This window comes from Zingiber officinale, chromosome 10A (assembly GCF_018446385.1).
Source record: "Zingiber officinale cultivar Zhangliang chromosome 10A, Zo_v1.1, whole genome shotgun sequence".
NCBI lineage: Eukaryota > Viridiplantae > Streptophyta > Magnoliopsida > Zingiberales > Zingiberaceae > Zingiber > Zingiber officinale.
Genome location: NC_056004.1, coordinates 34,245,798 through 34,315,591, shown reverse-complemented (window position 1 = coordinate 34,315,591; position 69,794 = coordinate 34,245,798). Strand labels below are relative to the sequence as shown.

General features: G+C 41.3%; 1 protein-coding gene and 1 pseudogene across 5 annotated transcripts; one reads left to right on the top strand and one right to left on the bottom strand.

Annotated features, from left to right (window-relative positions):
* Positions 1-10,911: 10,911 nt before the first annotated feature.
* Positions 10,912-52,180, top strand: LOC122026178 (branched-chain-amino-acid aminotransferase-like protein 1). Of its 5 annotated transcripts, none has more exons than XM_042584824.1 (21): positions 10,914-11,144; positions 11,268-11,366; positions 11,680-11,751; positions 12,025-12,117; positions 13,104-13,241; positions 17,624-17,682; positions 17,875-17,977; positions 20,793-20,981; positions 21,071-21,171; positions 21,266-21,320; positions 21,452-21,538; positions 21,644-21,695; positions 21,885-21,970; positions 24,686-24,739; positions 24,818-24,901; positions 24,979-25,050; positions 26,537-26,617; positions 33,120-33,155; positions 51,362-51,564; positions 51,693-51,769; positions 51,869-52,180. In XM_042584824.1, the coding sequence occupies exons 1-19, from the start codon at positions 11,061-11,063 to the stop codon at positions 51,500-51,502; spliced, it is 1,686 nt and encodes a 561-aa protein (XP_042440758.1). In that variant the 5' UTR covers positions 10,914-11,060; the 3' UTR covers positions 51,503-51,564; positions 51,693-51,769; positions 51,869-52,180. The 5 variants fall into 5 exon arrangements, with proteins under 5 accessions (XP_042440760.1, XP_042440758.1, XP_042440757.1 ...); XM_042584823.1 differs by having other exon boundaries at positions 51,362-51,598; XM_042584825.1 differs by having other exon boundaries at positions 10,916-11,144; positions 51,374-51,564.
* Positions 48,506-50,175, bottom strand: LOC122026179 (annotated as a pseudogene).
* Positions 52,181-69,794: the final 17,614 nt, after the last annotated feature.

The window sequence follows — 69,794 nt, the reverse complement described above, 5'->3', positions numbered from 1 at the left end:
ATTCCCCATTGGTCGAAGGGACAGGACACAGTGACTGCTTTCATTTCTTCTGTCGGTCGGTGTGAGAAATTATGATACTTCTGACAAGAGAGGCATGTCGAGACAGTCCGAGCGGCGTCTGTTTGCAGGGTTGGCCAGAAGTATCCGGCCAGCAGTATCTTTTTAGCCAGCGATCGCCCGCCCGGATGTCCTCCGCATGATCCTTGGTGCACTTCTTGGAGGATGTATGCCGCATCTTTCGATCTCACGTATTTCAACAACGGGCGGGAGAAAGCCTTCTTGTAGAGTTGATCTCCAATAAGTGTGAACCGACCGGCCCTTCTCCTGAGAAGTTGGGCTTCATGGTGCTCAGATGGCCTAGCTCCCGAGCGGAGAAACTCCATGATGGATGTCCTCTAATCACTTGGGAATGTGAGAGCTTCCATCCGGTCGACGTGCGCCACCAAAGATACTTGTTCAATTGGCGACTGGGTGACGAACGACGTTATTGCACTTGCAAGCTTGGCTAACTCATCGGCCGCTTGATTTTCCGCTCGGGGTATATTTTGGATGATGACCTCTCTGAAATTGGCTTTGAGCTTCTCAAAGGCTTCAGCATAGAGTTTGAGCCGAGCGTTGTTAATATCAAAAGTACCAGAGAGCTGCTGAGCGGCCAACTGAGAGTCTGAATGTATAGTCACCCGTCCGGCTCCTACATACCGAGCTGCCTGCAAACCAGCTATGAGGGTTTCATACTCAGCTTCATTGTTTATAGCTCTATAATCCAGCAGGACGGATAAGTGCATCTTCTCTTCTTGTGGAGACAACAATAATACACCAATACCGCTCCCGAGCCGAGTGGACGATCCGTCTACAAATATCTTCCACATGGCTTCGGGCTCTGGCCTTTGTATTTCGGTGATAAAATCCGCCAAGGACTGCGCTTTTATCGCCGAACATGGCTGGTATTGAATGTCGAATTCGCTCAACTCCGTTGTCCATTTGATGAGTCGTCCGGACGCTTCTGGATTTAGTAATACTCGTCCGAGCGGGCTATTAGTTTTGACAATTATGGTATGCGCCAGGAAGTATGGGCGAAGGCGCCGAGCGGCGAGGACCAGAGCGAAGGCCAACTTCTCGAGCCCGGTGTAGCGAGATTCAACATCTTTTAAAATGTGGCTCAGGAAATATACAGGCTGCCCTCCACTCGCCCTCACTAGTGCCGAGCCGACTGCTTGCTCGGTTGAAGACAAGTAGATACAAAGCGGCTCACCCGCAGTTGGCTTGGCTAGTACCGGGAGAGAATTCAAATATGTCTTCAAATCTTTGAACGCCCGATCGCATTCTTCGTCCCAATGAAACTTGGTGGCTTTGCGCAAGATTTTGAAGAAAGGTAGGCTCCGGTCGGCGGTTTTGGAGATGAACCTGGATAGAGCAGTTATCTGACCGGTCAATCGCTGCACTTTCCTCAGATTTCTTGGAGGCGGCATATCTTGTAGAGCTTTCACCTTGCTGGGATTTGCTTCGATACCCCGCTCGGTCACTATGTAACCCAAGAAACGCCCTCCTTTTGCTCCGAACAGGCACTTCTGAGGGTTTAGTTTGACTCCATATTTTTGTAGCGTTTGGAAAGTTTCCTCCATGTCTTCAAAGAGATCGGCCGCTCGGACAGACTTGATGAGAATGTCGTCCACGTATACTTCTAGGTTTTGCCTGATCTGCTCTTTGAACACTTTGTTCATCAGGCGCTGATATGTGGCTCCCGCATTTTTCAATCCGAACGACATCACATTATAGCAATATGTTTCGTCGGCGGTGACGAAACTAACCTTTTCTTGGTCTTTACGGGCGAGCGGCACTTGATGATAGCCCTGGTAAGCGTCGAGCATACATATCAGCTCGCAGCCAGCTGTGGAGTCCACCAATTGATCGATCCGGGGCAAAGGATAAAAATCTTTCGGGCAAGCTTTGTTGAGATCCCGAAAATCTATGCACACTCTCCACTTGTTGCCCCGCTTGGAGACTAACACCACGTTCGCCAGTCAGCTCGGGAACTGAACCTCGCGTATATGGCCGGCCTCCAGAAGCTTCTCAACCTCCTCCCGGATGATGACATTCTGCTCGGCGCTGAAATCCTTTTTTCTCTGCTTCACCGGCCGAGCGTCCGGTCGGACATGTAGCTCGTGTTGCGCTATGCTCGGCGAAATTCCGGGCAGCTCGTGCGTTGACCAGACGAAGACATCACAGTTTCTCTGGAGGCATTTGATCACTTCTTGTTTCTGGCTTTCCTCCAGATCGGCCACAACGAACGTTGTGGCTTCTGATCGGGTCGGTGAATCTGCACTTCCTCTTTTTCTTCATAAACTAAAGAGGGAGGCTTTTCAGTTATAGCGTTCACCTCGATCCGTGGCGACTTCCGAGCGGAATTGGATTCTGCTCGGACCATCTCGATGTAGCATCGCCGAGCTGTTAGTTGATCTCCTCGTACTTCTCTCACTTTGTCCTCGACGGGGAACTTGATCTTCTGGTGGAAGGTGGAGACGGCCGCTCGGAACTCGCTGAGCGCCGGTCGTCCCAAAATAACGTTGTATGATGAGGGAGAGTCAACCACTACAAAGTTTGCTGTCCGCATCCTCCTGAGCGGCTCTTCTCCCAGTGAGATAGCCAGTCGGATCTGTCCGACCGGCAGGACTTCATTGCCCGTAAACCCGTATAGAGGGGTTGTCATAGGCAGCAGCTCGGCTCGATCAATTTGTAGTTGATCGAATGCCTTTTTGAATATGATATTGACCGAGCTTCCTGTGTCAATAAAAATACGGTGAATAGTATAATTGGCTATTACCGCTTTGATGAGAAGAGCATCGTCGTGGGGGACTTCGACCCCTTCCAAGTCCTTGGGCCCGAAACTAATTTCGGGTCCGCTCGCCCGTTCTTGGCTGCAGCCGACCGCATAGACCTGGAGCTTCCGGACGCTCGCCTTCCTTGCTCGGTTGGAATCTCCTCCGGTCGGACCACCAGCTATGATGTTGATCTTGCCTCGAGAAGTATTACTTCTATTTTCCTCTTCCCGAGCGGACAGTCGGGACTGTTCTCTAGACATTCGGCGATTCTCCCGCCTTGGAGAGCGATGCCGATCGGGAGTCTGTTGTTGTCGCCTATCAGCTTGAGTCCGCTCGGCCTCATGAGCTCTCTGTCGCCTATCGGATGAGGGCGATCCTCGACCACCACTCCGGGGAACGGGATGAGCAATCAAGCGAAGACTTCGACAATCCCTTGTGTTGTGCGTATCAGTCCGGTGGAAAGAGCAGAACATTAGGGTCCATTTCTTCTTTGGCTTGGGCCGAGCGGTAGCTACCTCTTGCACATGGGACCTAGCATGAGGGGAGCGGATTGCTTCGGCCCTTGGTCCTCTGGGTGGTTGAGCAGCGTGCAGATTCCGCTCGGCAGGAGTAGCCCGCTCGGTTGGAGTTTCTTTTTTCCGGGCTGCTTGGGCTTCCTCTACGTTGATGTATTCGTTGGCCCGGTGTAGCATGTGGTCATTGTTGGAGGATCGGTGGCCGGCTTGAAGGGGGTTGGATAGACGACACCCCCAAATACTCGCTTTCACCCTACACTTGTTAGTGCGCAACGGAAATACAAACTAATACAAACAAGTAGAAAGCTAAACACTATAAGAAAGAGCAAGCAAACCGCTAACACATTCGTTTAACGTGGTTCGGAGATTAGGGCTCCTACTCCACGGCTTGTCCTTGAGGTGGACGATCCCTATCCGTCGGTGGATTAGCCCCCGGCAAACTCCGGCTATCTCAAGTCGCTCCTTGTGGGTGGAGAAACCTCACCACAAACTCACCAAGACCTCTTGGATTACACAAGCACTTGAGAACTCTTGTGACTACTAATTAGGCTTTAACCAAGTCTAATTTCGTCGCCTTGGCCGGCCATACCAACCTCCTTCTTATAGAGCTTGGAACAAATCAGAACCTGATTTGCCCGTTACCAGTCGACTGGTCCTTGCACCAGTCGACTGATGCCAGCCCAACAACTCTCCAACGGCTATCTACCAGTCAACTGATCCCAGCCATTTCGGGCACAGAACCTCTCTGTGCTCACCCCCAGTCGACTGGTTCCAGTACCAGTCGACTGGTACAACCCTAAACTTAGGGTTTCCCATCCCGAGTACATTTCTCTCGGACCCTCACGACTCACTTGACTCTTCTTTGCAGCCTTGACCTCTTGCCTTCAAGCCTACTTCCTTTGGCTCTCGTCCCTCGGATGCATCCAAGCCCGCGGCTCGTCCCAATGCCATCCTTCGCGTATGCCTCGAAGTCGCTTCCCTCGGCCCTTGTCCTTGCTGCCTTGTCCACGGTCCCTCAGATGCATTCAAGCCCGCGGCTTGTCCTCAATGCCATCCTTCATCGGACCCGAAGCCGTCAACCTGAGTCACATGTGTCACCCGCAGTCCTGCACAACTCAAGTACACATATCAAATAACGAGGGTAAACCTAACTTAAACACTTTGCCCAAACACCAAAACACATGGTCCCACGAACCATTGGGATTGCTCCAACAATCTCCCCCTTTTTGGTGTTTGGCAATACGTTTAAGTTAGGGAAAACATATAGCAAACAAACATGCTAAAACAATGGACTTACGATGCCAAGGCTACACACTTGGACTTACACCGCCGAATGGACTTACGTTGCCAAGGCTACACACTTGGCAATCGCCGAATGGACTTACGATGCCAAGGCTACACACTTGGACTTACACCGCCGAATGAACTTACGTTGCCAAGGCTACACACTTGGCAACCGCCAAAACAAAATGCAAACATGCATTGGAACTTATCACAAGGCTCCCCTTACACCTAAGCTCCCCGTTGAGCTAGGATTTTATCACAAGGTTTTTTTTAAGAACCTATCACAAGGCTCCCCCTACGCAAAGGCACCAAAGGTTTTCCCAACTAAACCTTACTTCTCCCCCTTTGCCTAACATCCAAAAAGTTCTCCAACAATATCTCAATTGTTGAAAACTTATCATCCAAACTGACCCTAAACTCATGTATTAATCCCCCTTGGATCCCATACATCTAAGCGAGTTGACATGGTCACAAACCAATGCTGAAAATAATTTCAGACTGGTATCAGTCGACTGCCCTAAGTGTCAGTCGACTGCCCCCTTCGACACAACCTTACAGAACCATTCTGTGGTCGAAAAACACTGTTACCAGTCTGCAAAAATCAGTCTTTTTAGGCCAACTTCAGAAATGCACCAGAAATTCCCTAGACCTCCAAAAATTCCCAAATTTTGTGGAGAGGTCTATTGTACCCTTGTCTACTTGGGAAAAATACATTACAAAATGTATCTATTACCAATCCCAAGATTGACACAAAATCCAAAACTAGCTAAATGGTTCAATTGAACCTTGACCTAAAGTCCTAGTTTTGGCTTCCTCTTGATGTATTTGCCCATACCAACCCATAATGCATCCCTAGCATTGGTTTATATGACATCTATACATCCATAACCAATTATCATGCAATATGACCCTCAATGTCATATTTCTTGCATGAAACACAATCCATGTGTGCCAAATCCCCAGGTTTGAGACTCAAGTCCGTCTCTAAACCATTTGACACACTCCATGGCTCCTCTAGACTCCCAAGTAAAAGTCACCTGAGATCCATTGGCCATGGGTCCCAAATTGACTCTTGGAGCTCCCCCTAGAGCTCTTTACCTTAGTCACCTCCCTAGGTGACTCATCTATTGTGACCAAACCACAATGATGTCCCTTAGAAGATCTCCTTATCTTCTTGACCTTGAACACATCATCCTTGCCATAATCATATGCAACCCTAGCATACTTCTTATCATTGGCTTTAGATGACTCTCCCTTGCCCTTATCATGTGTCACCCTAGCACATGGTCTCCTTTTGACCTTGGAGGGACTAGATCGGTATCCCAAGCCCGATCTATCATTGTTGGGTTTTTGGCTACCCAACACCATACTTAATCCCTTAGATCCAATAGTGAATCTCTTAAGGAATTTCTCTAAACCATCAAGCTTTGCCTTCAAAGCTTGATTCTCCCTTTCTAGGTTCCTAACCCTAGAGTCAACATGTCCACCTTGGACATTCCTAGACCTACCCTTTCTAGGCATATGTCTTCCCTTCTTGGGATTAATGCCTTGGGTCTCCTTAGGTCTACCATTTCTAAATTTATCATGCATAGATTTCCTAGGGTTATGATCTACATTTACCCTATTCCGATCATGATATCTGAAACCAAAATTTTGCATGGGCATATAATGATTAACATTATTTTTCCTAGCATGCATGGAGGAGTTTAAATTTGAATTAACCTTCAAGTTAGGGTATACCTCCCTTACCCTTGAAGCTCCCCCTTGACTTGAGCTCCTCTTCTTCTTCTCCCACTTCTTTAGATGCTCCAACTTCTTGAACTCTCCCTTCCTCGAGCATCTTGTGTGGTAGTGTCCAAGTTCTCCACACGTGAAGCATCTAATGTGCTTCTTCTCCTTCTTCTTCCTACAACTCAAATTAGATTCTAAAGAGATTGAATTGAGTTTAGGAGATACCTTCTTCTTACCCATTGGACACCTACTCTTGTAATGCCCCTTCTCATTGCACCCGAAGCATATTATATGGTCTTTTGACTTCACTTCGATGGAGGTGCTCACTAGGTTGGCCACTTCCAAGACCTCTTCTTCTTCTTCACTTACCTTGGAATTTTCTTCAATTCTTGAGGATGTAGATGATGCCTCATCTTCCTTCTCCTCCTCGGATGTTGAGCATGACTCAACTTCCGGTTGCTCCTTCTCCTCTTCTTGAGCTACTAAGCCCATCTCCTTGGGCTCCACATCCGATTGGTCCTTCTTCTCCTCTTGGACCACTTCATCACTTTCTTCGGATTTTTCTTCTTCTTCTTGTGTAGGCAAAAATTCCTCCCATGGAAATTTCTTCACTTTGCTCCACAATTCATGGGCGTTCTCATATTTACCTACACCACTTATCACATTAGGAGGCAATAAATCAATTAAAATTGCTATTACCTTTGAGTTTGCCTCCGATCGTGAGGTTTGCTCCTCCGTCCAATGTCGTGTTCGGAGCTTCTTCCCTTTCTTGTCTTTAGGGACTTCAAACGGGTACTTGATCACCATCATGGTGTCCCAATCCGTGTTGAAGAAGACTTCCATCTTCATCATCCAAAATGTGATGCCCCAAGGCTTCCTCCTTCAAACTTTGGAGGGACAATCAACCCGTCCATCTTCTTATGAGTTGCTCTTCTCGGCGGTTAGTCCGATGAAGTGCGTCCTCGCTCTGATACCACTTGTTGGAGGATCGGTGGCCGGCTTGAAGGGGGTTGGATAGACGACACCCCCAAATACTCGCTTTCACCCTACACTTGTTAGTGCGCAACGGAAATACAAACTAATACAAACAAGTAGAAAGCTAAACACTATAAGAAAGAGCAAGCAAACCACTAACACGTTCGTTTAACGTGGTTCGGAGATTAGGGCTCCTACTCCACGGCTTGTCCTTGAGGTGGACGATCCCTATCCGTCGGTGGATTAGCCCCGGGCAAACTCCGGCTATCTCAAGTCGCTCCTTGTGGGTGGAGAAACCTCACCACAAACTCACCAAGACCTCTTGGATTACACAAGCACTTGAGAACTCTTGTGACTACTAATTAGGCTTTAACCAAGTTTAATTTCGTCGCCTTGGCCGGCCATACCAAGCTCCTTCTTATAGAGCTTGGAACAAATCAGAACCTGATTTGCCCGTTACCAGTCGACTGATGCCAGCCCAACGACTCTCCAACGGCTATCTACCAGTCGACTGATCCCAGCCATTTCGGGCACAGAACCTCTCTGTGCTCACCCCCAGTCGACTGGTTCCAGTACCAGTCGACTGGTACAACCCTAAACTTAGGGTTTCCCATCCCGAGTACATTTCTCTCACACTCGGACCCTCACGACTCACTTGACTCTTCTTTGCAGCCTTGACCTCTTGCCTTCAAGCCTACTTCCTTTGGCTCTCGTCCCTCGGATGCATCCAAGCCCGCGGCTCGTCCCAATGCCATCCTTCGCGTATGCCTCGAAGTCGCTTCCCTCGGCCCTTGTTCTTGCTGCCTTGTCCACGGTCCCTCAGATGCATTCAAGCCCGCGGCTTGTCCTCAATGCCATCCTTCATCGGACCCGAAGCCGTCAACCTGAGTCACATGTGTCACCTGTAGTCCTGCACAACTCAAGTACACATATCAAATAACGAGGGTAAACCTAACTTAAACACTTTGCCCAAACACCAAAACACATGGTCCCACGAACCATTGGGATTGCTCCAACAGTCATAGTCTCGAGGCGGCTTCCGAATGAGTGATCGGAAGAAATCCTCATCCACTAGGCCTTATGTGAAGGCATTCATCATGGTCTCCGAGGTGGCCGTTGGAATATCCATGGCCACCCTGTTGAACCGCTGGATGTAGGCTCAGAGCGATTCGCGGGCTTCCTGTTTGATGGCAAACAGGCTGACACTAGTCTTCTGATAGCGCCGACTGCTTGCGAAGTGATGGAGGAAAGCTGTTCGGAAGTCTTTGAAGCTTGAGATAGATCCGTCCGGTAATCTTCGAAACCACCGTTGAGCCGATCCAGAGAGGGTGGTGAGGAAAACCCGACACTTCACCCCATCTGTGTATTGATGAAGAGTAGCCGTGTTATCGAACTTACTCAAATGATCATCCGGGTCGGTGTTTCCACTGTGTTCACCGATCCCCGGAGGCACATAGTGCTTTGGCGGAGGGTCCTTCAAGATGGCCTCTGAGAACTGACGATTGACCCGCTCGGGCGAGGCGTCCGCTCGGGGGGCTTTGCCTTTTCTATTGTCTCGCATTGGTACTTCATCTGACGAAGAGCCTCTATCGCGATTAGCTGCTGCGGCTTCAGGAGGAGTGCGGAAGAGAGCTCGATGGAATGGAACTGTGGCTGGGGGTGCTTCCGCTCGGCGACCAGATGCTGACGTTGCTTGCTGCTCAGGTCGCTCGGCTGGTGCCTTCTGTTTTTGTTCCACTAGCTTTGCGGCCCTCAACTCGATCAGAGCGTCGAGTTCCTCCGTGGAAAGCGTCACCGTGTGCTGTCGTCCAACCTCGTCCATTGCTTCCGTTCGGATGCAGGAGCGTTCCCACAGACGGCGCCAAATTGATCCTGTCCGAAAGCTGAATCAACGGACGCTGGGCACGTGGCGCTCTCCAAGCTGCTGACGTAGATCTGCGGACTATCCGCTCGGACCTCCGGCGAACCTGCAAAGAAGTCGGGCCAGGAAGGGGTTCCCGGCGGCGACCCTCCGACGCTCAAGTCAGGCAAAGCTCAACAAGAAAGTGGCTCCAGGAATCGTAGAATGCTTACTTCCGTCGAAGGATGAGAGCCTTTATATAGGGGTGTGGAGAAGCGGGTGCCCACATACCGAGGTGTACACGTGTCTTCAGCCCATACCTGAGTAAAAGTCTGTCAGTGAGCTTACCTGATCCCATACTGCTACAGTCCAAGCACGTCTTCGATGGGACATCGGAACCCCTGGTCGTAAGATTTGGAGTATGGCCGAATTATAGAGCATGCCTGCTGTCAGAAGATGTCCCTTGTCCTTTTCTCCTTACTCCCTGCCGGGCGTCCGACCGGCCAGCATCCGACTTACGTCCGACCGGTCATATATAGTGGTCTACTTGGGAGATTCTTGATAACGTGTTCTGTGGAAACTGTTAGCAGTATGCTACCTTACGTCTTTGGCCAAACGTGACATCCGCTCGGTCCTGCGATCCTGTTTAATGAGCGTCGGAACCCCGACTCCTGCCGAGGCGCCTTTTGTCATCAGTCAGACATCGATCGACCGGTCAGCCGGTCGGTCTACCCTTATCCGGTCGGCCTATCGGTCCACCCTTTTCTTGGACTTCTGGTCGGGCCATCCTTCTCCGGTCGATCACCTGACCTTTTGATTTCCACGTGACATTGACTCCCTAGAATGGAGGTCCCCTGTTTTTACCACCGGATCAATATGTTTTTTTTAACTTCATCAAAATTAATTGGTAAATGAATCAGATTCATAATAAAAGTAACATAGTAGATAAAAAATTTGCATTTCTAACTGTTTCTTAGAATTATAAGTTTTTCATAGTAAAGTATATGATAATAATAATAATTAAGTTTTTAATTCATAAAGTACGATCAAATTATATGAATCCTTTTCATTAAATTTAATATTTTATTATATTATTATCTATATTTAAATAATTTTATATCATTATTATTAATAAAGTTTTTTCTTCTTCCTCAATTAATATTTGTAATGTATTATTTTATTATTATAAAATATATATAATGTAATAAAAATTTTGAAAGTTAAGAAGATAGAATTTTCATGACAAAAAATCTTTTAGTTGTTGGGGTATTGAGGTTAAAAGGAGTATCTTTTTTATTTTTTTTATTGAAATCGTTCAAAATTATTTATTTATTTATTATCAAAATAGTGTGTTGTATTCCGTGTCAATATATTTTATTGTTGAAAATATTTTTTATTTTTAGTGCTGTTGTAGTAATTAGGGATCACAACATGGACATTTAACTCTAAAGATGCTTAGGGTTTAAGGTTTACTTATAAGTTATAATAAAAAATATATAATGTAATAAAGAAAATTAAAAGATTGATTTCATCATCTTAGATATTATTTATTTAAAAAAATTTCTTTCTCGATGCTAATTGGAATCATCAAATAGATATTTATTCTTTTATTAATTATCAAAATAGCATTCTTTTAATATATATATATTTTTAATGTTGCTGGATCGCAATATGGATATTTATTACGAAAAACGCGGTTTAGGGTTTATCCAATAAGAATTTATGCCTGCGAAAAGCAAAAAAAAAAGAAAAAAAAAAAAAAGGGCATAATTCATGCGCACGTGAATGCTGCGATTATCGGAAGTTGACAACAAAGAGGGCTGAAGTGTTGGAGAGGGAAGAGGCGGATCGAGAGTCGACGGGGAAACCTCTGAAGCTCTGAATCAATTCACGACCATGGCGACCGAGGAGGTGCAGGTGATCCACTCGTGGTCGGCTCCCAGGTCCCTCAGCACCAGTCTCATGTACTCTTTCGCTCAGGTTTTCTCTTCGCTCTCTGCGTCCGCCTTGTGTTTGATCTTGTGCGATTCAGTGTTCTTTTCGACGGTGAAATCCTGATGGCCATTTGATCGTCATTCATCCTTTTTGCTGGTTTGGATTCAGAGGGACGATATGGATGTGGTCGACGAACCTCTATATGCAAACTTCTTGAGGATCACTGGCGTGGAGAGGCCCTACCGTGATGAACTCCTTGCCAAAATGGTAATGACCCGTTACGAGTTTTTGAGTCTGTTTTTCTTAGCGTAGTCAAATTGAGTGCCTAATCGATAGGGTGATGGAACATTGGCTTGTTTTATATCACCGGAGACCGGAGTTCGTTTCAAACTGCTGGTTTATCTTTCTAAAGATAAAATAGTAGATTAAACGGGAAATGTCATAGGTGCCCCATCTTGCCCAGCAACATTTCACTTTCTCAATATTGATGGCTTTCAAGCTGTTTTTAGGGTAGACTTATTAATATCTCTGTGTGTATATTTATCTTGTTAACCAGTTTGGTTGTGATTGCAAAATGTAGGATTCTGATGGAAATAAGGTGGTAAAGGAGGTGATATTCGGACCTGGTGAGAAGAAATATCGATACTGCAAGGTACTAACTTTATATCATTGTTACTCAAACCTTGCATTGAACGGTTTTACTCTGAATTTGTTGACTTCTAGTATGCTTCTGGACTTCACTGAAATGCATTTAGTTTTTCCTTATTTCTTCCTGTTGTCAACTATCACAATTCTTAATTTGTTGGCTTCTAGTATGCATCTGGACTTCACTGAAGTGCAATTCGTTTTGCCTGATTTTAACCTGTTGTCAACTATCATGATTCTTATTTCTGAATCTAATACTATGCTTGTGTCTTCTTTGTAGCATATAGCAAAACAACGTCTTCCTAATTTGACAAATGATTTGATGAAGAAAGGAAAACATTTTATATTGATTCGCAATCCCCTTAATATCTTGGTAAGCACACATTATGAACCACAACTTTTTTCCTCTTGTTATTTCCTAACTAGCTAGGCTTTTGCTCTTTGCGTCTGTTTAATTATTGGATTTTCTAGATTTATCCAAATAATTCACAGTTATTAGACAATTTTAAAATAGCCCAGGTGTTCAAATATTTCTACCTTTCATTCACCTGGAGGTGGCCGGCCCGACTCTACGGAATTTTCCTACCGACCACCAGGTAAATCTGGAAAGTGCAAATGGGCCACAGGGAACAACCTAGCACCACGAGTGGTTCGAGCGCTGTAGACGTTTATTTGCGCTGCGTGGGAATCAAATCTTTGTTGCTTTGGAAACCCATCCATCCGCTTACCATCGCACCAAGCCCCACTTACATTTATTGGACAATTGTTACATGTTAGAGTGGTTTTAATGTTTTATGATTGTGTAATTTCTAATATGATGCTGTATTTCAGACTTCTTAGGTTTGTTCAAAGAATATAGGCAATAATGGAATAGTGGTCAAATAAAGTACAACTCAAAATTTAGGACCTTCAAATGCTTGCCACAGTCTTTAGATATTTGCTTCATAACCAAGTGAAGAATAGGCTGATGGGAATATGCAAATCCATGGACAAAATCCTCAGGAGCATAAACCAATATTCTTCTGCAACTTAGAGGTCCATGGTTTGAGTAATTGAGCCATGGTGAAATTGATAATACAATAAGTCCATTACAAGCTACTTCAAGAATAAAGGAGGCATTCAAAGCTGTAGCATTTTATTTTTCATGAAATTATTTCTCATTTTGGAAGCTTATCCAAAAATTTGTATAATTTGTTTTCTGGATTCAAGATTTTTTCACACAATACAAGCTACTTATTTCTGCAACAGCTAAGTTGACTCCAGTACCAGAAGTATCTGGTGTACATATATTCAGTAATCCTACATTACAAGCTACTTATTTGTTCCTTCCTGATCCTTCATGATGATTTATGCCATCAGCAATCGTTCAACAAGGTTATATCGCCTTCATTTCTTGAGCTGGGTTTGGGTGATCTTGTATCCATATACAGTGAGCTTTGCAAGTTTGGTAAACATCCACCTGTAATAGATGCTGATGACTTAAAAAAAGATCCAGAGGTTAGTTCACTTCTTGTTATTATCTTTGTAGTTTGAACACAAATTTCATACTTTAGTTGTCTGGTTTTATAGGTGGTGCTAGTTGAAACTAGGGTTATTTTATGCTTGTTAAAATTGTATGATACTGCCTGAACTGTATTGATATTGGCAATGGCTGATTTGATCTGATGAAGATCTGATGAAATTGTTGGATAAGTTAAAAAAAATAGATGTCTCATAATTTAGCTAGAAACTAGTAAGATTTATCTAGAAAATGAGAGAATAACTTTAAATATGCTGAATCTCAGATTAAGCTGATTTTGTGAAACTCATCTGTTCTAGTCCTTCTTGTTTATCCAAGCTTAGATTCTAATGAACTTGCATGAGAGGGAGAGAGAGTCTTTGACACTTGCTTGATACACTCGTTAAATTGTTCTTTTTATAGAAGAAATGAGTAGTATTATACCACTACAACTTATGGTATCCAACACCCCTATCCCTTTAGTTAATCTAGTTAATCAATATAGATATGTTTCAATATATCAAACTACCATCTTGGTTGCCTATTGTGTAGGTATTGCAGGAAGTGATTATGTGTAGCATTTTCCAGGAGACGATAATTCTTATTGAAATTTGCTTGTAAACAATGGACTATTGCTAACTGTTGATGATGGGAAGTTGTGTAAGTATTAAGGATGTTGTTAACAATATCTAAAAAAATAGTATACGGTTGACCCATTGCATAGCGTAAAAATAGTACGTTAAAAGTTATTATATGTAATTATACACACTAAAATATATAATATGTACTGATCTATATTAATTAACAATGATAGATATATCATATAGTTGCCAAGTATTTAAATTAATACTTATGAGTAACCACTCCAAGAATTTACCTTGTAAGAATCCTTATGAATTGAGAAGAGATCAGAGAAAGTAATAATCATACAGGTTAAATTATTTTATTTGACTTAACCCAAACTTGGCTTGAATATATCATAGTTTCACTTCTTTGGGTGTTTGCTTAAGCAGTTTGAAATTGGGCCATATAAACCCCTAAGATTGCTTTGAAAACAATGGTTATCGATGAAAATTGGTCATTTATAGTCATTATATGATCTTGATACTTGGATTTGTTGTCTACTCCTTTGTTTCCATGCTCCACTTTGGACATTGAGTTGAACAATGCTCCCATTGAACAATCATGTTGGACAGCTAGATCCATGCTCATGTAGGATACTTATATCCAAATCCAATTAAATTTATATGTGGTGGATAATGGGAAAGTGAGCATAATCTGAAAGTTGTTCTACCACTAACATAATGCTACTTCCTATATTAATATGCCTTCGATGGTATCCATTGAAATGTCTGGCCACATTAGATCTTTAATTTGTAAAGGTTAAAGAAAAGCATGTCCTTGCATGTTTCTTTGTTTAACTTTTTGTCATTGGATGTGCTAGGTTTTTCTAAAAGGCACTTAACTTTTAGTTGCCAAGAAAACATAAATTCCTTTCTGTAAACTTTTAGTTGCCAAGAAAATGTAAATTCCTTTCTGTAAAAGTACAGTGCCTCACATGAAGCAGTAACCATTGAGTATATTTTGTAATCAGCAGTATCCACCGTTCAGATTTTAATTCAATTCCATCCCAATTGTTGTGTCTAATATAGATGCATCTTGAACTAATTTCTGAATGGTCCCTGGAGTGGATGGGTCCTCTAGTCACTCCTTTCTAATGATATCCAATCAATAGAAATATGCTTACAGATGGGTGTCAAATTTTCTTTCTCTGGAAAATAAAAAATGCTTTAGCCATTGGCCCACATCTCTGACTTCCTTTTGCAGATGATCACAACCAAGGTTTAAAATCTCGACCCATGCCGAAGTTTCGGTCCCAGACCGGAACGATACGGTTTCGGTATCGTATCGTGCCGTGCCGATACGGTTTCGGTATTTTTTTTATTTATATATAGTAATTATTAGATAAATATATTTATTGTATATAATTTAAAAATAAATTGTATATTGATTTTATATAAGTTCTTTATTAATAAACAACTTAATATTGTTAAAAAAATAATTAAATATAGTTTTCTTTAAAGAAAATTGATCTATCAATAATTCGAATTAAAATTGATACATAATTTTTATAGTTCTCCAATGTCCAAATTAAATAATCATAATTATATAAATTAATATAAAATACTATTTTATATATAATAATTATATAAATTAACTATTTATTTATATATTTAATAATCTAAATAATAGCTATTTAGAATAGTAAAAAAATTACAATATCAATTAAACATTAAAATAGTAAAAAAAATATAAAATAATTAAAAAATATCAGAATATAAATTTGATTTATTATATTTTTTTATAAAATTTTTAGATTTTTTTAAAAAAATTTAGTATTTATAAATAAAATTAAAACACATTAAAAACAATTTCAGAATATTATTTAATAAAATTTATTAAAATTTTAAATATATTTTTTTTATATTTTATTGGAATGATTTAATTAGGATTTATGAAAGCCTCTTTAAAATACCACACTTGGGAATGAGAATGAGAATTGTTTGATTTATTAAAAGAATATTAGTTTTGTACAGTAACTCTCCCCGACGCGAAGCCCGCGCACCTGTGACCCCCGCGCCCCCGCGACGGCGCCAGAGGCGTCCGACGATGCCTTCGGTGGCACCAGAAACGTCCGGCGACGCCTTCGGCGACACTGGAAACGTCCGGCAAAGCTGGAAGCGTCCCGCTCTCCGCCATCGCGTCGCGACGCCTTGCAGACGCCATCTCCCGCAATGTTGACACCCATCCGACGCCTCCGATGACGCCGGAGGCGGCGACACCTCCGGCGGCACCAGAAGCATCCGGCGACGCCTCCCTGCTGCTCGAGACGCGCGCGCGTGACGTGCCGATTTTGGTTTGGCGGCGGAACGGTAAAAACCGTTCGTGCCGGGCGGCACGGAACTGTATTTCAATCGCTGATCACAACAAGCAATTTGAACATCCACTTGTGTTGTTCGATAGAAGTTCCCCTCTAGTCACAGCCAGCAATTTGAACGTCCACTTTTGTTGCTCTAGAGAAGTGTTCCTCTGTTCTACAATACAAGGTTTTAAAAAGTACATAGAGGTGTCATGCAGTCAACTGACTGCATAATGTATATGCAATCTGTGGAGGTATATGAGCCTACATTAAAAGTATTAAAAATGATTTATATTGATAAAAACAAATTAACAAGTCAACATGCATCATAGCTGCAGATTGTTGTGCAGCCACGAGGTGTCTGATTGTGTGCTGGGTACTCGCACGCAGTCTTGCTTGAGACATAATTTGCTGCCCGTCTTATTGCCCCTTGTGCCTCATTTCATATATGGCAGAGTTTCAGTTTAGATTGCTCTTGAATCCATAAGGTATATTTATTGATGCTACTGATTCATATTTCCACGTAGAAAATATATGTTAATGATAGAATGTAAAACACATGCAGCACAATAATCATTATTACACAACAATATAATTAAGTAATATCCATATAATTTATATCTAGTCTTTATGATTTACAAAAACAAGGGATTGAGTTACAAGTCACAAGCTACCAAATAGGTAGCTTTGGGTTTTAAGTCAATTTTGTTCATTCTAAATTGGTCCAAATGAACCAGATATGGCCTTTGTTTTTTTTCAAGTTCACAAAATAGACTGCATTTGTCGTATGCACTCATATCATGCCTCTGAGGATTTCCTTTGAAATTCGTTTTGGTGGCTACATATGGGCTTTTTAAAACCATGTTACCATACACATCAAGCTTTTATGATCATTTATAATATGGACTTGGTGCCTAATCAAGTAAGCCATTCAGTTTTGTACAAAGTGAACTATAACTAGCATTTCTTTATTATACAAGAAAGCTTTTGATGAAATGGAGAAAGGGCTTCATGATAGAATGCAACCTAGCTACCATACTAACCGAAACCCTACCAGCTCCAACTCTTGAACCATCACATTCATGTATAAAACATACATTTAGAAGAAAAAAACCAGCTAAAGTAAGAGATGTATAGGAGGGTAACTACTTCCCAATCTATGATCTCCTTCCAGTAAGAGAGGTTTGAATCTACGCAATCTGAATAATAATGAAATTATGTGGCTACAGTACTCTCCTCAGCTTAGTTATTTTGTTCAGATGTAGCAGGCTAACTGATATGTATTGTAATACTTTGTTTAGGGAGATTAATACACTTTTCTGTGATTTAATCTAGGTTCACATTGTTTGGTTAGAAAATATGACTAAGGACACTATATTTTAGTTTTATTATCAATCCAACATTTAGTTTAACTTTTTTTTAGTTTTGAAAAGTAATCAATTAATCTCTTCTAACCTTCAGGTTGTCCTCCGTGGGCTTTGTCAAGATCTGGACATCCCATTTCAGACATCCATGCTAAAGTATGCCTATATATGATAGAAAAATCAACTTCTAAATTTGATTCTTTACTTAACTGATGAATATTGTTTTTTTATTATCGAGCCTTACAAATTATATCTTCTACTCAAAACTATGCAATTTTCTTAGTTACCTTGATGATTCTTTACAAAGCTTAAACTTTTTTTTTTACTTTATCTGGGATTATTGTATAGGTGGGAAGCTGGACCTAAATCCATCGATGGAATCTGGGCTCCTTGGTGGTATGAGAATGTGCACAAGTCCACAGGTTTTGAGAAACCAAATTTGCATATGATTGTAAGTTCCATGTTGAATGTCTATTAGGAAACCATGCTAAAGAATAAAGATAGTTTTGATTTTATCTTATTTTATGAGTAATAACTTTGTCAACAATTCTTTTTTGATATCATTCTGGAATTCTTTTTGGTGATAAATAGTTTCCAAGGAAAGACATAGACTATAAACCATCTTTCATATGAAAAGTTCCATACGCGAACAATTAGTAAAGTAATTCGCTGATTTGCTCAAGTTAATTGAAATATTTGATGAGCCTTTAAAGTGTTGAAATAGTTTAAACAAATTCCTACATGATTTGTCATTTCGCCTAATGGCAATAAGAAAATCATCAGCTAACATAAGATGAGAAAGTTTCTTGACTTCGACTGTAAAAGAAGTAACTTTTATTTTATCCACAAAAGAAGAATCAGAAAGCTATTTGAGTAAGAATAAACATATATGGTGGTAGAGGGGTCACCTTGTCTTATATTCCTTGATCTGGAAAATTAGTGAGAAATATTTCCATTGATTTCGCAAGCCAATATGGGGAGGAAATACAAACATGAACCCAACCAATGAACTTCTTTAGGAAATTCATGAACTGTAAGGATGAGACCTTCTCAAGAGATTTTACAAAGGCTTAATATCAAATTTAGTTAAGATCAAAGGTCAATTTCCTTGGAATGTTTCACATTATCAAAGCTCAGTATACTCACAATCATGTCATAGTCATGAATGATGCATCCTGCAATAAAAGCTGACTGCTCTTTGGAAATTAAAAAAATCAAGAACATATTTGATACAAGAAGCCAATGTCTTGTAAAAAAAAAAAAGGACAGCCCGGTGCACGAAACTCCCGTTATGCGGGGTCCCGGGAAGGATCCATTATACGCAGCCTTACTATGCTTTTTGCAAGAGGCTGTTTCCAGGATTCGAACCCGTGACCTTTTGGTCACAAAGCAACAACTTTACCGTTGCGCCAAGGCTCCCCAAGAAGCCAATGTCTTGTAAAGGAGTTAATATCAAGATTTAAATTCTTTAATTGCTTCAGTGTTTTGGTTCCTTGTCAGAAAAATAACATTTCAATACAATATCATTCCATTTAGGTAGGTGTCAATTCCTCCGAGGAGAAATGAGTAGAACACCGGGAAGTAGAGTAGGAAGAAGTTTACTTGAAGGATTCGGGTTATAAAAGGAGCTCATGACTGAAAAGTGGGTCACATAAGACGCTTGGTATTGGGGTGGGGGTTGCAAAACTAGGTTTGCAACAACGCTGGAAGATGCTCACAAAAAGGAGCTTGCAACTTAGGCAAAGCTCACGACGAAGGTGGAAGACACTTGCGATGAGGCAGAGTGCTCTCTGACAACAAAGGTTGAAGGCTTGGGCAAAGCTCACGATGAAGGAAAACAGCTTTGGTGAAGCTCACAACCAAGGCAAAAAGGCTTGGGTAGAGCTAGCGTGAAGATGAAAGGCCCATGACAAAGGCAGAACTGTAGAAGAACTCGTATAAAAAATGAAATTCACTAACAAGATCAGAATGCAATTCACTATTAACTGAAGGAATTTAATTTATTCCATATTCAAAAAACTGAATTCACTAACAAGAACAGAATGCAATTCAGTATTAACTGAAGGGATTTGTAACTCTCAAAATTCATGAGGATATTGTTGAGTATCAGAATTCTAAAGAGAGGCATATCAAACTGTAAAATGAGAAATAATCTGTTGTTGATCTTGTGAAATTTCACTGTTCTCAGTTGATGATATACTTTATCGCAGCAATCCTCCTGTGCTAGTTAAGTTGATGAAAATAGGAAGTGTCCTTGTCACTGTCTGCTATCCATTTAGATCTAGACTTCACCCAGCATTTAAGATTAATTTGTCAGTTAATCACAATAATTTTTATTGAGGAATTTTGAGGTTAGTTAGGTCTTTAAAGGACAGCCTAGATCTAAAATCTTGAGCTTCAAGTAACTCAATATTACTCGAATTTTCCTTGATTTTAGTCCAAGGTTTCCAGTATTTTCTCTGATCCAAGTAGTTAAATTAGGATTTAAAGAAATTCACTTGTTACTGAGAGTAAGCATAGGGTTTCTGTTGTTAGGAGTCTCAAGCTATGTGTTTACCATTAATTCTGACTTTTCAATAATGTTTAAAGGTAAAGAACCTTTTTCTTTTTGTTTATTATTGAGATAACACTAATTGATGGATGAGTATGGACATAAGTCACCTTTGACAAAAGTGTTAAACAACATAGATCATGCCATTGTTGCAAGGACTCTATCTAATCTAGTGGAGATTCTTGAGGATTGCACAAAGCGAGTACTGACTACCGAGTAAGGTAAATCAGCTAGATTTAGTTTATCTATCGAACTCTTAAAGAGGTCAATCAGAGAGGTGGATGAGGAAGGAAGTTGCTCTAATACCAAGTTAAAAGGGAGTAATTGTCTCATCTTTTATTAAATAAATCCTATATATATATATAGGAGGCAAGGTGTAATGGACCATTAGGCCAAAGTATTTTAATTGGTTTAACAGCTACAAAGAAATAGTATATATTTTTTCTCATTATGACATAGTTTTTTTTAGTGTTTGTCTGTTTAAGCACCATGTGCATTTACCTCAGCTCTTGTTCATGGTCTGCTACACACTTTTGTTGCTAATTAGAGTTATTCATGGCTATTCTATTCTGCATCTTTTTGTTAACAATATCTTGGCTCAAGCTAACACTACTAAATTGATTGCACCATTTCCTATTTTCCAGAAGACATTTTGTATTTTCTCTGACATCCAAGAGGCACATTTTGTGTGTTCCTGATATAAAAACATTTGCAGCCCTTTCCACTTGAATTATATGACTTGCTGGAACAAAGCCTGCCTTTCTACAACATGCTCAGATGCCATTGTAGGAGATTGGTATCACCTCTTCATTCTTCACTACCATTTCCACCTCTTCCTGTCCCAGCCAATGAGAAAATACTCGTTTGGGTTGGTGATGAACTCTTACCTCGTGAAAATGCCAAGGTACTGAAATGTTTATTTTTGTCATTTCTCCTGATACATTTAGACTATGTGTTTCTTTGTTTTGGTGTACTAACCATGTGTTGTTAAAGGTGTCTGTGTTTGATTCAGTTGTGCAAGGTGGTGATGCAGTGTGGGAAGGTCTCCGTGTATACAATGGAAAAGTCTTTAAGCTTGATGAACATTTAGATAGGTAGTGTTCTTTATCCATCCTACTCTTCAATGTAATGCAGCCATATGTTGCTCAATATATTTTTAATTTTCCTCATTTGCTTCTATTCTTCCAGAATGTTTGATTCAGCAAAAGCTTTGGCCTTTATTGATGTTCCAACACGAGAAGAGGTTAGAATTATGATTGCTATTCTGTTCAAACCTTGCCAAAGCAATCTTTCAAAATACTAAAACTAATTCTAGGCTTGTCTTAAATGAAATAATTATTACTTAATAAACTTCTTTGTTATTCACTCTTTTAGATAAAAGGAGCTGTTTTCAAGACTCTGGTAACAAATGGGATGTTTGATAATGCTCATATTAGACTCACTCTAACGCGTGGCAAGAAGGTAATCAGTGTAGTAGGTTGTCGATCAACTATTGACTTAGGATCAAATGTGTGGAGCTGAAATTATAGCTTGTATATATCTACAAAAGTCATTTGTTTCTCTCAGGTTACTTCTGGTATGAGTCCAGCTTTCAATCTTTATGGTTGCACTTTGATTGGTAATAGCTCATATCACACAACAACAATTTTTTGTGTAGTTTATAGTCATACTTATTCTTTGTTTTTTTTCCCAACTTCATTTTTGACTCTAAAATAATCATTAACTAGTTAATGTATTCCTAAGACAATGGCCATGCAGTGAACATTCTTGATCCTAGTTTGTCAGAATTTTCTTCTGGTCAATGCAGTGCTTGCTGAATGGAAACCGCCAGTTTATGACAATACAGGAGGCATAAGATTGGTTACAGCAACTACTCGTCGTAACTCACCAAATGTAAGAGAATTCTACTAAAATTTTGTTCTTTGTTGAATTTACTGAGTTTCCTATACCCTGAATGATTTGAAGTATCTAACCTTTTGATTCAACTAATAAGAAGAACAAATCTTAGTTTGTCTAGTAATACAGTGCAAACCAAGGTTTAAAATTTCGACCCGTGCTGAGGTTTCGGTCCAGACCGGAACAATACGATTTCGGTATCGTATCTTGCCGTGTCGATACAGTTTCGGTATTTTTTTTATTTATATATAGTAATTATTAGATAAATATATTTATTGTGTATAATTTAAAAATAAGTTATATATTGATTTTATATAAGTTCTCCATTATTAAACAACTTAATATTGTTATAAAAAATAATTAAATATAGTTTTCTTTAAAAATAATAATTGATGTATAAATAACTCGAATTAAAATTGATATATCATAATATGTTACCTTACTAAAAGGAGTGACGTGAATCAAATGGAAATAATGATTTTTGTAATATTTTACTTAGCTAATCTTTATAGTTTTTCACTGTCCGGATTAAATAATCATAATTATATAAATTAATACAAAATACTATTTTATATATAATAATCATATAAATTATCTATTTGTTTATTTAATTAATTAATAATTTAAACAATATATATTTAAAATAGTAAAAAAAATTAGAATATCAATTAAACATTAAAATAGTAAAAAATATAAAATAATTAATATATATATATATATATATATATATATATATTTATATATAAGAATATAAATTTGATTTATTAGAATTTTTATAAAATTTTTTAAATATTTTAAAGAATTTTAAATAGAAAAAACAATTTCAGAATATTATTTAATAAAATTTATTAATTTTTTAAAAATTTTAAATATATTTTATTGGGATAATTTAATTAGGGTTTATGAAAGCCTCTTTAAAATATCACAATTAATTGGGAGTAGGAATTGTTTGATTTATTTAAATGGTAATATTAATTTTGCACAGTCAGTCCCACGTCCGTTGCCCTCGACGCCTGCGACTCGCCCACGACGCCTCCGACTCCCCGCGGAAGCCTTCGACGGTGCCAGAGGCGTCCGGAGACCAGCGGCGCTGGAAGCGTCCCATGACGCTTTCGGCACCGCTAGAAACGTCGCATCGCGACGTTTCGTGACACTTTAGGCGCCCCTCAACGCTTCCGGTGGCATCGGAAGCATCTGGCGACACTGCCCATGTTGTCGTGTGACAATAAGCGCGCGGACGTGACTAAACCTTCGCTATTTCGGTGCCGATTTCGGTGTGCGGGCGGAATAGTAAGTTTTGCCCGTTCCGCCTGGCACAGAACGAAATTTTGAATGTTGGTGCAGACTTCTAACTTCAAAACTTTCAAATCCATTAATATGAAGGAACAAAGCCAAGTTGGTGTGATACTATAATGGAGCATCCTTTCTGGCTCAACAGATGCAAAAGTGATTGTCACAAGGTTCCATGCCATGTTAATTGCTTGCGGGCCCACATGTGTGTGATGTCTCCAAAAACTATTTGAGCAACCAGGGCCTCTCCATCTCCAGCACCTTAATATTGATGTTGGTCACACTGAATTAATGGGACAATCCTTCAATTATTGCACCATCATAGAATCCCACTACTCAATCCTCCCATGCCTACTCCATACCAAAGAACCCCACATCCCATCACTCTACCTTGGTTCTCGAATCTACACTAATTCTATTTTCCAAGGGAAATTTTTTGGTGAAAGCTACTTAGCAGAAGAATCTCCCTTAAAAGTTCATATTTAAGGTTTACACCTTAACATTCAAGAAACAATCACCAAGATTTTATCACTAGGAACATATCATAAGGAATAATTTTTGTTAAATTGAATAATGTATCACCAATTGAATAAAAACCAGGTTAGCCAATGAACATAATGGCCATAAACCTATTAAGCAACCAATGTCTGTCTCATTGGTTATAATTTTGTTTGCCTTGCCTAATATCTAGCAAGATGAACCATTCCTCCTTCCCATTGGTATGGAAACATTCTTGAAACCACTATACTAGGTTAAAGCAGACTCCAATGCTAGCTGATGAAATTTGTACTTCAGTTACTAACGAAGGTTGGTGAATTGCCATGATCAACTACAATGAAATTTCCTTAACAATCTTACAAACACTAGACTTGGTATAAATTTTATTTCCCTTGTTTCTCTCAATCCTCTTCCTCGTATCCTCTTTTCATCTTCTTTCAATTTTCCTCGTCTTCTATCCTTAGCACTTATCCTTGTGATCATTGCGAATTAGCACCATCTTAAATCGTCAAATGGTTTGCTAGTTGGCACCGGAACCTTGTCATTCCACCACACCATTGATATTGGCACTAGAACTGGTATTTTAACCTTGTATCATTCTATATCTTTGTTCATTGAAATCTTGTGGTTTTATAAGGAAATAGAAATAAATGCCTTAATTTCCAATTGAAAGTAGGTTACTAATTTTGCTAAAAAAATTAAGTGTGCTTTATGATTGTTTGCTTCATGTCATTTGGCAAATAAACTTCAATGAAACATACAACTTAAAAGTTAGCACTTATTTCATGGAAACATCCTGGTGATCATTGCGAATTAGCACCATCTTTTTTTGCATTGTATATAGTTTTTATTATGCAAGTTCAAATATGTTCTTTCTTCGTATTTTGTGTATGCTTAGAGTCACTTTTTGCACCTTTCTTTCAGAGCATAGACTCCAAGATTCATCACAATAATCTGATCAACAACATTTTGGCCAAGGTCTTCTTTTTCCTTCAAAATTGAATCATACTTCTTCTGTCTCCTGTTCTTGGTCTAGCTGACTATTTTTTTTCCCAGATAGAAGGGAACCTTGCCAATGCAGAGGACGCTATCATGCTAGACAAAGATGGTTTTGTCTCTGAAACTAATGCTACAAACATCGTGAGACATTGCTGTAGTTATACTGAGGTGTTATTAGAAAATATCCAGTTAATCAAAATGCATTCGTTCTTTTTCAGTTTATGGTAAAGAAGGGGCATGTTTTGACTCCTCATGCTGACTATTGCCTTCCAGGCATAACTCGAGCAACGGTAAGTTTTATATTTCTATTTTCAAATATTTTTCTGCTATTTTTATATTCCCAATTATCATAGTGTTAATATTTATCACACAAAAAGGTGTATCTTACTTTGGTATTTACCAAAGGGCGCATCTGTTTTTCCAATATACCCCTCTGCTCTCCTAAACCAAATCACGATAAGAAGCTATAAGTACTTGATGGCCTTAAAAAGTTCAATTTCATGCTAAATTGGCACCATTTCACCACGATTACCCCCCTAAGTTTTTTAATGCTTTGTTTCCCTAGGTTGAGTCCTTTCGTGTTTATCAAGCACTTTGACTGCCTTAAAGGGCTCAGATTTGTGCCAAATTGGCACATCCACTAAAGATAACTGTATGTTTTTTTTTCTCTTGATTTGAAGTCCTTTAGGCCATCAAATAATTTTTGTCAAGAGTGTTTGACAGCTCTAAAAGGCTCAAGTGCCAAATGAACACACTGCTACACCTCTATCGGTCCTTTGCTGTTCCACCAATTGACCACTCATCTGACCAGAAGCTCAGCCAGTTTGATTTCCAGTTTAGATTTTATATGCTTCAGGAGGAAGAAGACAATCTCCTTCTGCTGCTTGAGCAGAAAGGGGAAAGGGAAAAGGCTTACCTGTGGGGGAGAAAGGAAGGGCCTCCTGAAGAAGATCTTCATCCTCGACCTCATAGCTTCATATTTATGAACCAATAGACAATATGATTGCTGGCCAACTCTAATGGAGGAGGATGTGCAAAAGAAGATCGCGAGGCAAAGATCCACATCTGGATATTCATCCTCTGCTATTTGTGGAGATTTAGAAGCCTGGCAGAGAAAAGAGGTACATGTTCGGAGAAGAAGAGTTAATAGGCCAGGCGTTTTTTTTACTTTAAAGCTTAGGTAAAAGGTAGTCCGGTGCACGAAGCTCCGACCAATATAGGATCCTGGGGAAGGATTGGACCATATTGTTTTAAAGCTTAGGTATAAAATAAAATTGCTACATTTAATTTTCAAATTTGGAACTATACAAGCTATGTGGAAGGGAATTATGTTAGCAAACTAATTTAAAATTATCTCGGCACCCATGTGTGAACTGTTGGAATTGTACAGTTCGGATTTTGTATCAATTCGACTGATAATCAAAACTATGAGTTTAATCCTTGCTTTTATCTCCACTTATCCCAAACTATTTTCAGCCATCTAAACTCACTAAAATACATGACACATGACTACTAAATCCTAAGATGAAATAAATGAAATAGAACAAAAGCTAAGAAAAATAGGATAAACCAACATCAATACTTAAACATTACGATTATCTCAAAGATGCACTTGTATCATGTTTCATCATTTAAAAACTTAACATGCAATCTTAAGAAAGTGAATATTTAAGTGTTCCTTTTATTTTAATTCTACAAATGCATGACAAGTTTGGTTCTGCGGAAACTTTCAGCTAATGTAGATTGTAGATTCATCATTCTGCTGTGAAATTACAGGTTATGGATCTTGTTGTTAAGGAAAACCTAATTCTACATGAAAGACGGATAAGTCTATCTGAGTTCCATGCTGCTGATGAGGTATGTGCTTTAACATCCAGAAATTTAGTCAAATTTAGTGAAGTGTTTAGTTGATTCTCTTAGCATCAAGGTGACTGAAGAATGGCTTATCTGCTGTTTTGGTTAACTAAGCTTCTTGCCGTTAGATGGGTATATGAATACCAGAAACCTTCATTTAATTGACAAGCTTTGTGCTGTGACTGAATGTCCAGTAACCTACCATTTAGCTAATTAGACTTCATCCAGTAGATCAATAAACAGAAAATTGCCATTTAGTTAATTAAGCATCAAACCGTAGATGAAATATGTGAATTTATTTTCATAAAGTTTAATTAAAATTTTCAACTTCATGGTTTACCTTTGTTTGATAGTGGTTTCCCTCAAACACCTGTTAATCATCAAGTTGATTGTTAATATTGTATGTGTTGTGTTGGCATAATATGGATAATCATCTGTACTATGATTACTATATTTCTTTTGCTGCTTGACTCTATCTCTAGTCATTTTAGTCGTTCAAGATCATTGATAAATACATATTGGAAATACCATATATAACTTCACATTAGGATTATACCAGGACAACCCAGAAGGTGTGCCACAAATACATAACAGAGTTGGCTTCCATTATTTGTTGGGTACGGAACCATCGTGTATATCTCGTGGAAGCTTATTGCGGTTCTTTAACATAACTCTATTTGTCTGATGGAAAATATTTTCTTCCAAAAAGCAGTTCCTTTTTCCTATTTTAACTTGTGCATATAAAAAACTTAGAACTGTTCTATGGTGCTGTTTTGGTGATATAAACAATACAACACATGGGTCATGCGTTGCAAAACTCGTAGGCTAACCATTAGACCATCCCATTTAAGATTCTTCCTAGAAGCGATTAAGTTCATTACTATAGTTTACATGATTTGCACAAGTATTGATCATCAAACTAAGATCATTATACCTCGTGATCTATAAAAATTAGGCACTTAGAGAAGGCTATGGTATCCACTGGAAAAGGAAGAGTTATCAAAAGGCAATTTGGGGTAATGCTCAAGGTGCTTATCACTTGCGTTATTGTACATAAATGCATATAAATCTAAATTTTGACCTTAGTTATTACGCCATGTAATTATCTTATCATATTGCATGGTGTATGGGTATGCGATATGCACTTTGTTTTTAGATATTTTCCCACTAAAAGAGAAAAAATGAATCAAAATACTATATGATCCTGTCCGAGAGTCGAGGTGACGGATGCTGGGGATGTGGCGCTCGTGTTGACCGTGCGTGGACCTCCGATGAGACTAGCTTGCAAGCACAAAAGCGTCAGTGCCGAGCCATGGAGTAGTTCCCCGGCAATGGCCCTCCGACGCTCAAGTCAGATCTCCGGCGAAAGCAGCAAGCAAGCAAAGAAATGAAAGTGGCAGCGTAACTGTAGCTACAGTAGAATGAGCATACCTTCGTCGAAGCTTGGGGTCCTTTATATAGGGCTCCTCCCAGGGTGCGCATGCACACTCCTCGAGGCATGCACACATCTCAAATCTTTCCCTGATAGGACGTGTCAGGAAAGTGTACCTGACACCATACCTCAACAGCCCGAGCATATCCTGACAAGACAGTGGAAGCTTCCGTCGTACGATTCTCTGCCTGACCATGCCGCCGACCATGTTGTCTGTCTACGGCACAGGTCTCGAGGAGGATATCAGTCGATCTTGCCTTTGTCTACTAGTGGGCCGAGCGAGTGAGCCGAGCGAGTGGGCCGCTCGGCCAGCTTTTGTCTGCTAGTGGGCCAAGCGGGCGATCGCTTGACTAATTCTGCTGTATGGGCCGAGCGGGGTGGTCGCTCAGCTACTTCCACTGAGTAGTGCGACCGGGGCATGCCCTTCTTCAAGATATTGCGCCGAGCCACCAAATTTTAGTGGGACGAGGAGTGCGACCGGGCATTCGAGGAACTCAAGGCGTATCTGAACTCATGCCGAGCGAAAGTAGCCTAGACAGTGGAAGTAGCCGAGCGGCCACCCCGCTCGGCCCATTAGTAGATAAAAGCTGGCCGAGCGGCACGCACACCCTGGGAGGCCTATATAAAAGACGTCAAGCTTCGACGAAGGTATGCTTATTCTACTGTAGCTACAGTTACGCTGCCACTTTCATTTCTTTGCTTGTTGCTTTCGTCGGAGATCTGATGTGAGCGTCGGAGGGCCATCGCCGGGGAACCACTCCTTGGTTCGGCACTGCCGCTTTTGTGCTTGCAGGCTAGTCTCATCGGAGGTCCACGCACGGTTAACAGGAGCGCCACATCTCCAGCGTCCGTCACCTCAACTCTCAGACATGATCACTATATATATATATATATATATATATATATATATATATCAAAAGCCCTTTAATGACATCTGAGTTGGAGAGTGATAGTATCTCAGACTGAACAATGATGTATCCATTTACATTGCTAAAGAGAGAGCATGATCCACTTACGCTATCTTCCAACATGTGTCTACATAGTTTGCAGGATCGCGATCGTGATCCTATGCAAGATCGATGGTGGGAATCGGGATCGGATCGTAGAATCATAAGATCCTATTAAAAATTCTTAAAATTTAGTATTTGATAGGAGATCAAATTGATCAATGAAGACTAAAACATGATATTTGAGTAAAATTCCTTTTAGAATAAATAAAATAAAATAATAATAATAATAATATTAATGATATTAATAACAATTATAGGTTGAAAAAATATATAATAAATAAATATAATTTATTTATAATTTTTAAAATTTAAAATAAATTTATATATATTTTAATAGGATAATTCAATTAGGCTTTGAGAAAGTCTATGTAAACTATCCTATTTAAGTTAGGATTTGATTGAATCAACTATCTAAAGTTTTAGTCAAAAATCTAAAGTTAAAAATGAATTCACTATGTCGTCTCCTCTCCGGATCAATACACTGTGCTGCTCTCCTCTCCCCTTATCGTGCGAGATGCGAAGCCTTGCCACTACTCTCCTCTTCCCCATCGAGCAGTTGGAGAACAACCATTGACGACATCTCCTCATACACCCCCCTCCTCAAGCCGCCGCAAGCTGCGAGAAACTAGCGATGCCGTTCACGTGTCCCCTGTCCCCCTCCAAAAGCCGCTGGTGCCGCCTCCTCACACACTCTCGCGTGCCCCCTCAACTTTTGCTGCCTGCCGAGACACTGATGAGGATTGTTGGTTCCGATGCCGCATCTGAATCATTTATAACGTAAGATCGACCGATTCCACATAATATTGTACGATTCTAGTGATCCATTTCCGATTCTATTACAAAATACGATCCCAATTGATCCCGGATCGATTTAGGGCTTTCGGATCTTAGGATCCTACGATTCGGATCGCGATTTTACAAACCATGTGTGGCTATCTCCCTGAGTAGTGCAAATTGTAGCTATGGTCTCGTTTAATGATTTGCTTACCATCCATTCTTCCATCATTCAACAACTATTTAAAAGAGTTTAAATTTCACGGTTGAATCTAATACAGTTCTAGCTTGCTCTATCATTTATTATCAAACAAACTGTTATTATAGAAAAATGTGATTAACATAAAGACGGATTGAAGAGTACGGTTATCACTTATCTCTTTCCTTCTTATGCTCTACCATTTATTATCAGACAAACTGTTATTATAGAAAAATGTGATCAACATAAGATGGATTGAAGAGTACGGTTACCACTTATCACTTTCCTTCTTATGCCAGTTGTAAGTACCCCTCCAAATCAAATTTAGAACTTGCAAGCCAAACACAAGGATGTTGAGAAGAAGACAGAGAGACCAAGAAACAGAAATTAGTTGAACAGTCTTCTTTTTTCTCCTCCTTTCTCATTCATTTTCTGATAACTTGAAGATGGTACAATTCTACTACTTCAAAGAATCAAAACAAAGTGAACAATACAAAAGATTCAAAGCTCTCAAACTTTACTATGTAATGACAAGTTCCTCTTTGATTTGGCTTATTAACTCGAAGTGGTCAACAAACCAAAGTCACCCTTTGTTTTTTGGTTGTCTTTTTGAGATTTGAGGAAAATATTTTTAGACGTTAAAAGTCAATTCAAGTTGGAGGTCGCAGTGTTTAGAGTTGAGGTCGGGGTTCTTTAAGAGGCATAGAAATTGCAAAGTAGAGGTGATGATAAGTCTTTGAAAGCATTACTCTACCCATGCACCAACCACCTCAATAAATTTTCTTCTGATGAAGGTCCATTATAGTGCACAATCATTGAGGCACAAGAAGTTGCCAGAGAGTTGAAGCATGTGCACAACATCAAAGGAGAAAGATGACAGTATTGTAAGCCCAAGTGACAATCCCAACAAGGAGCTAGAAATGGCAAATCAGATCAACAAGTCAAATATTTAACTTTGACCTGAACATAATCTGGTTAACGAACAAGTCAAAATATATGGTCCTAAACACGTTAAGGGTTTAAATGGACAGACCCGACAAAACCCATTTAATTAAATGGATTGTGTCGACTCATATCATAGGTGGATCACAGGCTACCACGTAAAACAATATTTGTGAACCCATATGAAAAATTAAAAGAACATACCAAACAATGAATAAATGTTTAAAGGGGTTAACTGCATAGTAAAATGGGTCAAAGCAGGCGTACTTATATTTAAATGTGGTCAATGGGTCATGTTTAAATGAGTCAAAGTGGGCCAATTTATCAAACCCGAACATGGCCAATTTTATTTGTAGATCATGTTGGCCCCGTTTATGACTCAACCAATTAAACTCAAACCCATACCCATATAATTATAGGTCAGACTGTAGGAGTCAACCAAATGCAGGATCTGTTATTGGCTCCCTTAAAAGTGTGCCACTCACTTGTCCCACTTCCTCATTCTCACTCTCTTAATGCTACTAATGATATTGCCTCCTGCCGACATTGCATTTGGTAGTAAGGATGGCAATAATGGACTTAACCTTGCAGTCTCACTAGTGAGGTTTCCCTTCGTCTTAGGCTTTTATCAACTTCAAAGTGCTCCTACATTCATTGCTTCATCACAAACACTGACAAAGTTAAGAGGCAAACTGGAGAGTTTGTAAAGCTTGAGGCTTTGAGTGTGAATTTTAACTTTGGGCATTGGAGCATGATGAACTCTTTCCTGTTTGAATTAAGATACTGTCCGCTGATATTTAGATTTTGGTGATTTGTTGTTTATTTGGTTTACATATTTTTCTTTCTGTTTTTGCATGGCCTAGGACACATCAACCTAGGTAATATTTTACATTGTCAATTATATTCATCTATAAATTTTAGTTTTTCATAAGTAAATTTTTTTATGTATTTTTATTTTTATATTTATGAAGATTTTGTTATTTTCTTTAGGGAAATTGCAAAATCTGGCATAAACTTCTCAGTTTTTGAATGAATTTTCATTTTAACGAATATTTAACATAGTTTCAATTTCATAACAGATATTATTGAAGTTTAATGATACTTTTACTCTTTTTTTTTAAAAAAAAGTTATTAACAAATTATGTTTAAAATATTTGAATCATTATATGATTTAATGTATCATTTTTCATAAAAGTTTCATACAATGTGGTAAATTAAGCTTAATTTTTTCTTTTGCAAAGCTGAAAGTATGTTTAAGGTTTTGCTAAAAATGGAAATCTGTGCTAGATTTGATAATTAGCCAATTTCGTATATATTTTATTTATTTTTTACTATAAAATAATTACGATGTCATCACTGATATGCAGTGAGCAAAAATTAGCTGAACCAAGTTGTATGAAAAATAAAATAGCAAAATAGTTTTAAAAGCTTATTTTAAAAAATGATGAATTGCTATCTTATTTCAGGGAAATTACTTCTTTGTTTACCAAATGCCAATCACAAAAAAGCTAGAATCATTTTCTTAGAAACAATTTTTTGTCAGATGCTTGAGCCTAACACAAATGTAAGAAATTGTAATAACTAATTAGAATGGGGATGACTTCCATTGTTAATTGTTCGCAATCTAGTATCCATATTTTTGATAAGGTTCTCTCAAGGCTAGCATTTGCTGACATTTGTTCCAACTCCAACATTTTCTTCAAGAAGCCAACTGTCGTTCGACAAGGTCTACCTAGAGGCAATGGTGAGATGTAGTATTTAATCTATAAAGGCTCCAATCAAGACAGAAAGCTATATCTAGTGCAGCCATAGTTAGCACATAGCATCTCCCTTTTAGTAAATTCCAGAAGGATACTTTGACTCAAGGGGAGCTTAGAATTTACATTAGCTAGATTATCCTTTATTCAGTTTCATTTGTGACATTGTGGATGATGTCATTATGCTCATTATTCAGTCCATTTACTTAGTAGTCGATTTGCCAGATTTCTTGTTCTCTATAACAGCCATTGTAACAGGAGGAATGTAAACATAAAGTTTTACAGTTCACATAAACGCTGTATGTGCTTTTTAAATATTAATTATAAAGATTTGGATTTAGTAGTTTTCATTTCAATTCCACTTATAATGTGACCATTTGATTCTGTGCAGGCTTGGACAACTGGAACTATGGGCGAACTTACACCGGTTAGTTCTTTTATTTGCCACTGCTCACTTGAACTAAATCATCTTTCTTATTCACTAAGTTGATTCTGTGTCTACAACTGGTTGCAGTATTACATAATTTAATTTTTTCAAAGATTATAAGAAAGAAAAATGTTTTATCATTGCTTGCAGTCCAAATTTACTGGTCTAACAAGGAACCACCAGTGAACAAGGAGCATATCAGTTGGCGGCATGATATTTACCTTTATACCTCTTGATAGTATTTAGTAGTCTACAACCTGATATCAGTTGGTTAACAAGAAGATGAACTGATGAGTAAGAGGACTAGAAAGAACAATAATTTTAAGTCACTGAGTAGTCAACCAAGGCCTCCCCTATGCCTATCTTCTTGCCTATGTCATCAGCTTTGTCAACTTGCCAACCTTTATCAATCTTGCTGAAGACTTCCTCAACATTGTTGGAACTTGTTCATCTTGACTAAGTGTTGTTGTTTAAATACTGTTCCTTATCTTGGTGTGCGCCTAGAATGGCATGTCACTCGTTTTTGGTAGCAAAGCACGAGATTTAATTTATGTTTCGTAATGCTCTAATGAGGGAGGGTAATAATCTGACTGCAAAGTCTATGTGATGCATTGACCTATATTGCCTCTTCTGCTTCACTTTAAGATATCCTCAATGTGGAATGCAGTGCTTGACACAAGACTGATGTAGAAAGTTACAACGACCCCATCTTATGTAACCTAAGATTCCTCTAGAACAAAATGCACAAGCATTCCTCTAGATTAACAGAGGCTGTGATTATAGTAACCCACCCTATATAACCTACGATTCAGATTTATTAGACCTAACCAACTAATTAACCCATTAACCTCAATCCAATATCCCACCTTCCTTGTCCCGCGCATAAGAAAGGTTTTATGTTTTCTTCGTCCTTTTCCTACACCAGGTTGACTAAGTGATCAACCACCCAGCATTATGTCAGACCATATGATACCAATACCATGCCACTATGATGAATCGTTTAGATTGGTTTTTAAATGCTGAGAAAGAATCAAATATTCATGGATATAAACTAGATCCTTTTAGAATAATTAATTTGATAATAGTCATATAGATTCTTTTCTTTTCTTTTCATGTATCTACACTATATATTGGTACACTTAGCATTTCCTCCTATAGGTGTTCTAAAAATAGCTCTAGTGAGCCGCACCGAAAACTTGCTACTCGGCCAGCCTAACGGCCTTGGCGCCTAAGTAGGATTAGGTGGTCCTAGGCGCCGACTAATTGGTTGAATCTTCTAGGCGCCATGGAAATAGTGTAGGGTTTTCATGATTTTTTTTTAGTTTGGGTTTTTAAATTTAAATCCCAATTAAAAAAAAAAACTAAAATGTAACCTTTTTTTTTTGTGTTGGGCTTAAGTTTTATAAGTCCTAAACTTTGGTCCAACAAAAAAATCGATTTATTGGCTTGCCCTAGCGGCTATCACCAAACTTTATCTACATCATACTGAGTAACTAGAGCTGGAGAAATATGAGCGAATGAAGAAGCCCACATTTTGGAGAAATCAGAGAGTTAAAAGGCTGGAGAAATCAATTTGAAGAAAAATTTATTATCTAATCTTTCCTCGACTGAGTGACTTGGAAGGGAGGCGGCTCCTATTAACTAAGTAATGCTATCTAATATTCAATTGCTATCAAGGTTTAAAGGTTCGTTCCATGCCGATTGACACTAATGAAACATTTCATTCCACCCACTTACTGATACGTAGAACAGCCTAGCATTGGAATCTTGTTTGTGCGGTGGCGCAATGCAAGTCTTTTCTGTCTCATGAACTTGTCTTGCAAGCACTTTCAGTCGGCTTGTTGTGTCTTCCGTGAGCAAAGTGCCGTGACAAAATCAAGTTCATCTCCTTGCCCCTTCTCTGGTCACCTCTCCTTGCCCTTCTTTCCCCTCCTCAATGTCCATACACTGTTGCCTCCCTTCACCCGACACAGCAGCACAGCAGTCGGCATGCACGACATAGTCTTGAGTTCCTCAGGGACCAAAATCTCAGCTTGGCTTGACTTAGAGGTTTCAAACCTTGATCGTTACATGGTCTTTGAATCTGTTCTAAAATTTGACCATGAAGAATGATCCTCTATCTCTCCTCCTCTTCTGTTGTATAGTTTAGAGGTTTACCATTTTTTACTTCTGACATGATCTGCAAGATCATGTTGTATTATTGATAAAGATACATCAGGGCTGTTAAAGAATACACGTAAATGGAGTTAAAGGGGAAAAGATAGGAGGTAGAAACTCCACATAGCTAACTGAGGCGTCTCAAGTATGCTTAAATATAAAAAAGGTTCCTCCAGTTAAGTGCTTTGACATTTTCATGTTAGATTGTATTTCCTCTTGGTTGCCAACAAAGATGAAATTTGTGGCAAATCTGGTGGCAGTTGGTCACAAAAGCTCCCCTTGGTGGTAGTTCTTCATCAGCTTATGATCTCTTGAGCTGTATTTATTAGTTTGTTGATGGTTGGTAGGTCACCAATATCCTTCATCATTAGGTAGATACAGTGTTCCATGCTAGGTGTCTACACCATTTGAACAAAATCTTCAACTATCATTTTGACAACTTTTTTGAAATCAACTTGGATTATGTTTTTAGCACTAGGTTACCTTCAACTTACAAATGTAAATTATGTTGTAGTACTAGCCAATTTTATGTAGATCTGGTAGTGTAACATCACATTCTTGTTGCCATAGATGAGGAAGTTGATGATGAAAATTTGTGTATCCTCTATCATTGTGGCTACAGAGTGGTAGTTCCACGGTCCCTTATATTGCCGGATCTATCCTCAACATTACTCCAATTTAATGTTCTAGGTGAAATCTAAAAACTCATACAACTTTGAAGGCTTCCCCTTGCTTTTGGATCTCTAGGTATTATTGGTTGCACCAGGGGATGCAATTAAATTGGAAATGATATTTCTCTACCATAATCTTCTTATCCTTACCCACGCAAGATCAAGGCGTGTTATTCACTCACCTGTGAGAATGTCGTTGGATTTAGGTTGTGTAGTGACGCAGCGGATAACTATCGGTTTCGTTGATTCGTGCACGAATACCGGAAGCGACTATCGAATCTGTTGGTTCGCGCATGAATACCGGAAACAACCTTCTACAACTTGTTGATTCGAAGGGGAATACCATGAAATAGAGAAACATCACATTCCAAAGACGAGACGGCGGCTAAAAATAGCATTAATCAAAATTGTCTTTTACAACTAAACAAGATGCTTGTATAGACTTCAACCCCTAAATATGCAAAGGAAAGAAATACTTAAAAAAGAAAAATTCTAAACTTAATAAAAATACAAGATATCCTAAATATCAAATTCGACAAAAATTATAATTGCTATCTCGATTTATTCTTTTGTCTGCATCATTAAAATTACTTTTATGATTTGCTCTATGTTCGCATCATTAAAATTATTTTCCCGATTTGTGCTTTTGTCTGCATCATTAAAATCGTTTTTTCGATTTGCTCTTCTGTTAGCATCATTCTCTCCATGATAGAGAAAATTTACCCCCGAATTTAAGCAGGTAACCATAAGTGAATAGATATTATACTCAATAATATCCTGTAGAGAAGAAGCCATATTGCTGCTGTTCTCCAAAAGATAAGATATTGCTTTGCAAGATAAACATCTAATAAACTGTGAATTTGCCCGAAGCCTTGCTTGAACCGCTCAAATTGACTCCCTTGCAATGGGCACATCAACATTTCCAGCATATTCACACAATTGAGTCACAATCTCATAAGTGTTGCTCTCATTAGCAATGACAGTTAACATCTCAAGTTTAAGTTTTTTAATATATGGTGGACCACTGAATTGGCAATAAAAATGTTTGTAGTCAGAAGAGAAGAGCATAGTGTTGATACAGTCTGACCTGGATGTTGTTTTGATGTTGACACTGATTTAAGTTTCAATCAGATATTGAATTAACTCAGACAAATCAGGGTTGACTTGGTTGACCTGATTAATCTGATTGGGAAAAGTCCGAGCAAGGAGCTTGGCACGGGAGAAGTCCTGGTGAGTGAAGCCAGGCAATTGGAGAAGTCCTGGTGAGTGAAACCAGGCAATTGGAGAAGTCCTGGTGAGTGAAGCCAGGCAATTGGAAAGTCCTGGTGAGTGAAGCCAGGCAATTGGAAAGTCCTGGTGAGTGAAACCAGGCAATTGGAAAGTCCTGGTGAGTGAAACCAGGCAATTGGAAAGTCCTGGTGAGTGAAGCCAGGCAAGGGAAAATCCAGATGGATCAAGGGTGATCGGACATCTGGTATTGGGAAGTCCAAGTATGGAAACTTGGCATGTATAGTCGGAGAAGAGCTCGGTAGCTCGGTCTCTTGACTGTCAGGATTAAGGGTAGCAAGCTTGGAAGCTTGCCTCTTAAATCACAGCCTTGGATCGGTCTGATGACCGATCCAGTGGCACAAGTGGCACGGGTGATCGGTCGGCAGACCGATCCAGTGACACTAAGTGTGCCCTGATCGGTCTACGGACCGATCAGTAAACACTCAGTAGCATACTGTGTTGTTACTGATCGGTCCGCCGACCGATCAGTGAGAACTCAGTAGCATACTGCGAATACTCAGTATGCTACTGTATCGATACTGACCGGTCTCGGGACCGGTCAGATTGATGCCTGATCGGTCCGGAGACCGATCAGGCTTGTGCGCGCGACACCTGATCGGTCTGAGGACCGATCAGGTTAAGACCGATCAGAAACGATCGAAAAAGAGATTTGACAGTATGGATCGGTCTGCAGACCGATCCATACTATAGTCTGTTTTGCATGCACTTTCTCTGATTCTTTCTGATTCAAAGTTGCTTTTGCCTAAATATTTCTAACCATCTGCTGCAAGATTTTGAGGTGCAGGTTACTGGTAATTTGCAATTGGTTGATTTCAAATTGAGCTTCATTAGTAGAGGATACCAGAGAGACTTTTGCTATGTTCCACTGTAAACCTGTTAAAGCAGCAAAGTCGTGGCTGCGATCTGGCGGTGATCTGGCATCGATCAGCTCAACTCATGGTGATTGGGTGGAGCTCAGAGACACCAGTGAAGACCAGAATTCCATTGGTGTGAGCTCAGATGATCAGATGAGAAAGAAGCGTGATTGGCGATGCTATGGCTGGATGCAGAGATTTGCTGCAGTTTGGCAGGGATCCGTTGCGGGCGAAAGGCAGAGATGGCAGAGACATAAAAGGCTGGTTGAAGAGAGGGTTAAGAAGAAGTTCTTGGGGAAGAAAAAACACTCTCTGTCGATCGGTGCAAAAGCTTTGACGCTCGGGGCTGAGAAGCGGCTGTCTCGACTTGCTCTCTGTTTCACTGACCTTCGCGTGACTGTAAGCTTAATTTTCATTCTCCTAAGTCACCAAGCTCAGTAAGTCTTGTGCTATATTCTACATACCTGTTGAGATTTTGTTGAGAGGTCACTCCACCGAGAAGGAGAAAGTTCATAGCCGGGTGTTCACCGGGGTTGATCTACCGAAGATCGGCTTGTCCACCTTACGGACACCGAGGAGTAGGGGCAAGTTATCCCCGAACCTCGTAAACACTTGAGTCACTGTGGTTTGCTTTGTTTCTTCTCTTATTCTTATTCTGTTCTTAACTTGTTTTCCGCTGCGCTAACCACTCGTGTGAGTTTTATCTTTAAGTTTTAGCTTTTGAAGAGGCTATTCACCCCCCTCTAGCCATCCAAGATCCTAACAAGTGGTATCAGAGCTTGGAGCTCTTCATCCGGCTTAACAACCTAAGAGCAAAGAGATGGCCATGAGGGAAGGTTTTAGCACAAATCGACCACCTTACTTTGAAGGGGCAGATTTCCAGTACTGGAAGGGACGCATGGAGTATTACCTAAAGACGGACATTGCCATGTGGTTCTCAGTCAAGGAAGGCTACACACCACCAAGAGATGAGGAAGGTAAGGAGCTCGAATCGTCAAGGTGGTCTACCGAACAACTCCGCAAAGCACAAGCCGATGCCAAGGCCATGGTCACCTTGCAATGTGGAATCGCCAAGGACCAACTAGTCAAGGTAGGTCCTTTTACTAGTGCAAGAGATCTATGGAACAAGCTCATTGAGCTTCAAGAAGGGACTCGGGACTCTCGAATTGCCAAGAGAGACTTGTTCCTCAACCAACTCCAGAACCTCACCATGAAGGAAAATGAGAATGTAAGTGAACTTCATGGTAGGTTTAAAGAGATCATTAACGGTCTCCATTCCATAGATGAACATGTAGAAAACCGCGATCTTGTAAGGTATGCACTTAAAGCTTTTCCTAGGAATGCCTTGTGGTCATCTATGGTAGATGCCTACAAGGTATCCAAGGATCTTTCAATTGTCAAGTTAGATGAATTTTTCTGTGAAATGGAATTACATGAACTTGCTAACAAAGGCCAAAAGGAGAAAGGTATTGCTCTTGTTGCAGGAGAAAGGAGCAAGGATGGGAGAAGGAAGAAGGAAAAGAAGAAAGAAAAGGAGATCTCCTCATCCACCTCTTCCTCCGAGTCCGATGACGAAGGCGAATCATCGTCATCAAGCGAAATGGCGAATTTCGTGAGGAGGATCATGAGAAGAAGCCGAAGATACAAAGGTAAACCTAATGATCCGAACATTGATAAATCTAACGTTACGTGCTATGAATGTAGTAAGAAAGGGCACTACCGAAGTGAGTGTCCTAAGCTCAAGAAGGAAGAACGAGCCAAGAAGAAGGAAGAACGAGCCAAGAAGAAAGAAGAAAGAAGCAAAAAGAAGAAGGCCCTTAAGGCCACTTGGGATGAGTCATCTTCAAGCTCATCCGAGGAAGAAGAGAAGAAGGAGAAGAGCACTCGCCATTTAGCACTCATGGCAAGGGAGGACTCCGGAAGCGATGGCAACTCAAGTGATGCTTCAAACGCGGCCTCATCATCCTCGGATGATGAAGAGGTAACCTCTTCTCATGTAGAAAAATGTTATAAGACTATTACTCATTTATCTACATTGCTTAAAAAATCGAAAACAGAAAATAAATTGTTAAAAGAAGAAGTAGAAATGCTAAAGGCTCTTAGGGAAGATGAGGTTGATGACCTCCATCTAGAGCTTCTTGAAGATGAGAACAAGGCTTTGAAGAGTGAGGTTGAGAAGCTCAAGAAAATGCTTGAGAAATTCTCAACTAGCTCTAAGACATTAGACATGATCTTAAATGCCCAAAGGGCAGTCTACAACAAAGCCGGGATAGGTTATCAACCCAAAGAATCGAGTTTTATCTCATTAGTGTCTAGGACCCAATACCATAGATCAAATGATTCTAGGGTTCATGGAACTAGGAAGGGTATGACCAAAGCATGGGTTCCTAGGTCACTTCTTGTAGATGCATTAGGTCCCAAGATTTGGGTACCTAAAACATCTATCTTTCGTATCTTGTAGGCATTGATCGAGGGGGAGCACCTATCAACTTGGTTTGTTGATAGTGGATGCTCCAAGCACATGACCGGGGACAAATCTCTATTTGCTTCTCTTCAAAACAAAAGTAGAGGTAATGTGTCCTTTGGTAACAATGGTAGTCTTAAGGTAATAGGAGTTGGAGACATTCATATATCCGAATGTCTTCATATCAAGAATGTCCTTCTGAATCTTTAGTGGGTTAATCGAAAGTTGATGTGTTCGCTTTAACTGATTTTCATTCAATCGATGTTTGGTTAAAACTTGACACAGTACTAGTAGGCACAAGGGTAGACAATATTTATCAAGTATCATTTAAAAGTGCTACTAATGCTTTGATTAAGTGTTTCATGTCGAAAGAAGAAGAGTCTTGGCTATGGCATAGAAGGTTGGCACATGTAAACATGAAGAACATCCGGAAGCTAGCAAACAAAGGATTAGTGCGAGGCTTACCAAGCATCAAATATCAAAAGAACAAACTATGTGATGCATGTCAAAAGGGTAAGCAAACAAAAGCGGTTCATAAAGGTAAAAGCATTGTAAGTACTTCTACTCCGTTAGACTTATTGCACATGGACCTATTTGATTGCAGTAGTGTAATATCTTTGAATGGAAGTAGATATTGTCTTGTGATTATTGATGATTTCACTAGATATACTTGGACCTTCTTTTTGAAACATAAGGACCAAACCATAGATATTTTCATTTCTTTTTGTAGAAGAACGGAAAATGAAAAATCAACCACAATTAAAACCATCAGGAGTGATCATGGTGGTGAATTCCAAAACCATAGGTTTTTAGAGTTTTGTCAAGAGAAGGGTTATAGACATGAGTTCTCTACTCCAAGGACCCCACAGCAAAATGGGGTTGTGGAGAGAAAGAACCGAGTCCTACAGGAAGCTGCACGAAGCATGCTCAATGAGTACTCTTTGCCGAGCTACTTATGGGCCGAAGCTGTGAGTACAGCTTGCTATGTGCAAAATCGAGTCCTAATACACAGATTCTTAGGAAAGACCCCTCATGAACTTTGGTTTGGGAAACCACCTACAATTAAACATCTTAGGGTGTTTGGTTGTAAGGTGTTTATCTTAAACACAAAGGATCATCTTGGGAAGTTCACGGCTAAGGCTGATGAAGGGATACTGGTCGGGTATTCACTCATCAGCAAAGCCTATCGAGTCTACAACAGTAGGACTAAATTGATTGAAGAGTCCTCTGATGTAGCTTTTGAAGAAATCCCTAATTTAAATGATCAATCAAGGGATGTAGAACAAATTCAATTCAAACTTAGAAGGCTAAGTTTGAATGACCAAAACATCGAAAGAGTCGAAATTGACTCTGATAATGATGAGCAAGGACAACAAAGAACTCAGGTGGATCCATTGCCTGATATTGAGTCCTTGTCTGTGCCAAGTGAGACCACTCATGAGGCACCATCAGCACCAAGGCGATCTAGGTTAGACACTAGTCACCCCCAAGACCAGATTGTGGGAGACATCCATCAAGGGGTTAGGACTAGGTCATTCTTTAGAAATGAGTCCAATGAGGTCGCTTTGATCTCGGAAATTGAACCTAGATTAATTGATGAGGCATTGCATGATCCTGAGTGGATCATAGCTATGCAAGACGAATTAGAGAAGCCAAGTATGGGACTTGGTTCCCGGACCTAAGAAGACCACCATTATTGGAACCAAATGGGTCTTCAAAAACAAATGAAAAGGAGATGTAGTTAGAAACAAGGCAAGACTTGTAGCCAAGGGCTATAGTCAAGTTGAAGGCCTTGATTATGATGAGACATATGCTCGGTGGCCGATTAGAGTCCATTAAGCAATGCTAGCTTTTCGCATAGGGTTTCAGCTCATCGAATGGATGTAAAATCGGCCTTACTGTCTCATTAAGGAAGAAGTTTATGTTGAACAACCACCAGGATTTGTGAACCAAATCACGTGTACATGCTCAAGAAAGCACTTTATGGGCTTAAACAAGCACCACGAGCTTGATACGAAAGGTTGTCAACATATCTACTAGAGAAGGGCTTTGTTAGAGGACAAATAGACCCAACACTATTTCTACGTAGAGATGGTGAAAATATTTTTGTAGCCCAAGTATATGTCGATGACATAATTTGTGGCTCAAACAACAAGGTTTAAATGAGTTCATCACTCACATGGAGAGTGAGTTTGAGATGAGTCTAGTGGGAGAATTGACTTTCTTCCTTGGACTCGAAATCAAACAAACTAGAGATGGTATTTATGTCCATCAGCAAAATACACTCAAGAGATGCTCGGAAAATTCAATATGAGTGACTCTAAGGAAGTGTCCACTCGATGGCGACAAACACTCGCCTTGACAATGATGAGTGGAAAACCGGTTGATCTAACGCAATAGAAGCATGATCGGTAGTCTTACATATCTCGATGGACCGATATACTTTTCTTTGGGCATGCTTAGGTATCAAGTGCAAAAGGAATCTCGTTTAATTAGTTAAAGAATTTTGAGATATCTTAAGGGCACAATAAGAGTAGGTCTTTGGTATCCTCGTACGAGTCTTTTGACTTGATAGGTTATCTCGATTCCGATTATCTGGTGCAATTGGATCGGAAAAATACAGTGGGGTTGCGAATTTTAGGGTCATCTTTAGTTAGTTGGTCAGTCGGAAGCAACATTGTGTTGCTCTCTCCATGGCCGAGGCTGATGCCATGGGAGAGTGTATCACAATTGTTGTGGATGATACACACCCTAGAGGATTATGGACTTTCTTATAAGGGTGTACAAGTGCTATGTGACAACATTAGCACGATCAACCTAACTAAAAATCCAGTCCATCATTCGAGGACTAAACACATTGAAGTGCGTCATCACTTCATAAGAGATCACGTAGCTAGGGGTGACATTGCACTCACATATGTTGAGTCAAAGTCAAACCTAGCTGATATTTTTACCAAACCCCTTCCGGAGAATGAATTTAGTCATTTAAGGAGGGAGTTGGGAATGTGTTTGGCTCCTTAGGTCATTAGAACTTTACCATGATCAATAAGGACTATTAAAATGACAAGAGTAATTGGGACAAAAATTTGGGCAACTTGGGAACATCTCACATACACTATAAGGTTTAACAAAATGTTTTTGTTTGCTAGAAATGGGGTGAGATGCTAGGATCAACCAAATTATTCAAAATGTATCATGCATCCCTTGAATAATTAGGTTGAAGAGACATTAATTGAGTTTGGGGAACACCATTACACAATTCATGTGTATTTGGTTCCTAGATCTTACTCATATATTCCAACCAAGGAATCTTGGTTGGACATTTGCCTAGAAATTCTCTAATCATGGTTGATGGTTGATGTGTTGATTGGTATTGTTGCTTGGTTCATGTCATGACCTTGATTGATAAAACGCTAGGTTATTAAAGGAAATAATAACAAATTGGATATATTTTGACAAACTTGAAACTAAACATAACAAGAATCAAGAATTTCAGCTTTCATGCCTTGATTGCAAATTAGGACAAGTTGTCTATTTTGACAAACTTGAAACTTGTCTGAAATCTCAGTGTTTGTAGTCGAATATGAAAGTCTCAAATTATAAACAAATTCACACCATAAGAGCCCATCGTTAGGACATAGTTATGATTGTAGATTCTCAGGGTTCTAGATATTGAGTTTGACAGTTTTACTGGAGAAACTTCTACGACCTATCAAACATATCTAAGGATTTCGGTTACTGAAATCACTGAAAATTTCAGTATCAGACACTGATCGGGCTACAGCCCGATCAGGAGAAGATGGATCGGTCGACAGACCGATCAGGGTATGTTTGTGCGGCTCACTGATCGGTCCAGGGACCGATCAGGATAATCTGATACGCATAGGGTTCTTCTGATCGGTCCATAGACCGATCAGTGGTTCCATTGGTTAAGTCTGTAACTTGGGCTTACTGATCGATCTCTGATCGGTCTACGGACCGATCAGGTAGTTCCCTGATCGGTCCGAGGATCGATCAGCTTCGCACTCCCTGATCGGTCTACTGACCGATCAGGAGGTTCCCTGATCGGTCTGGTGACCGATCTGTGGGCTTCCGAAACCTTCTGATCGGACAACCGTCCGATCTTTTCTTCACTGTACACCCATCTTAACCCTTAAAACCCCCGATTCTTCTTTCCCTCATTCACACGAACCCTAGCCGACTCTTCCCACCAGTTCACTCCTTCTCTTCTCTTTGCACGCCGAAGCTCCAGCACTCGCCCTATACTAAGGTTCAAATGGCACCAAGGTAACTTCTTACCTTTCTAGAATTTGGCAGCATTATGTTTCTCACTGAATTTGTTGTTTTGTTGTCTCGGTTCTTAATTGTCGGTGGCTCCGGTGCTCCCCATTTCACCCCATTGTGTCCCCTTAGGAAGAAACCCACTGATGGTGAGGGAACCTCTAAGGAACCAACCAAGACATCCAAATCCAAAACTCCTGCTGCTTCTTCCCGACCCCAACCGCTAGTTCCAGTAGATTCCCAAACCGCAGACCGAGGAAGCTTTCAACAAAGGACATTCAAATTACTCCCTTGTAGGTCCGTGGATAGAAAATTCATGGACGAATTTTGCCCACAAGTGTCCGAAATCTTAGCGTACTACAAACTCGATACTCTAGTCTACTTGGAACGGGATATCAACTATGACTTGGTCTCCGAGTTCTATAATAACCTTCATGAGACTAATGATCAAGGTTTTAAAACAAGAGTTGCTAAGCGGACTCTTGATTTCATATCTCATCTTTCTTTGAGTATCTCGATTGTCGGAGGTGTTCGGTGATGTCTTTTCGATATTTCCTGACTTACCAGAAGAGTTACCTCCACCGTTTGATATCTCATCCGACGAAATCTATGAGTACTTCTTCAGACAGCCTAGACTAGGGCTAGATGAGCTAGATGTTGACTTCCCTACTTTTGCAGCCTTGAGATTATCTCCTCAAGACTACATTCTTTTAAAATTGTCACGAACCGCCTTCTACCTAAACCACTATCCGAGATCCGACCATATCATTGTTTTATGCTTTATGGTTTGCGTCGGCGTCTCGATTTGATATCATGTCAAGCATCTACTCCTCGATCATATCATATTCTCGACCTAGCGGCTTCACTATTTATATGCCTTATGGGCATATAATTACTGATTGGCTCGAGACCCTTCAGATTGATGTCTCTAAGGGTAGAATAATCAAATGCTCAGGCAGGATTGCCGACTTGGGAAACGAGCATTTTCCAATGGGGAGGTTCAGTGGAAGGATGGGAGAGCTTTAGGTGAGTTACCACGACAGGTTGCAGCTGCTCCTCCTGCTGACATTGGCGAGGCGGACCCTGATCTGCGCTGGCAGATCGCGGAGTTGGAGGACCGATTTGATCGCCACGAGGAGATGGTGGCTGCTGAGTTCGTTGGTCTACGTCTCCACATTGACCGACGCTTTGAGACCCTACAGAGACATCAGCTGGCTACTCATCAGGCGTTTATGGGATGGATGGCCAGCCACCCACCACCTCAGCCTTCTACAGACGATCCATCTTCAGGCAGCGGCGTGCCCCCTCAGGGATTCTCTTATCCTGTTGCTGATGACACTGCTCCTCATGATGAGGATGCGAGTTGATTTTGATTATGTGATTGATTGTTGATTGTGCTACTTTGTTCTAGATACGATGTTGATTGCCTGTCCTGGATGGTTGCTATTTTAGACATTATGTTTATTTTCATGCGTTTTGTACTCCTATGATATCTTTTTCATGCTATGTATATGACATTGCTTGAGTTCTATCATATCTTACTTCTTTTTGTGGATTATGATATGGGTTTAAGGGGGAGGTGTTTGTCAGTCCTCATATTTTTTTTATATACCTTTTCGGTGTTTGACAAAGGGGGAGAGAGTATTTGAAGTTTAGAGACGAATTGTAAACTCAATATGAAAAAGGGGGAGAAGATATTTGAGATATATCCGTCTTAGGGGGAGGTCCCGATTTCCCTAAAATTATGGATATGAAAGCATTTCTGATCTAAACTTAAATGGGGAGAAGATATTTGAGATATATCCGTCTTAGGGGGAGGTCCCGATTTCCCTAAAATTATGGATATGAAAGCATTTCTGATCTAAACTTAAATCGTGTTGTCAAACAACAAAAAGGGGGAGATTGTTGATACAGTCTGACCTGGATGTTGTTTTGATGTTGACACCGATTTAAGTTTGATCGAGATATTGAATTAACTCGCATAAATCGGGGTTGACTTGGTTGACTGATTAATCGATTGGGAAAAGTCCGAGCGGGCTTGCGCGGGAGAAGTCTGGTGAGTGAAGCCGATGGAGAAGTCTGGTGAGTGAAACCAGGCAATTGGAGAAGTCCCGGTGAGTGAAGCCGAGGCGATTGGAAAAGTCAGTGAGTGAAGCCGCAATTGGAAAGTCTGGTGAGTGAAACCAGGAAGGAAAAGTCTGGTGAGTGAAACCAGCAATCGAAAGTCCCGTGAGTGAAGCCGAGCGAGGAAAATCCGGATGGATCGAAGGGTGATCGGACATACGGTATCAAGTCAGTATGGAAACTTGGCGTATAGTCGGAGAAGAGCTCGGTAGCTCGGTCTCTTGACTGTCAGGATTAAGGGTAGCAAGCTTGGAAGCTTGCCTCTTAAATCACGACCTTGGATCGGTCGATGACCGATCCAGTGGCACAAGTGGCACGGGTGATCGGTCGGCGGATCCGATCCGGTGACTCTAAGTGTGCTGATCGGTCTACGACCAATCGGTAAACACTCGATGGCATCTTGTGTTGTTCGATCGTCGCCGGCCGTCGGTGAGAACTTCGAGCATCTGCGAATACCGTATCTCTTGTATCGATCTTGACCGGTCTCGGGACGGTCGATTGATCTCGATCGGTCAGGAGACCGATCGGGCTTATCTTGACGACACCGATCGGTCGAGGACCGATCGGGTTAGTTCTGATCGGTCCGCGATCGATCGAACGATCGAAAAGAGATTTGAGCGTATGGATCGGTGCGGACCGATCCATACTATAATCTGTTTGCATGCACTTTCTCCGATTCTTTCGATTGAAGTTGCTTTTGCCTAAATATTTCTAACCATCTGCTGCAAGATTTTGAGGTGCAGGTTACTGGTAATTTGCAATTGGTTGATTTCAAATTGAGCTTCATTAGTAGAGGATACCAGAGAGACTTTTGCTATGTTCCACTGTAAACCTGTTAAAGCAGCAAAGTCGTGGCTGCGATCTGGCGGTGATCTGGCATCGATCAGCTCAACTCATGGTGATTGGGTGGAGCTCAGAGACACCAGTGAAGACCAGAATTCCATTGGTGTGAGCTCAGATGATCAGATGAGAAAGAAGCGTGATTGGCGATGCTATGGCTGGATGCAGAGATTTGCTGCAGTTTGGCAGGGATCCGTTGCGGGCGAAAGGCAGAGATGGCAGAGACATAAAAGGCTGGTTGAAGAGAGGGTTAAGAAGAAGTTCTTGGGGAAGAAAAAAAAAAAACACTCTCTGTCGATCAGTGCAAAAGCTTTGACGCTCGGGGCTGAGAAGCGGCTGTCTCGACTTGCTCTCTGTTTCACTGACCTTCGCGTGACTGTAAGCTTAATTTTCATTCTCCTAAGTCACCAAGCTCAGTAAGTCTTGTGCTATATTCTACATACCTGTTGAGATTTTGTTGAGAGGTCACTCCACCGAGAAGGAGAAAGTTCATAGCCGGGTGTTCACCGGGGTTGATCTACCGAAGATCGGCTTGTCCACCTTACGGACACCGAGGAGTAGGGGCAAGTTATCCCCGAACCTCGTAAACACTTGAGTCACTGTGGTTTGCTTTGTTTCTTCTCTTATTCTTATTCTGTTCTTAACTTGTTTTCCGCTGCGCTAACCACTCGTGTGAGTTTTATCTTTAAGTTTTAGCTTTTGAAGAGGCTATTCACCCCCCTCTAGCCATCCAAGATCCTAACACATAGGAGAAAGCATCACCAACAGATGCATGTGACTCAGAACTGCGTAGGATTGCTCAGAACTTCCTGACCCCACTAAAGTGAGCAAAGGAGCTTTAAGGGTCTCATAGAACTACTGATGAACATCGGTCATTGACATTGTTAGATGCAAAAACACTTTGATTGTAGCTAAGACAACAACTCCATTTGCATGCTGAAGTCAGTGCTCAAGTAAATTCATTATGTCAAATACATCATTGCTATCAGGAGGTACATACTTAGAGATTAGTTCAAGGATAAGGCACTGTGCCCATTCATTGAATTCTTTAATCCAATTCAAAAGGTAGTATATGGTCTGCTTGTTGAGAAGAGTCTCTCTTTCCCTATTGGCTTCCTCTAATTTTTTGGCCTCCAAGTTCCATATCTCCTGCAATACAAACAGGCAAGTTGCAACGACCTGGGCATCCGAATCGATGAGCATAAGGTTCTTGAGTGAATCTAGAAAATCAAAGCCAAAGCATGTAGTATCGGAGATGTGATATAGCTTGAGGACACCAGGGACCGCAACCATCCAGACGTAGGGGCTGCTGTCCTCAAGCCCAGAAGTGAGGGGGGAAACAAGGTACTCAACGAAGTTGTGAACTCGGAGGGAGCAGAGGCTAAGGAGGGCGAGGTCACGAATCATAGGGTCCACATCGCGATAGTCCTTATGCAAGAAGTTAATAGCAAGGAAGGCAAGCCCGAGGTGGCAACGCGCATAGTTTCCAACATGCAGATAGCACATCTTCTTGAGGATGGTGTCGGAGGTGGCGGAACACATGACCATCTAGCTGAAGGCGGTGGAGACGTCGATCCCCACCGCCATGTGGGAGATCATGTGCTTGAAGAGATTGTGCTTGGAGTCATCGGCACCAAGTGCATGGCTAACAGTTAGCAGACGGAGCGGAAGCTTAAGAGAAGAGACCTCACTCTTCTTGGAAGGTTGAGACGGAGAGGAGGACTTCTGCTGAGCAATAGGGGCCGGAGTCATGGATAGATCCGGCCACAGACACCGAAAGATGGATGTGATTGTTGTCGGGCTTTTGAAAGAAAAAGGCAAATGGTTGAAAGCAACTTCCACTAATGTTTCGTGGACCATGCTACCCAACACAGTTAGTGTTCCTCGAGCTTTTGTTATATAGAGCAGAGCACAAATTTCAACAACTGATTCCTCTTTATTTTTTTTTTCAAAGTCCATATCCTTATCAACTTCGTCATCGTCATAAACGGGCTCGCTAGTTGTGTCGGTCTTGTTTTCGTCGTAAATTGGATCATTGACTATTTCAATCTTTCGCCTTGCATCTTTCTCAAGAAAATTTTATCCAAATTAAAATAAAAGAACTTATGATCTTTAAGATCTCGTGCCGCTAGACGCTTGGATAACTATCTATGTAGATGTTAAAATATCACGTCTTAGGTGCTACGATTACGGTGTGAGCCTTCCTCAACTGGAACATGCCCAGCAAGACTATAATCACGATCATGACGACCATCCATGGGATCTAGAGCTCTAACACCAAACTGATGCAGTGAATGACTATCGGTTCCGTTGATTCGTGTATGAATATCGGAAGCGACTATCGATTCCGTTGATTTGTGCATGAATACCGAAAGCAACCTTCTACAACATGTTGATTCGAAGGGGAATATCAGGAAATAGTGAAACACCACGTTCCAAAGAGGAGACGACGGCTAAAAACTAGCATTAATCAAAATTGTCTTTTACAACTAAACAGGAAGCTTATATAGACTTCAACCCTAAATATGCAAAGGAAAGAAATACTGATAAAAAAAAATTCTAAACATAATCGACAAAAATAATAAAAGATTAAAATTGCTTTCCTGATTTTCTCTTTTGTCCGCATCATTAAAATTGCTTTTCTGATTTGCTCTTCTGGCTGCGTCATGCAGATCGCAAGTTGATCTCTGGACTGCTAGAGAGTCCTTTTATCTCACCTTAGGATGAGCCTCTTGTTGAAGGATTGTCGCAACTCTGCCCTGAACACAAACACTAAACTCATCAAATTTGAAATAGATGTCGACCCTGTGTAGCACAGTGTGCTACCACTGTCACTTTCACTTCCATAATGCAACCTAATGTCTTGCTCATATTTGCAGTCAATTCTCAAATAATCCATACTGGGGTTTGCATCTTAAGTTCCTTAGCATCATAACTGTGGCTCTAGGACTCGTACACATTTGTTGCTTTGAGCTCTGGTTTGGCATTCCTTCAGCAATCAAGTAATTCCTTGGACAATCAATGATATATCATGCTTTCAGTGACAGTTGCCAGTATGTTGTTTTGTTAAAGATTCCAACATAGATATCAATATCGTATCCTAATAGTCAACACAATGGGGAAAAAAAGGATGCCGGTTTAAGCACCATACAAGGCCAGATCCCACCAGATTCACAAACACAGTATGTACTACCTGTGCCAGAAGGTAAGCAATGTGCACACATGAATCATTTCATCATTGGAATGGTAAATATCAAAATTGTCCAAGTCATACTGACTGATATATGAACTCGTGCGTCATCTTGCTTTAAGATGGAGTGCACGCATATTACTAGGAGTAATCTTGAAACATTCTACTCAAATTACACTGTCAGCTCCTGTCTATAATATGGTTTTTTGACTGGATGTTCTGAGGAGAATCTGAATTTCTAGCTGCTAGTTTAGACTAATCTTTGATCCTTTATTGTATCGAAGTTTATGCACCCATTTTGGTGTTTGGTACTTGTGACATGAAAAAATTAACAGGAGCTTCAACAGGTTGTCATGATTGATGGTCGTGTCATCGGAAATGGAGAAGTTGGTCCAGTCACCAAAAAGATACAAAATGCTTACAGAAGACTAACTGCAGAGCTTGGCATGCCAATACCCATTCATGGAGAGAGATAACTTGGTAATATGACAGATTGACAGGTTTGGTGCTATATCCACTGGAAATGCCATGCAATAAGGTGCTCTTTATCCATGCCATTCAACTTCCACAGTGTTGAGCATCTCTGAACTCCATTTTTTTTTACTGTCATCTGTAATAAATATGTGGAATTTTGATGAACGTGGAATATGAATATTTGATATTTAGATGTTGAACGGGATCCGCGGACATCGGGTTGGCATTCTGTTCTACATCATCCAGATTCAGAGGCAACTTTTCCCCAGGTAGAACTTCTATTTCAATTATGGGCTGCCACACGATTGTCGTCTGTATTTGAGAATTACGTTCATGAGGATTCATGTAACTCATTTGTTTTTCCACAGGAATATGGAATAAACTGATTAACCACAGGATTGGTGGAATAAACATGGCTTATTTTGTACCATTCAAATGATTTTATTTTATTTTATTTTTATCATTTTTAATTCAAAAATGGCTCGTTAAACTTAGAAATACTAGAATAATACCCTCAAGACTATTGAATTTAAAACTCCACCCCACTTCATTTCACTTCATTGTTATTCCTACAAGTGTACCCACTTCCATTAAAAGGAATAGACGTGTTGCTAATTAAAGATGTTCAATGTATCTTATATTTATTATTTCAGTATTTTAAAAATGTTATTTGCTAGTAATATTTACTTTGACTGTATATGTATTTATATTATTTATTATTTATTTTATTTTAAGATAATTTATTCGTTTTTTTAATTATGTTTTGTTTTGAGATGTATTGTCTTTTACGTTGCACACCGTGTGAGTATTTATTTATTTTATTTTATTTAATATTTAATACTATAATTTAACTTTTAAATTTTAAGATAAAATTTAATTGGTATAATTGAAACTTAAAAATAAAATAAAATAAAATGAGTTATGTGGTCATTTAAACCCTACTGGCCACCAGCAACGACTAAGTCAGACAAGGCAATTCAATTTCCTTGCGATGCATTAGTCAACCACTTGCTTTATTGTCGTGGTTCAAAGTCATATGCCAACTGCTTTGGCCCTGCATCTAGACCTGGTCAAGATTACAGTTTGGTGGTTCAAAATCGTTGGTTAGATAGTTATTAGTACGGTGCTTGTTAATTTTAACCGTCTAATATAGTTATTGTTCCTGTTTGAAAGTTGAATCGATGAATACTGGGGATGTATCATTCTTGTTGATCGTGCGAAGACTCCGAGCAAAGCGGATCTGCAACTACAATTATGTCAGTGTCGAGTTAGGGAAGGGTTCCCTGACGTTGGTCCTCCGACGCTCAAGTCAATTATCGATGATGTGGAAGCAGTAGAGTGAAGAAGTAGAAGAACAGTGACAACAGTAATGTGCGCATACTTCCGATGAAGTTTGGATCTCTTTATATAGGGTTCCTGTAGCGCGTGAACGCTTCCCAATGTGTGCACGCTTGATTTTCCCTGAGAAGATGTATTAGTAAAGTGTTCCTGACACAACACCTCAACGAGTTGAGTACATCTCTGACGTGATAGTGGAAACTTTCGTCGTATGATCCTCTGCCTGACCGTGCTGCCAATCATGTCGTCTGTCAGGGGCACGAGCTCCCAGAAGGATATCGCGAGATGCTCCTTTTGTTCGTTACTGGGCTGAGTGGGTAAGCTGTTCGGCCAACCATCACCCGTCCGAATGCTGTCGTTCTCGGGTCGAGCGGGATGGCCGCTTGATCAACCTTCCACTGTTTGAGCTCCGCTGTTGTGTTGAGTGGAGCTATGTCTGAATGTAGTGTACTCGGTCGTGACCTCGCTTTACTGGTTCCGAGGTTTGATGTAAGTCTAAGCGGCCTGGCCGCTTGGCGTGTGCCTCACCGACACATGCTTCTTTGAGCGTCAGAAGCTCGGTATGTGGCCGAGCTATGATGATGTGGGATCAGACATTCTTTATCCTGGTCGGGCAAGGGGGTTGCCCGACCGACCTGTGATGTAGGGGAGTCGATCACGTCTTGACTTTGACTTCCACCGTGGCCTCCTTGACTTTGACTTCCATCGTGGCCTTGCTCCTCCTTGGGGTGGGTCCCTTATCCTCACATCACATGCCCCTCCCTCAAGTCTAGTCGAAAGAGGCTGCAAGTCTGATTGACTGGACAAAAAGTCTGGAGATCAGTTGGTCGATCGGTCGGGATACTAGTGGACTCTAGTCGGTCTGTCGAAGAGTGTCGGTCGGCTATAGGACTGATCCTTGAGGCTGATCGACGCTTCAAGTACTTGTACTTAACTTTCTCCTTCGGTGTCTTCGAACGAGTGCGGTCAACGTTGACGTTACCCGAATCTCTTCGGAATTCGTGCAGATTGCCCCCCTTAAGGCCGAGCACGCGCTCATGTCTGTTAATGATGCCCATTAAATGTGGACCAATGGGGAAATGCCACGCGTCACCGCCGCAGTCACCGCATGTCCGAAGCGACAGGCGTTGATGTGACGTTTGACGGTTTGAATTCTACGACTGGATCTGTGCTCCGGTTCCCGTGACCTAGATCGGACGACTCCGGCCGGCCGAGCCCAAAGTTTATAAAGCCGCAGCACCGACTTCCTTTTCTCACTTTGCATCTTCTGCGAAAGTTGCCGGCGACCTCCTGCGCGATCAGTGCTCCTACGATCTTCTGCATCTCATCGACGATGACTCTTTCTCCTCCTGTAAGCTTTCCTCTTGAATCTTCCCTCCTTCAATCTTCCTGCATTACTTTTCGCTCCCCGCTACTTCCAGTGCTTGCTTTGTGTTTTTTGCTCACATTTCTTCCCCTCAGACTCTTTTTCCTTCGTATTTTGGTAATGGCGAGCTCTTCACAGCCGTCAGACCCCTCTCCTAGTCTCTGGTATACTACCATGGAGACCAGGTTTGATGCGGGCGACGCCGAGAGTCTCAAAAATGTTTTTGAGATTCCCCCTGATCATGCGATCATTTTACCTTCCTCGTCCGATTGGCTAAATGATCCGCCGATCGACAATCTGTTTGTTCAGGGACCAATTTGTAGCCGGTCTCCGATTCCCTATCCAACCCTTCATCATCGAAGTCTGTAATTATTTTCGCGTTCCCCTACCACAACTCATGCCAAACTCATTTCGCGTTCTGTGCGACATCATTGTGTTGTTTCGGCTGCACGACATTCCTCTGACCCCTCGAGTTTTCCACTACTTTTATTATCCCAAACAATCCGAACTAGGAACCTTTCTTTTTCAGTCTCGGGTCGGGCTAGTATTCTTTGACAAAATGTAAACTTCCAACAAACATTGGAAGAAATATTTCTTCTTTATGCGTCTTCCCGAGCGGCCTAGCTTCCGAACTCGCTGGCAGGTCGGCTTACCACCTCAACTCGATCTGAAGAAATACAAGAGCCGCTCTGACTACCTTCATGCCACCTCCATGCTGGCCAGCCAGAAGTATGACATCCACAAGCTACTGCTTGAGGGTGTGCTGTACATTTTTGGCCTGAGTTCAATCCGCACTGGGCTTCCGACCGGCTTAGGTAAGAGATTTCATACACCTGTCTCCTTTGATTCTAACTGATTCTTTTGCTTCTTTTGCAGCCGAAGTCATGCTGCGTCTCGGATGTCCGACCTTGTGAAACTTTAGAACGCCGAGATTGAGGCGGTTGCTGTTGAGGAGTTGGGGAACCGTGGCCTACAGCTGGTCGGCTCTCAAGATGAGAGCGTAGCGACTCCTGCCCTGGCGAGAAGGGGGGGGGGGCAACTAGCCAAGCCCCCAGTGTTGAGGTTGTCGGCGACGCGAAGCCACCATCCGAGCAAGTGCCCATCGTCCGCTCGGAGAGCTCAGATTCCTCTGGTGAGCCGTTGCTAAGGCATAAAAGGCGCCACACAAAGTCTTCGCTCTCTGTTGCCTCGGCGGTGGGATCTGCCAAAAGGGTTGAGGTCGGCACCTCGTATCCCTCCGCGGTTCCTGCAACTACGCCCAAGGAATCCTCCGACCGGACTCCACCGGTGGCTGAGTAGTCGCAAGAGCCTATTGCTGCGGAGCCCCTGGCTTCTATGCCGCCATCGCGGCCATTGAGGGTTCGACGATCGGCCATCCTCCCTGCATATGCGGCCCGGCCGACTGGCCCAGCCTCCTCGGCCCACTCGGCTCCGGGCGGCCGACGATCCGTCACGACGATCCTTCACCTGCCCACGGAGGAGTACAGCGAGCCGAGCGCCTGGTCGAGTACTCCTGAGCATCAAGTCATCATACGGGGTCCGCTCGCCCAAGTCTGGGAGGAAGCTCGAGCCCGAGCGGCGGTGATACCTCCGGGCGCGCTCGCCAACAGCCATACCCCAAATGTCAACTGGGGTAAGCTCTTTGTTGTCATTATCTTTCTTCCGATCGATTCTAACCCTTTTACCTGTTTGTAATATTGGGTGGAGAGCCTGGCCATGTGCCACAGGCTTGCTTATCTGGAGGATGAGTTCAGGAAACTCTAGGTCCCCAGCAGCTAGCCCGCCACCGATCTGCAGGAGATGACCAAGCTAAAGGCCGACCTGGAGAAGACGACCAAGCTCCTTGAGGCCGAGCAGGCTAAATCTTTCGGCCACAAGGAGATGCTGGGCCGACTCAAGAAGCAAGTCAGCACGTTTGACAAGAAGATTGAGTCAGCTACCGCTAGGAAGAACCGGGCCATCAAGGACCTGGAACTGAAGAACAAGGAGGCCTGAGATCTTGCCAGCAAGCTCAGAGATGCTAAAGACTTTTTGGTGACTGAGCGAGCGAACCGGACGGCGAGGGAAACCGAGCTCCAAGGCCAGCTCTCTGATAAGGACGCAACACTGAAGATGGCCCAGGATGAGATAGAGAAGGTGAAGGCCGAGCTGGAAGGCTCCCGGGCGGCGATGAAGATTTATCATGACACCGAGCCGAGCCGATTTGCAACACTGAGACAGAACTACATCCGTTCGGATGCGTTTAATGATAAAGTCGTCGCTCGGTATCTTCGGCTCTACAACCTGGCCATAGATGAGACGATCAACCAACTTAAGGAAGGTGGCCACCTTCCCGAGACCTTAAAGGATAACGTCATCAGTCGGGATAAAATGACTAAGTCACTGCCCGACGACGCTCTTGATTATCTTGAGTGAGGTTGATCGCTGTATATTTTTAAAGTCCTAATGTAGGCTCACCCGTTCGACCAAGCTTTTGTTTTTATCTTGCAACTGTGATCCCGCAATGTAATCTTAAGTATTTTGGTTTTAATATACGCGAGCCCGCTCGGCGAAGCATTTCCTCTCACAGCTTTTCTTCTTTGCCTGTAAATGCCCTTGATCTTGTATCTGCGACTAACCGCTCGACCGTAAGGGCAAGCTCGGATTTTAAGATCGCCGCTCGACCATTATTGAAGACTCGGGTTTAAGGTCATCGCTCGACCGTTGATGGATACTCGAGTTTAAGGTCGCCACTCGACCGTTGATGGAGACGAGAGTTTAAGTTGTCACTCGACGATTTGGTGAAGACTTGGTTTTAAGGTTGCCGCTCGACGGTTGGTGGAGACACGCATTTAACGTCGCCACTCGATGATTTGGTGAAGACTCGGGTTTAAGGTCGCGACTCGGGTTTAAGGTCGCCGCTCGACCGTTGGTGAAGACTCGAGTTTAACGTCGCCGCTCGACGATTTGACGATGACTAGAGTTTAACATCGCCGCTTGACGGTTTGACGAAGACTAGAGTTTAACGTCGCCGCTCGACGGTTGACAAAGACTAGAGTTTAACGTCGTCACTCAACGGTTTGACGAAGACTAGAGTTTAACGTCGCCGCTCGATGGTTTGGTGTGCCATTCAACATATAGCTTAGAAATCTTTTATTTTGTCCCTGTATTCAAAGAGGACGTACAAAAAATGTATAAACATACTTCTATACTCGCGCACCTCTAATCTGGCCCGATAAGGTTGGAGATGATTTGCGTTCCATGGTCATTCGAGCCATCTTCCCATCTCATCCTCTAGATAATGAGCACCCGAGCGAACCTTTTCCACGACCTTGAAAGGTCCAGACCACGGAGCCTCTAACTTGGTGATGTCGTCGACCGACTTCACTTTCTTCCATACCAAGTCGCCGACTTGGAATGACCTCGGGATCACCCTCCGATTGTAGCTCTGCTTCAATTTCTGTCGGTATGCCATCAGCCGGACGACAACTTTAGCGTGCGATTCGTCCACCAAGTCCAACTCAAAAAGCCTCCGCTCGGCGTTGTCCTCATTGTAATGTTGAATCCGATCGGATTGAACTCTGACTTCGATGGGGACGACCGCTTCGCCGCCATACACCAAGTGGAAAGGAGTTGCCCCAGTCCCTTCCTTAGGGGTTGTGCGGATCGTCCATAGTACGCTTGGGAGCTCGTCGACCCAGCTACCTCCGGCGTGGTCGAGCCGAGCGTGAAGAATTCGAAGAATCTCACGGTTGGTGACCTCTGCTTGCCCGTTGCTCTGAGGGTAAGCTATTGAGGTGAAAGCCTACTGAATGTCGTACCCACCATTCTTTGAGCTTCCGACTGGCAAACTGCCTCTCATTATCTGAGACGAGCCGACATGGGATGTCGAACCGGCAAATAATGTTTTGCCATATGAACTTGATGACCATTTGTTCGGTTATCTTAGCAAGTGGCTCGGCTTCGACCCACATTGAGAAATAGTCCACCGCAACGAGCATGAACTTCAGCTGACCTGTCGCCATTGGGAATGACCCCACAATGTTCATGCCCCACTGGTCGAACGGGCAAGAGACCGTGGACGTCCTCATCTCTTCGGTCGGTTGGTGTGAGAAGCTATGATATTTCTGGCATGACAGGCAGATGGATACCATCTGAGCGGCATCTTCCTGGAGGGTCGGCCAAAATATCCTGCCAGCAAAATCTTTTTTGCTAATGAACGACCGCCCGGATGTCCTCCACAAGATCCTTGGTGCACATCTTGTAGTATGTAGTCGGCACCCTCCAATCTGGCACACTTGAGCAAAGGTCGGGAGAAGGCTTTCTTGTATAACTGGTCTCCAATTAGAGTGAATCGTCCGACCTTTTTTCTCAACAACCGAGCCTCCTCATGGTTAGACGGGGTCGCTCCTGACCACAAGAATTCTACCAGCGCGGTCCTCCGGTTGTTCGGGAAAGTGAGCCCTTCTATCCGATCGATGGGTGCCACCAAGGACACTTGATTGATCGACTGTGTTATGACAATCGACGATAGTGAACTGGCTAGCTTCGCCAATTTATCTGCAGCCTGATTTTCTGATCGGGGGATCTTCTGTATGACGACCTCTTGAAAGTTGGACTTCAGTTTTTCGAAGGCATCGACGTAGAGCTTGAGTCGGACATTGCTTATCTTGAACGCTCCAGACAGCTGTTGAGTGACCAATTGAGAGTTTGAATGGATCATGATTTTGAGGGCTCCGATGTGTCAAGCGGCCTGTAAGCCAGCTATCAGTGCCTCGCACTTGGCTTCATTGTTTGTTGCCCTATAGTCCAGCCGAATGGGCAACTGCATCCGCTCTTCTGTGGGGGATATGAGTAACACGCCGATGTCGCTTCCCTGTTTAGTGGATGAGCCATCGACGTATATCCTCCAAATGACTTCCGGCTCAGAATTTTGTACTTCGGTGATGAAATCCGCCAAGGACTACGCTTTGATGACCATTCGGGGTTGGTATTGGATGCCAAATTTGTTGAGCTTTGTTGTCGATTTGATCAGCCGTCCAGACGCCTCTGGATTGAGGAGGACTCTTCCTTAGGGACTATTGGTCATCACAATGATGGAGTGAGCGAGGAAGTACGGGTAAAGCCTTCAAGTGGTGAGTACCAACGCATAAGCCAATTTCTCGAGATCGGTGTAGCGGGATTCAACGTCTTTCAATATATGACTCAGGAAATACACTGACTGTTCTATGTCGTTCTACCTGACTAGAGCTGAGTCGATCGCGTGCTCGATCGAAGATAGATAAATTCAGAGTGGCTCGCCGATAATTGGCTTGGCTAGTACAGGTAATGAGTTGAGGTACTCCTTAAGTTCTTGTAACGCTCGATCGCACTCCTTGTCCCATTGAAATTTGGTGGCTTGGCGTAGTATTTTGAAGAATGGCAAGCTCCGATCAGATGATTAAGAGATGAACCTGGACAATGCTGTTATCCGACCGGTGAGACGCTGAGCTTCATTCAAATATCTGGGTGGCGGCATGTCTTGTAGTGCTTTCACATTTCTAGGGTTCGCCTCGATGCGCCGCTCGGTAACGATATAGCCCAGGAAGTGTCCGCCTTTTATGCTGAATAGACATTTGTTTGGGTTTAGCTTTATCCCGTATGTCCTGAGCGTTTGACAGGTCTCCTTGATATTTGCATAGAGATCAACAGCTCGACGGGATTTTATTAGTATGTCGTCGACGTATACCTCCATGTTACGATCGATCTGCCATCGGAACACCTTGTTCATCAGCCTCTGATAAGTGGTTTCGGCGTTCTTTAGCCCGAACGACATGACGTTGTAGCAGAACGTTTCGTCGGCCATGATGAAGCTGACCTTTTCTTGATCCTTGCGGGCGAGCGGTACTTGATGATAACCCTGGTAGGCGTCGAGCATGCAGATCAGCTCACATCCCGCGGTGGAGTCCACCATCTAGTCGATCCGCGGTAGTGGGTAGAAGTCCTTTGGGTACACCTTGTTTAGGTCACGGAAGTTGATGCAGACCCGCCACTTGTTGCCCGGCTTGGAGACCAGCATGACATTTGTGAGCCAACTTAGGAATTGAACCTCCTGTATGTGGCCAACCTCCAGCAACTTCTCTATCTCTGATCGGATGATCAGGTTTTGTTCGGAGCTGAAGTCCCTCTTTCTCTGTTTCACAGTCGAGCGTTCGGTCGAACGTGAAGTTCATGCTGCCCAACACTTGGGGAGTGTTGGTTGCTACTCGGAATACCGTCCTAGTTCCCCTGTATAAAAATTTATACAAGCATAAAACTATCTTAGCTACCCATGTGCTCTACTGAAGTTAAATTTAGATTGCAAATGATGCTTAACATTATTAATCCAAATTGTCCTTCAGAAGTTAAACTTGGATTGGAAACGATACTTAACATTTTTACTTCAAGTCTAACCGAAGTGATCTTCCTAAGTTAAACTATATTACAGAAGTTATCAAATATCTATTTCAAAGATCGGCTTCCAGGTTAAACATGGCGAGGCACTAGGCCTTCTTGGGTATGAGATTATCCACCACTTCCTAGACAAAGCCTTTCAAAGAAATCAGATATTTAACTTCTTACAGTAAACTAGGTTTAACTATAGAGACCTCAATAGAAGCACAATATCGAAACGTGAAATCGAACAATAAAATCGATAACAAAAATGATAACCTAAAGTCGATAACCTCTTGTGTTTGGTTTTTCAAGATCTATACAAAAGATAAACTAGTTATGATGCGGAAACTAATAACTAGTTATACCTTTTGTAGATTATAGACATCTTGATCTTCTGTTGTATCCCTCTCCTTCTCTTGGACGTCGTGTGGGCGACGATCTTCCAAGATGAAATCCACCCAAGCTTCTTCCTTTGCTTCCAAGATCCGACCACCAACTAACCTCCAAGGGATGCTAGGCAAGAGAGCTTCCTTCTCTTCTTCTTCTCCTTCAAGCAACCGGCCACCAAGAGATCACCACACTAGATTCCACCGGCCTCCAAGGAAGAAAACAAAAGGAGAAGAGAAAAGGACAAGGGCCAACCACCAAAGGATTGGAAGAGAGGAATAGAAGATGTGTTATCTCATGAGGCACCCCTCCATCTCTTTTATAATCCTTGGTCTTGGCAAAAAAGGAAAGTTTTAAACATAATTAAAACTTTCTTATATTCCTTGCCAATGACTAAAAAGGAAAGTTTTAAAACAAAAAATTAAAACTTCCTTTAATGCTTGTCATGGCCGACCCTATACTTGTGCTCCAAACAAGGAAAATTTTAAATATAAAATTAAAACTTCCTTATTTGTTTCCGGTAAGAAATTTTAATAAATTTTTTTTTCTTTAAAATCCCTGATTGGTTATAAAAGGAAAATTTTATAAATTAAAATCTCTCTTTTAAAACATGTGGATGGTTACAAAAAAAGAAAGTTTTATCAAAAATTAAAATCTTCCTTTTAACTATAAATAAGGAAAGATATCAAACCTCTCTCTTAATCCTTTGTAGAAAGCTATAAAAGGAAAGATTTTAAAATTTAAAAACTCTCTTTTAAAACCATGACTTCCACAAAAGGAAAGATTTTAAAATTTAAAATACCCTTTTATTTTAATGTGGCCGGCCACCTAGCTTGGGCTCCAAGCTTGGTCGACCATAAACTTGGCTCCACTCTTTGGCTTGGCCAGCCATAGCTTGGGTTCCAAGCTTGGCTTGGCCGGCCACAACAAGATGGGTAAGAAGCTTGGCTTTAAGTGGATATAAGGCTTTATAAATAAGAGGCTACAAGAGGGATCGAGAGGAGAAATTGGTTTTGGTCTCCCGATGAGCTTGAGCTTCCTATGTTCGCCCCGAACACCCAACTCAAGTTCATCAATAATAACTCATACCACTAAAGAGTTATTATTGCACTACCGCACCAATCCCATATTACAATATGAGTTCCTTCTTATCATGAGTGTGTTAGTCTCCCTGTGTTTAAGATATTGAATGTCCACTAATTAAATGAGTTACTGAAAACTCACTTAATTAATATCTAGCTCCAAGAGTAGTACCACTCAACCTTATTGTCATGTCGGACTAAGTCCACCTGCAGGATTTACATGACAATCCTTATGAGCTCCTCAAGAGGATATCATCAACCTAGATTACTAGGATACAGTTTCATTCTATAATCAATAACACACCATATGAATAATATCATTTCCCAGCTTATCGGGCCTATTGATTTAACGAACTAAATCACACCCTTTAATAAATTAAAGAAATAAATATTAAGTATACATGTTTGTTATTATATCATGATTAAGAGTACGCACTTCCATAATAACAGAGGTTTTGTTCTTTTATGTACTCAGTATAAAAACAAACTACCTCAAATGGTCCTGTTCAATACACTCATAGCGTACTAGTGTAATTTTATAGTCAAGATAAACTAATACCAAATTACACTACAACTATTCCAATGGTTTGCCCCATTCCATCTTGGTTGTGAGCTACTATTTATAATTTATAAGGAACTGATAACATTATCTTCCGTGTGTCTCCTCACACCATGTTATCTATAATATAAATTAAATGGACAACTACACTTAGCATAAATGTAGACATTTGACCAATGTGATTCTTATTTCAAAATAAATATTTACACAAAAGCTAGACTTTTAGTATATACTCTAACAGGGATATCCCGAGAAGCTCGTGGGTCGACCATGCGAACACATCATGATTTTGTTGGAGACAGGCGATCAGCTTCGTCTTCTGCTCGGCCTCCAGATCAGCTGCTATAAAGGTAGTCGCTTCTGCTCGGCGAGGATGGATTTGGACTTCCTCTTTTTCTTCATAGACTAGAGTAGGAGACTTTTCAGCAATAGCACTAACCTCTAGCTGCGGGGTCTTCCGAGCGGACCTGGCCTCGATTTTTACCATTTCGACATAGCAGCGCCGAGTGGCCAGCTGGTCACCTTTGACCTTCCCTACTCAATCGTCTACAGGAAACTTGATCTTTTGACAGTAGGTAGAGACTATGTCTGGAACTCATTGAGGGCTGGTCGCCCTAGTATGACATTGTAGGCTGAGGGGGCATCTACCACGATGAAGTTTGTGGTTCTGGTCCTTCTGAGCGGTTCCTCTCCGAGCGATATGGTCAACCTACTTTGACCAATTGACAAAACCTCATTGCCAGTGAATCCATACAGTGGGGTCGTCATCGGCACTAGCTCACCTCGGTTAATCTGGAGCTAATCAAAAGCCTTTTTGAAAATCATGTTCACAGAGCTCCCTGTGTCAACGAAAATTCGGTGAATGGTATAATTTGTGATTACCGCTCAGATGATGAGGGCGTCATCATGAGGGACTTCTACTCCCTCGAGGTCCCGAGGTTTGAAGTTGATTTCGGGCCCGTTTGCCTTTTCTCGGCTGCAACCTACTGCATGGATTTTCAGCCGCCGAGCGTATGTCTTACTGGCTCGGTTAGAGTCACTGTTGATCGGTTCACCGATGATGATGTTTATCTCTCTCCGAGCGGTATTACTTCTATTTTCCTCCTCTTGAGCTGATGACCTATTTCGCTCATGCGCGGCTCGGGAAGGATTAGAACTTTCCCTTCTTGATGATGCTGTTGCTGCTCGGGTGATCTTCTTGCATCTTCCCACCGCACGGCGGATTGATGCCCGTGTCGCCGGTCGGGAGAGGGCGATCCATGACGATAGCCTCTTGGAGCTGGTCTAGTGATCGACGTCAGACCACGACTGTCGCATGTGTTGTGCGACGACGACTAGTGGAAGGAACAGAATATAGGTGCCCACACCTTGCCCTTTGACACCTTTTGTCGTTCGGAAGCCACATGTTGCACGACATGCACCCTTGCCTCCTAGTGTGGCCGCACTCCTTCGGCTCTTGGTCCTCTTGGCGGCTGGTGGCTACTCGGCGGTCGACGCTGAAGGTTTTGTTGGTGCCTCCTTCCTTCTTGCTGCCTGGGCTTTTTCCACATTTATGTACTCATTAGCTTTCTTGAGCATGTGGTCGTAGTCCCGGGACGACTTCCTGATGAGTGACCGGAAGAAGTCTCCTTCGAAGAGCCCTTGAGTGAATGCATTCATCATGGTCTCAGATGAGACCGAAGGGATATCCATGGCTACCTGGTTGAAGCGCTGGATGTATGCTCGGAGCGCTTCTCTTGGTCCTTGCTTCAAGGAAAATAAACTGACGCTCGTCTTTTGGTAGCGCCTATTGCTCACGAAATGGTGTAGGAAGGCTGTTCGAAAATCCTTGAAGCTTTGTATTGATTCGTCTGGTAGCCTTCTAAACCAGCGTTGTGCCGAGCTAGAGAGTGTGGTGAGGAAGACTCGATACTTCACCCCATCTGTATATTGATGCAGTGTGGCGGCATTGTCGAACTTTCCCAGATGATCATCGGGGTCAGTCGATCCGTTGTATTCCCCGATCGTTAGTGAAGCATAGTGCCTCGGCAAAGGGTCTTGTAATATTGCGTCAGCAAACTAGTGGTTGATCCGCTAGGGAGACGCTTCGGCTCGGGGCACCTTGCCTTTCCGTTCATCCCGAACGGGCGCTTCGTCTGAAGAGGATCCTCGCTCCTGATTCACTTGTGCGATCTCCGAGGGCGTCTGGAACAGAGCCCAGTGGAACGGTATCAGAGCGGGTGGTGCCTCTCCATGCGTGCCGGGCGGCAGTCTATTTTGACCCTAGATAGAAATTTGCTCTGGGCGATCCTCTTGTGCCGCTCGGCCTCCTGCCGCTGAGGTTGCTTGCTGCGCTTGCCAATCGGCCAGTGCCTTTTGTTGTTGCTGCTCGACTATCTTTTGCGCTCGAGCCTGTACGAGCATGTCTAGATCCTCTTGGGTGAGCGTCACGGTGTGAAGTCATCCAGCGCCCTCCATCTTCTCGGCTTGGATGCAGGTTGCGTTTCCACAGATGACACCAAATTTGATTATGTTCGAAAGTCGAGTCGGCGGATGCTGGGGATGTGGCGCTCCTGTTGACCGTGCGAACACTCCGAGCTAAGCGGACCTGCAACCACAACCATGTCAGTGCCGAGCCAAGGAAGGGTTCCTTGGTGTTGGCCCTCCGACGCTTAAGTCAATCACCAGTGATGTGAAAGCAGTAGAGCGAAGAAGTAGAAGAACAGTGGCAACAGTAATGTGCGCGTACCTTCAACAAAGCTTGGACCTCTTTATATAGGGTTCTTGTAGTGCGCGTGCATGCTTCCCAAGGCGTGCACACTTCTCGAGGCTTTCCCTGAGAAGATGTATTAGTAAAGTGTCTCTGACACAATACCTCAACGAGTTGAGCACATCTCTGACGTGATAGTGGAAGCTTCCGTCATACGATCCTTTGCTTGACCGTGCCGCCAATCATGTCGTCTGTCGGGGGCACGAGCTCCCAGAAGGATATCGCGAGATGCTCCTTTTGTCCGTTACTGGGCTGAGCGGGTAAGCTATTCGGCCAACCATCAGCCGTCCGGACGCTGTTGTTCTCGGGCTGAGCGGGATGGCCGCTCGGCCAACCTTCCACTATCTGAGCTCTGCTGTTGTGCCGAGTGTAGTTGTGTCTGAATATAGTCTACTCAGTCGTGACCCCGCTTTGCTGGTTCCGAGGTTTGATGTAAGTTCGAGCGGGCTGGCTGCTCGGTGTGTTCCTCACCGACACATGCTTCTCTGAGCATCAGAAGCTCGGTACGTGGCCGAGCTATGATGATGTTGGACCAGACATTCTTTATCCCGGTCGGGCAAGGGGGTTGCCCGACCAGCCTGTGATGTAAGGGAGTCGATCACGCCTTGACTTTGACTTCCACCGTGGCCTTGCCCCTCTTTAGGGTGGGTCCCTTATCCCCGCATCAGTTACAATTCACGGTTTGGAACTGTCAGTTCATGATTCGTCACAATTTAAAATTATTATATTAAAATTTTAAAATTTAAAATTTATTTTAAAAAAGGGTTTGTACTCGTTTAAGTTGTCTATGTATCCCCTTAGGCTATAGGGGAATCAAAGCCTACATTGTTTTTTTTTTATTTTTTTTTATTTTTACCCTTTTACATTTGAAAGTGGCGTTGTCACTCACTTCCATTTCTTGTTTCTATTGTATTCGTTCCTTTGGTATCAAAATCTTCAACTTTATTATCTGAAAGTTGCATTCTTTGGATTCTTTTCTCGGCTCTGGTCCAATCGTCAAGTAATGTTTGAGCTTCCAATGAGTCGGGAGATAAAGTTGATCATCGTTCATTTAATATATTGCCACTAACACTGAACGTCTGCTCCATAACAATAGTTGACACTGGACAAGCTAAAATTTTTTTGGCGATCACAGAGAGGATGAGAAAACTTTGAGCCTTCTGTGACCACCATTTTAAGACATTAAAATTTTCATTATCCTCTTTATTAAAATATAAAAAGTCATAAAATAATTATCAAATTCTTGTCTGGAACTCGAGGATCCTCGTGGATGTTTTGTCCATTATTTTAATAAAAGATGTACTTTTATAAGTTTTAAATTACTACTGGTAGTTTGTTATATTTCAAAAATATTAGTTTGTATTTCATATTTTACATAATATTGATTATAAATATCATATAAATAAATTTTAACATTATAGATAATATTAACGGGATTAGACGAAGAAGAATCTTTAATTTGAATTAAAGTGCCATAATATAAAGTTAACATTTCTTATAAAACTCTAATTTAAATCTAGAATTTAAAGCAAATGTAATTAAATAAATTTTAGGAATAAAATAAAAATATTTTTCCTATTTAGTTTTCATAGCTAACATGTAAGAAGATAAAAATTCATTATTAATATATTTATTTAAAACTAATACTATATTAAAAAAAATTCTAAAACTAAGCAGCGAGATAATAAATACCAGAAAGTTGTTCGTATCATTAAATACTTTTAAAATTTCACAAATACTACTATAAATATTTCATTGTTGTAAAAATAAATATGCATTAGTATTAGTATTTTGTAAAAAAAATGAACTTAATAATTATTTATATTGAAATGAATCTTGTAATAATTGGTACGTTGAATTTCAATGTGTTGGTATATCACATGAAAATTTTTTAGGTCTCATTTAAATGAGTTTTACAAAATCTATCATATTGTTTCATTATAGATGAATGAGACCATAAATAAGAAATTTTAATTTTAATTAGTTTAATATAGTTTTCTAAAATTTTAATACCTCTTGAACACATAAATTTTAAATATGGCATACACAACGAATATAAAAAAAAAATAAACCACCAATAATAAGTTGACAAATAAATTTTAGATCATCTATACAAACGATATTGAAACTAGCATTATCTAATGATATTGAAAATATTTTATAAATTAATTCATATTCTTCTAAAATTAAATATAATAATTGTGCAATGTTATGAGTATTATGTGATTCATCCAAAACTTTATAAACTAATAATTTTTTTTTGGAGAATCAAGAGTTATCAATTCAATGACAAGTCACAACCATATATGAATGTGTTTGTTAATAATCACTCAAAATATCGGAACATAAAAAATGTTATTATCTAATTTACTAAATTCATCAATTAAATTCTTTGTTTTCTTATTTTACTATTTTTTTAAATGTCCGAGTAAGTTTAGTCTAGGAACACGTTTAGCACATGAATTAAGAGATTTTTTTATAAAAATCTTCAAATATGTATTTTGATCCAAAACTAAAAGAAGATGTTTTACGGTAATAAATTTAACTAATGATTATTATTATCTGAATATAAAAATAAATTAGAATCAATACTATCGTTAGTTGAAGAAAATTTAGATAATTATGTTTGAGAACGGTCGAGTTCATATTCTGTCTGATGCTTCGTTTCTAAATGTCATTTCAACGATCCATAACCGCTGCTGGCTTGGAATTTGTAGAAAGCATTACAATGCTTATATTTTGTACGCAATTCTCCCGATGGAAGAGTGATATTCTCAAAATGTTTAGTGAAAATAGAAGACTTTAGAGGAGGAATTTCCTGAACCTTAGAAGTAATTGCATCAGTACTTCCTTGTATTTCAAGTGTTAGATTCGGAAGGCGTTCGGTCTCATCATTAGTGGATTGAATGTTGGGGTCCTCGAGCGAATTCACTATTTTCTTTTTCTTCTGAGCTCGAGATGATGCACCTCCACGACCTCCTTTCATTGTAATTGAAAATTGGAAACAAATGTGCGTAGAAATGGAGACGAAAACGTATAGAGAATGTGAAATTGAGATTAAGAATAGAGAAGATGTGTGTGAAAATGATAAAATGAACTCTCTATTTATAGAGTTTGGATAGTAACAGACACTAAATTATAGCCATGTTACGTCACTACGTGCACGATTTCATCATCAGTAATAAAAAGATATTGAATCCACAGGGATTGTTGATTAAGCACTAGTTAACTTCACACGATAAATTATCTACACAAACAAAAGATTGGTCAGAAAAGAGAGTAAGAGAAAGAGAAGAGAGAAGAGAGAAGAGAAGAGAAGAGAGAAGAGATGGTGGATCTTAAGAGGGGTTGAGCTAAGAGGATGTGAGAGATGGTTTGAGGTGTGATTCTAGCATTTTGGTTTCCTTGTGATGCCAAACGATGTTACATAGATTGCTTAGTTCCTATCCTCTATGTTCATGTTCTTGTAGGAAGTTAAATGCATTACCGACTCTCCCTTGCAGTGGATAAGCCGACATGATCTCCTACTCCATATCCTATGCTACTAAATGGAAGTGATTCCAATGAAGTCCGATAGCGGGGCAACCTGTCACTAATGCCCCTCGGTTATACAACACTGAAACACACTAACACACAATAACATAGAAATAGAATAGTGATTATGCTCGATCCCCTACTTCCTTGTGGAGATTTGTTTCTCCTTTCAAGGTGATACCCTAGACGTCTGTTAGCGAGGCAGCCTGTCACTGACCCCTTCGGTCATACGGTCTAGGGTATCCCCCTACGGGATTAACAATTTTACACAACCATTTGATAAAACATGCAAAAGATATATATAAGCTTCACACACACATTTCATCAAACATGAACAAAACATTAAAAAGTCATTGAATAGAAACATAGCAAATCCACATAGTTTTACATCTCCATCACATCACAAATACTCCCTAATCCTAGAAAGGAGATCTACTCCATTGAAAAGGAAGAACAGTCCCAAAACATAAAGTAAAACATACTTATAACCCTAGATGTGAGAAGAAGGGGAAGAAGAGATGCTTACCGATGTTTCCGATGTCTTGGGGTTGCCTCTTTGCTTCGGAGATGGGCGGATCGTCAAGGGATGGAGGTGAATGAAGCTTTAGGATTTTCCCCTAAGGGGAGAACCCTTCCCCAAGGAGAGGGACGAAGTCTCAAACCCAAGATGAGTCAAAGAATGAGGCTCTTGACCCTTTTATACCTCCTCCAAACTGCCCAGAAAAACTAGGATTATAGGGGTCCGGTAAACCGGGATTTTCACCCATTAAACTAGATTTTCTCATGATTTACCCTGAACCAAAGTTATATCTCTTGAAATCATCTACAATCTGATATTTGGATCGAGTCCTGGATCGAACCGAGCCGAAAGTTATGGCGATACAAA

Excerpts from the sequence above, each read along its gene's own strand:
- LOC122026178 (XM_042584824.1), top strand. The coding sequence starts at position 11,061 with ATGGCGACCGAGGAGGTGCAGGTGATCCACTCGTGGTCGGCTCCCAGG. Across the intron at positions 11,145-11,267 it reads TCATGTACTCTTTCGCTCAG|AGGGACGATATGGATGTGGT; the intron begins GTTTTCTCTTCG and ends GTTTGGATTCAG. Across the intron at positions 20,982-21,070 it reads TACCTCGTGAAAATGCCAAG|GTGTCTGTGTTTGATTCAGT; the intron begins GTACTGAAATGT and ends GTGTTGTTAAAG.